This window comes from Benincasa hispida, chromosome 10, assembly GCF_009727055.1.
Source record: "Benincasa hispida cultivar B227 chromosome 10, ASM972705v1, whole genome shotgun sequence".
NCBI lineage: Eukaryota > Viridiplantae > Streptophyta > Magnoliopsida > Cucurbitales > Cucurbitaceae > Benincasa > Benincasa hispida.
In genome coordinates this window covers 26,869,026-26,931,212 of record NC_052358.1, presented here as the reverse complement: position 1 = coordinate 26,931,212, position 62,187 = coordinate 26,869,026, and the positions used below count along the sequence as shown (strand labels likewise).

Here is a 62,187-nt window from a genome sequence, read left to right as displayed (position 1 = left end):
AAAAAACCCATTTTCCATTTTTGTACAACATGCAAACGAAATTCTATTTTCTTTGTAAAACAAAAAATGATTTTAAATCATTTTAATTCAAAATTTTATTTTCTTAAATTAATTTCATAAATTAATTTTAAAAAATAGTTCATTTAATATCAAATATAAATTAATTTTTGCACAATAATCATCTTTATATATTTAAATCATATTTAAATATTTATTCTCTTGTTCCGTTTAATTTGAACGTTTCAAATTAATTTCTCAAGCTATCTTAAATCTTATCCATTTACGAGCTAGTAGGGGGACCTCGCGGACCTACAGATCATGGACTCCAACGATTCAAGATTAATCGGCTAAACTCATTAATCCGATCTAACCCCCATTCGTTAACTAATGGGATACTCCACTATAGCCCATAGTTGAACTCCCCTCACTGTAGATATATTATGTCCACTTAATAACCATAATCAGTAAGTCGATCCTTCACAGGTTGTTCGTAATCACAAATAGGTCATAAATACCGTTTTACCCCTGTGACTACATCTTGTTCCTTAAGTTCCTACTAATCCTCTAATGAACAATTCTGATTCATAATCTCTATGAATAAAATCCTTTCTCTATCATGAGAAGGCGAGGCCCCGATTGTTTAAGATCTGGAGTCAGTACTTAAGAGAACAACCTATCTGCTAACCCTAAATAGGGTAAAAGTGAATTCCATATTGCAAGGCTATGTTCCCAACTATTCATCCGGTCTTATCCCCAAAATGGTAAGCTTATTGAGCATTGTTGTTGGACTACTCTCACCATTTACATATCAAAGGATAATCTCGAACAAACAAGAGTTTATAGCTAGCTCAGGATTAAGATCGAGTTAACCGAGGTTATATAATAAATGAAATATTTAGTTTTAATAATAAACGGACGTTATAAAGAAAAGTGACTATTTTCGTGGTCCAGTCTATATGAAAACTCATTACATAGGATGTCCCCACTCTTATGTCTCAACTTGAATGATTTGTGGATCACATAATTTGTAGCACCTTACAACTTCTTGTAACAACTATAGAGTGGGCCGCATCCAATAGTGTTATCAGGATGAGATACCCAATTTCATCCATATATTTATTAGACCATTTAGGCTATATACTATCAACTTGATCCTGTTTATGTCACTAGATAAAGTTACAGCATTCAGACTATAGCCAAGGATGCGTTAATAAGATGCAAAATCAACAAGTCATTATTATTGATAAAATAGAATGTTTAACACGAACTGCGAGTTCTAGGACATTCTCAACAATCTCTCACTTGGACTAAAACTCCAACAAATATATACAATATAATGTTGAGATACATAATGGAAAAAATACAATAAACTAGGGCATCTACAATACCATAGACATTCTCCCATTTGCCATAGATTACACTACTCGGAGTCCTAGTCCCACTAGGTGGCCCTCGAAAACTTTAGTCGAGAGGGCCTTGGTGAATGGATCAGCAAGGTTGTCTTCAGAGGCTATCTTTGTGACGAGCACATCTTCTCTGTGTACAATCTCTCGGATGAGATGGTACTTTCGTTCAATGTGTTTTCCACGCTTGTGACTCCTGGGTTCCTTTGAGTTAGCAATAGCACCACTGTTGTCACAATACCATGTGATAGGCAGGTGCATATTTGGAACGACTTCCAAATCAGCTAAGAATTTGCATAGCCATACTGCTTCCTTAGCAGCTTGACATGCAGCCACGTATTCCGCTTCCATGGTGGAGTCAGCGATACAACTTTGCTTGATGCTTCTCCAAACTATAGCTCCTCCGTTAAAAGTGAAAACTGATCCTGAACTAGATTTCCTGGAATCTACGTTAGTCTGAAAATCAGAATTAGTGTATCCTGTAAGGATCAAATCCTTAGGTCTATACACAAGCATATAGTCCCTCGTTCTCCTAAGATACTTAAGAATATTTTTTATAGCGGTTCAATGACCGTGTCCAAGATTAGATTGGAACCTGCTGACGATTCCAACTGCAACATATGTCAGGACGTTTACATAACATAGCGTACATCAAACTCCCAACTGCAGAAGCTTATGGAATTATGTTCATCTCCTTAACCTCTTGAGGTGTCTTTGGACATTGTTCCTTTGACAAATGAACTCCATGCCTGAAAGGTAATAAACCTTTCTTGGAAGTTTGCATATTATACCTTGACAACATCTTGTCAATATAAAATGCTTGAGATAGTGCTAATGTTCTATTCTTTCGATCTCGAAAGATCTATATTCCCAAGAATATACTGAGCATCACCCAAATCTTTCATTTGGAACTGTGATGCTAACCATCTCTTTACGTCAGCAAGAAAGCTTGTCTCATTCCCAATGAGCAAGATATCATCAACATACAGAACTAAGAATGCTACAGTTTTGTTGACTATCTTCTTGTATATACAAGGTTCATCAACGTTCTGTTCAAAGCCATAAGATTTGATCGCAGTGTCAAATCTTATATTCCAAGATCTGGATGCTTATTTCAATCCATAAATGGATCGATTAAGCTTACAGACATTCTATTCCTGTCCTGTTTCGACAAACCCCTCTGGTTGAGATGAACTAGATCATTATCAAATCTAAGGGATTCCTAGGTTCAGGGCGAAGAAGCAATGTCACTCGATCATTATCAAATCGATAGCAATCTTTTTCTATCCATGAGAATCCCAACAGAGCGCTTTCTACTTCTAATAGGCCATGAACTAGATCAGAATCATTCTCAACGAGTCTATAAGAAGTGATCCCATTTTTTTCATCGGGTCCAGGTAGAGACCAAAGGTCTTGAATGACCAATCCGGCAGAACAACTCAAAAGATAAAGAAGTATCATTAATTTCTTCATGCTCGTTCCAAGTTTGAAGTACCATTTATACAAATAAGAATCCCCTTCATTACATGATTTCTTCTTCATATAGATAGATATAGGATTTATGGAGCAATTACTTAGAAGTACATTTTGTGTAACAACCCTTCCTATCTGATAGAAAAGGATCCCATGATCCTGAACCGATCTTACCTGGGATTGCAAATCCCAAGTTTGTCTATGAAGAGCAGATCTAATTATATTGGTGTCTGTAATTGATTTCTTTTGCGTAATACTAATCGATAGGACCTGATTGGTAAGTACTACAAGATCTCGTACATTGGAACCCATGGTTATGGAATCGAATCCATTAGTATGGAACATTTTCTTTTCCAAGTGAAATCCCCTAGTATATGAAAGAGTGAAAAAGTGCTTTCATTGTTGTGGAATAAGAAGCCTTCGTATTTTAATGCATGTATTTAATTTATTCGGAGTTATTAGAGCGGGATCCAGTTTTTGGGAAATATGGGTCGAAGCAATAACAAGAATATTTCTAGTGGAACATCTTTCACAATCCCTGGAGAGATAGTTCACTAATAGACCAAGGGATAAGTAATTCGACTCATTCACATCCAGATCATGAATGTTTGGAATCCATATTATGCAAGGAGACATTGCTTTTACTAATTCGAATTGAAGAGTGATATAAAATCGGTCTATTTCTGGCATCATATCTATAGTTAGCGCATTCATCATAGTTATAAGCTCCAGCTTTGTATCAAGGTCACGATCGATATCGTCACTATCATCAATATCGCCACTATCATCAATAAGAAAACCCGTAGGCTTGCTATCCAAGAACTTGTTTAGAAATACTGTAATGAAAGGAAGATAGGTTGTTCAATCATTTGATAACCAAAATCATTCTTTGATAAATGATCACTATGAGTCAGACTCAATAGAATTTGATCAATCCTTTTTTCTGTCGTTAAAGTGGAGAACTGAACCAAGAATTCTCTTTCTTTATCATCAATCAAATCACTAAAATTGAACAACCGTTGAATTTTTTTTATATAGATTTTCCTTTTTCTTATTTTTCTCTTGTTGTTTCATATTTCTCCACTATTGGTCATTAATTAGTAAAACAATAAATACTAAATTTATGAGAAGATAAAATAAAAATTGTTTAAATAAAATTGAACGGGACCAAATACGGTGTCTACATATGGAACCCATGAAGATAATCTTCTCTAAAAGAGAGCTCTAGCTTAAAGGTGAGCCTAAGAGAGAGTTGAGCCTATGAGAGTTTGAGCATAGAGAAACCTAGGCATGAGGAGCCTAGAAGGGTTTGAGTATAGAAAACCTGTGCATGAGGAGTCGAAGAGGGCTTGAGGCTAGAGAAACCAAGGCAAGCCTAGGAGGATTTGGGTCTAGAGAAGCCTAGGAAGGATTAAGCTTAGAGAGCCCAAGCATGACGAGCCTAAGCACGAGGAGCTTGGAAGAGCTTGAGCTTAGATGAGCTTAGAGAACTCATGGGAAAGGTATAGTGATGGCAACTTAGGGGATTTATGAGGAGCTTAGACGAAGTTTAAAGGACCCATGAGGAGCTTAGAGAGAGCTTAGAGGGCCCATGGGAGACCTTAGTTAACTCAACCTAATTAAGCTAAGAAAGTAGATCGACTTGAGAAAGGTCGACCTGAAAAAAGAGGTCAGGTCGACCTAAGAAAGGAGGTCGACCTGAGAAAGAGGTCGAGCTTAGAAAGGAGGTTGGAGAAAGAAGGTTGACCTGAGAGGGAAGGTCGAGCTAAGAAAGGAGGCTGACCTGAGAGGAGGTCGACCTGAGAAAAGAGGTCGATCTAAGAAAAGAGATCGACATAAGAAATAAGGTCGACCTAACTTGAGAAAGAAAGTCGAGCTAAGAAAGAAGGTCAACCTGAGAAGACCTAAGAAAGAAGGTCGACCTAACACGAGAAAGAAGGTTGACCTGACCTGAGAGAGAAGGTCGAGCTAAGAAAGAAGGTCGACCTTGTTGGATCGACACCACCATGCAGCGGAAGGGAACAGGATCCATAAGCATTATGATTCATTAAATTTGGTTGAAAAGAAACATGCTAAAAACAGAGTTTAATGGGTTTCAAGAACATACCTTGGCCGAACCAACGAAATCTTCATTTCCAGCTGCAAAATCCTTCGAATTCTTGTGTATACTACCACAAAATCTTCCCTACTATTCTCTTGATACTCTAGATTGAGTTGTGGGACTCAAAATAAGCTGGAATCAAAGGGAATATGGAGAAATCTCACTAAACCAACCCATTTGAAGAATACCTTCTTCATTCGAATTTTTCAGCAAAAATTCAGTCGGTTTCTCCTCATTTCTTCACTCCAATCTCTTCAATATATTGCATACTATCATGCAAAGAGATGTGTTGCATTGGATGCTGCTCATGCTTGGAGTAAACCAAAGGAGAAGGTGGGTTCCTTGTAAGCTGCTTTGAAGATGACTTGAAAAACCCCATTTTTTCAAGTTTGTGTGATTTTTCGATTTCCAAAAATCCAAAATTGATTTTTAAATCATATTTTATTTTTAAAATCAAATTTATTAATTTTACAAATTAATTTCATAAATTAATTTTCTAATAAAATTAATAAATAATTATTTAAACAATTTAAATAATTTTAATTAATTTAATATCCAATATTAAATTAATTTTTACACAAATTCATCTTCTTATATTTAAATCATATTTAAAAATATTTTTTCAAATTCCGTTTGATTCTAATTTGAACATTTCAAATTAACTTATCACACTACTCTAGAGCTAATCCATTTCCAAGCTAGTCGTGGGACCTTATGGACCTATAGATCATGGGTTCCAACGATCCGAGATTAATCGACTAAACTCACTAGACTAATCTAACCCCCATTCGTTAACTAATGGGTCACTCCACTAAAGCCCATAGTTGAACTTCCCTTACTGTAGATATATTATGTCACTCGATATAATCATGATTAGTAAGTTAACTCTTCACAGGTTGTTCGTAATAACGGTTGGGTCAAATCTCTGTTTTACCCCCTAAATTACCTTTTGTTCCTTAAGTCCCCCATTGATCTCCTAATGAATAATTGTTTTGTGATCCAACCACAAACCGAGTCCCTCTCATGCCAAATGAAAGGGCGGGATCCCTTGTTCAAGCCCCAGAATCATCACTTAAAGGAACAACCTCTCTACTTTCCCTAAAGCGGGTAGGAGTGAATTTCCTTTTTCACCCTATGTCCCCAGCTATCTATCCAGTCTTACCCCTGAAATGGCAATCATATTGAGCCAACCCTCACCTATGCAAATCTAAGGGCAATCTCAGATAAACAGAAGTTCATAGTTAGCTTAGGATTAAGGTCAAGTTACCTAGGTCATCGCTTTGAAATAGTCAGTCTTAAACAGTAAATAGCGTTTTAAAGTAAGAGTGACTCATTTCGTGATTCGATCTTGTACAAACTCTTTTGCACAAGAACACCCCCACTTCTCATGTCCAACATGAACGAATTAGGATCACTTCGTTTGTAGCACTTTACAACTCCTTGTAACAACTACAGAGCAGACTGCATCCAATAGTGTTACTAGAATAAGGTACTCAACCGTATCCATGTACTATAGATCATTTTGACTATTTACTCAAACCTAGTCCACCTTTATGTCTCCACATAAAGTTCAAGTACTCATCCACTAGTTAATGGACTTTTAGGTTTATTGGATTTCTATTCAAGTAATAGATCTATTCAATAACACCTTTATTGAATTATTAGAATAAGTTCCATTGTTTACATACCACGAGTTTTAGGACATAAAACCCAACAGACCTGACATGAGAAAGGAGGTCGACCTGAGAAAACAAGCTACGCATGGTTTAACTATGCAATGGCTATGTATTGGTATTGTTAAGTCTGTTTTTAATGATATTAATGAAATATTAATTTACGTTTCTGTAATCGAGCTATTAAATAAGCAATGATTATATTAAAGAGATATAATTATATTGTAAATATTGGTTAGTTAATCGGACATCAGAGGCCTACCCAAGAGCTGAGCACAATAATGGTCGAGATGTAGTAACAACTTTAACAATTATGGCTAAGATGGGTGAGGACTGAGGAGAAGTCCAATAGTGGCTAAAATTAGAACGACCGTGCAAGCTTCAATTACGAATGGGTCAACCTATATGATTTGAGTCGCGATCAAAGAAAGGTGCGCCAAAAAAACTCAAACCTAATTTCAATTTATTGAGCCATTTCTCAAACCTGGTTCTAATTTGAGAGTCATTGTGGATTTGGCTCAACACCACCCCAGTGTTAATTTGCTTATTTTGCAGGCTTTTGGTCTACTCTTCCTCGAAATACAAATTTAACGGTGCAATTTTCGGCATGAACAAATCAAACCAAACAAACTTATATATTGAGAGTGTGTATCTGTAACCATGGTTTATTTCCATCGGAATCTTGAAAATTCAAGATTTTGATTGGGAAAATTTTCATTTTCCCCCTAATTTTAAGAAATTTCGAAATTTCGAAAATATTCCAGTTCCCCCATTTTAACAAAATTTCAAGATTTCGAGAAATTTCGACATTTTGAGAAAATTTTGATTTTTTTAATTAACTACGTTAGCTCAGTTCAAGTTTTTCGATTTTATGGTCCTAATTACACAATTCTATAGTTTCACACACCAATGTCATTTTTGACAAAGGATTAAACCCTTTTATGTGTTACTTTTTCTAATTTACAACTTTTCTCAATTTTTAGCTTTACTTTTTTACCCCAAAACTTTCATTTATAAAGAAATTGAATTTGAAAAAATCATAAAAAATAAAATATATTTATTTTTAACCTCATTAAACTTTTTTCGTTAAATTTTTATATCATTTTACCTTAAAATTGAATTGATGTGAGTTTTTTCTTTAACCATCCAAAACTTTCATAATTTTCACATGATTTCACCCAAAAAATATTCCTAAATTTTATATTTATTTTGTAATTATTTTCTATTTATTTTAAATTATGCTCTCGCATCAACTTTTACACAAGCATCTATAGTAGACATCTAAATGTTGTCTTACTTTAAAGAAATTATGATTAAAAATGGTCAATTATGTTGGAGATTGTGCTCTAAATCTCGTGGTTTTATAATGTATAAACAAAGTCCATTTATTTAATAAAATATAGAGTTGTTTTATTTGACATTTAGACTTGTGTAACTCAATCCAATAAACTAAAATCTCAAGTTATTTTATGTAACCTAAATATGTATGTGGTTGACATACAAGTGGATCTTATTTAAATAATAACCTAAATGGTCTGTAGTATATGGATAAGGTTGAGTGTTTTATCCTTGTGACATTACAGATACGACTCACTTTGTAATTGTTACAAGAATTGTAAAATGTTACATACGATTTGATCCTAATCGTTTATGTGAAGATGTGCGAGTAGGGTATCCTATACAAAGAGTTTGTATAAAATCGGGCCACAAAATGATTAGTTTTTCTTTATAATGCCGTTAATTAAAGAGATTAACATTTCATAGGATGACCATAGGTGAGATGCCCTTAATTCTAAGTGAATTATTAACTTTTGTCTATGAGGGCATTCCTTTGATCTATATGGGTGAGAATGACCAGATTCATCGATTCGTCCTTTGATCTATATGGGTGAGAGTGACTAGATTCATTGATTCAATAAGCTTATCATTTTGGGATTTTGTCCGAGTCGGGAGCTGGGAACATAGCTACACAAGATGAAGTTCACTCATTTCCGTCTTTAGGGAAAGTAGATACATTGCTCCCTTAGGGACTGATTCTAGGTCTTAAACATCGAAGTCTCACCTTCTCATTGGCCTAAGAGGGATTAATTTATAGTTGGACTATAAATTGTTTGTTCATTAAAGGGATCAATGATACTTAATAAGTTAGATGTAACTACAGGGATAAACGGTAATTTGGCCCGCCTGTAGTTACGAGCGATTCATGAAGGGTCGACTTATTGTTGATTGGTTATATCCACAAACACATAACTATAACTACAATGCGGATAGTGCAGTTGTGGGTTTTTGGTGGAGTGACTTGTAGTTAACGAATGTTGATTAATTTAATTAAAGAGTTTAATGAATTAATCTTGTATAATTGAAGCTTCTAATCTGTACAAGGTTCCCTTACTAACTCACTAAGGGTAAAACAAGGACACATTTGCAAATATAAACATTAGACTAAAAGTATTAACAGATATAACATAATGTAAAAAAAAAACTACAAATATGGCCAAATTTAAATAGTCTATCAATGATAAACCATATTATTGGTAGAAGACTATTAGTAATAGATCATATCATTGGTAAGAGTCTATCAATGATAGAAGTCTATCGTTGATAGACTTGACTATATTTGTAATTTTTTTAAATGATGTTATACATTTGGTTATTATTCCTAAAAATGCTATCAATTGCAATTACCCTAAAACAAGAATCAATTAGTTTTGGATTAATTTGAATTATTCAAATTAAATAAGAAAATTAATTGTATAAGATACAATTAATAAAAGGGAAATTGCATTATATGACAAATAGATTTTAAGAAACCTTCTGTGACTTCAACTTTTTTGTAATTGTAGGTGTGACAATCACATTACAATCATATAACAATCACATTGAAATCAGATAGCAATCACATAACAATTACATAGAAATCATATGGTAATCAAATTTTCACGCGAAAATCATTTGCCATGTTTGCAAAAAAGTAAAACTTAGGGGCACACGCCGAATTTTCAATTTATTTATTTATTTTTATTAAAGTTGCAATTGTCTCTTAATAAAATGTGTATAGATACAATTAATATAGTGCTTATAGATACATTATAGCATAAAATTAATTTTGAATCAGTTTCAAAATTATACTTTATAGTATGTGAGAGATAAATATTTGAATAAGATTCAAATATTAATTATACGAATAAGATTTATATTAAAATTATAAGTTATAATTAATATGAATGAGATTCGTATTAAAACTATAGGTTATGTGAGAATACGTTATTCAAATATGATTCAAATTGAATTAAATACATGACAATTAATTAATTAATTGTTAATTAATTAATGTTTATTTATTTAATTTTATATTAAATTTCGATTTAATTTATAAATTATTTAAATTTAAAACAATAACTCCGATTGGGAGTTATTGTGAGTTGGTAGAGGGAAGTTTTAACTCCCTCTCCAACTAACTCACTCTCACATAAACGAAAAGGGGAAGATTTTTTTTTTTTTTTTCTAACACATAGAACACAGACAAGCAAAAGATAAGAGTTATCTCTATGTGTTTGATCTTTTTCCCCAAATTTCTCACACAAAAATCTCTCCCTACTAAATTAAGGAGCCACACATCCTTGATTTTTGTCCTAAGAATAATAAGGATACTAAGTGGTGATATCCCATGTTCGTGACTTGTTTGTTCATGAGAGGCGTTTTTCAGTTCGAGGGAGATCTTGCGTTAGTGCTGTTTCGTTTCATGGAAAGGAATTACAAGAAGCAAAGTCTTCAAGAGTTAGTTCTTCTCATCCCTTTCTCCTTATAAGTATGTTGTAATTTATAAATATTTATCATGTTCTTCTATAATTTATCCATTTTTTTTTAGTTTTTCAAATTGAATTACATTTCCACGTGCTTCACATGCTTCCGTTTGGAATTCCATTTGTTCAAATTATAGTTTAATTAAGCCACAATCAAAGTTTAATTAACTAATCATTACGAGAAGTAAAGTCTTCAAAGGTTAGTTCTTTTCATCCCTTTCTATCTATAAGTATGTTGTAATTTATAAATATTTATCATGTTCTTCTATAATTTCTCCATTTTTTCGAGTTTTTCAAATTGAATTACATTGGCACGTGCTTCACGTGCTTCCACTTGGAATTCCATTTGTTCAAATTATAGTTTAATTAAACCACAATCAAAGTCATTAACTAATCATAACAACTTCCATCATTTCAATAATTTTAACCAAAATTTCCATGGATATCGGTACTTTCATTGATAATTTCAATAAATCAGGACCTCAACATTTTCATCGACGTCGATATTTCAAACCTTGTGTGTAATCAAACACATATTCTTTTAATTTTAAATAATTATCAAGAATGTTTAAATGAAAAAATATTTTTTTTCCTAGTCAATGACCTTAAATTAATAGTTTATAATTTAATGAATAAATAGTTTTGGGAGAAGTATATTTTTGATCTTAGGTTTTGAGACTAGTTTTCATTTGGTCCATAAGTTTCAAAATGTTACACCTTTAGGTCCCATTTGATAACCATTTTGTTTTTTGTTTTTGTTTTTAAAAATTAAGTCTATGGACACTACTTCGACCATCAAATTTCTTCATTTGTTATCTACTTCTCACCAATGGTTTAAAAACTCAAGCCAAATTTTGAGAACTAAAAAAATAACTTTCAAAAAGTTGTTTTTGTTTTTGGAATTTAGCTAAGAATTCAATGATACTTAATGAAAATCAATGTAAGAATTGTGGATGAAATATGCTTAATTTTTTTAAAAAAAAACAAAAAAATGGAATGGTTACCAAACGGGACTTTAGTTTTTTAAGTTTTGGTTTTGGTTCCAATTTAGTCTATAAATCTCAAAATGTTACAATTTTACTTTGAGATTTAAGTTTGTTTCAATTTGGTTCTTAGGCTTTAAGATCTTATATTTTTAACAACACTTTTTCCATTAAATAATCACTTTCAATAATTGACGTCAGTGTTTATTGATTAATTAATTTAAAATAATTATGAAATGAAATTTTAAATTTAATTTTAAAAGTGATGATAAACCATGAAACTTAATTAATTATTTTAAATTTATTAATATACATTAACGCGGAAGATAAAATCAGTATTTAGTGAAAAATAATCTTGGGACGAAATTGAAAAAAAATGAATGATAACATTTTTGAAACTTAAATTGGAACCACCAAAAACCTAGGGACAAAAAGCAGTGTTCCCATTAGTTTTTGAATAGAAGAAAAACGAGTTGAATGGTGTTCGGTCTTCAGTTTCCAATTTCCAAACCTATTCTTTCCCATGGAGAAGAAGACACAGAGCAGTAGAAGAAGCCAACCCAAAAGCTCGGCTCGCGCAAAGGTATTTGGGACCAACACTCTTCAGCTAAGTGAGGACGATGCCTCGCGATTAGTCGGTGGAATAGTTGAAAAAGGTATCTCAGACGCCGACCAAAGCACGCCCTTTGTCTCACTTCCCCCTCCCACACCTTCCGTTTTGCCGTTTCCGGTCGCTCGGCATCGGTCTCATGGTCCGGTAAGATTTCATCTTGTATTCAACCGCATTTCTATCCTTAGTTATGGAACCTAGCACTCAGATAGAGTAATATATATATTTCCTTTTTCAATAAGTTTAAGTTGATTTTGAGCTAGCAGGAAGGAGAGTCTACACTAGTAGAAGGTTTTTTTTTTGGAAACGTCAATATAGTGTAACATGATTATAAGAAAGGAAATGAGAGTGCAGAGTAGACACGAGCACGAACAGAATATTTGAATTTTGTTTTTGAGCACATAAAGTTTCTCCAGGAGTAAATAGATTAATTTGGAAACATAAATTACTGGCGGGAACTTTATTTTCCTCATAATAATGGAATTTGAATTCAAATGTCATTAACAATCCAATCTGTTTTCTCAGCATTGGGAATCAGTAACTGGTAAAAAGGGTGGGGATAACATCAAAGCTGATCGGCAGGAGGATGGGGAAGAAGATGAAAGATTGATGGAGATTGACTCTATAGCAAATTTTGCTAACCCAATACAGAGGAAAAAGAAAAGTGGCTTAGACTTTGGCAGGTGGAGAGAGGCTGTCCCAGGCCACAATCATGGTGCAGCAAACAGAGAGGAAAAGAAATTTCAAGGCTTAGTAAAAACTGGAAACCTAATGCATGTTGGGGAAGCAAATAGCGGTAGAGATAATATGTCATGCAAGCCCTTATCAGCCCATGTGCGCCCTTCACATATGAATATTGAACATAGTTCGTCAGACTTTGTAAATGATCCCACTGGAAACAAGACGAATGAAGCTGGTTTTGAGTTTGTGAGGTCAATGAATGACGTAGAATTTAAAGGGTTGGATAAACAGCATCTTCCAGAGAATCTTCAAGATGTTCGTGATAAATGGGGACATATTTCAGGGAGTGAAGTTAATGAGGATATGCTGCTTGATGGTTCTTCATTGTGGGATATGGGTACGGGGTTCCATCATTTGAATTCAGAAATGACTCCTTGTTTTGGGTCCAATATTAAGGGAGAAGATTCATTCTCGACAATGGAGAGCCAGATTGATGCAGAGAACTGTGCAAGGATACAAAAAATGTCACCAGAAGAGATTGCTGAAGCACAGGCTGAGATAATGGAGAAGATGAGCCCAGCACTAGTGGAAGCCCTGAAAACGAGGGGTGAGGGGAAATTAAAGAAGGGGTCATCAAAGGCAGGCGTGAGCAGCAATTATGAGTTGGGTAATCTACAAAAAGAGAGTATACTTGACAGAAATGGCTCTCCCAAAATAGGGACTGGTGTAACTTCTGTGAAGACAACCTTAAAAGATACAAAGAGTGGGCTTCAGGATGTTTCAGTGCAGAAATTTGTTTCAGGTAGCAGTGTATGGAATGCATGGAATGAAAGGGTTGAAGCTGTAAGGTCGTTAAGGTTTTCCCTGGAAGGGAATATAGTTGAAAGCTATTCTTTCCAACAGTCAGAGGATGGTGAGACTTATATTATTTTATGGTCATGTTTTTCTGGGGGAAGGGTGATGGTGCCTCTGATTAATAGAATTCAATGCTGCTTTTGTTTATATTTTCTATGATGTCTGTCATCTCAAATTGTGAAGAGCTTCTTATGGATGAGAAAGATTTGGGCATTTTAAATTTTCATTAGTTCCATAGAGGACTTGATAGTTATTTAATGGCAACAACTGGTCTAATAGTTCAACTAGCTCAAGTTTTAATTAACATTCAAAGGAAAAACTAATGGGTTTTTTAATATAAGGCTTTTGATAGATGGGCAGGGGTATTAAATGTCTTGGAATGAAATGCTTATGCTTCTTTGTTAGCATTTGTTCATATGATTATGTCTAAGAAGTGAGCCAATGTCGTGATGTTGAGAGGATTTGAATAACCATGATGGTATGTTTGCAATTTCCAATCTTCAAATTTGCATGAGAATGAAACAAGCATGAACATGCAAAAAGTCATACTCTTCCCCTCACAATGAATTTCATCAACAGGATGACACCTTAGCTATAAACATTTTTAATAGAGAATATTATAGTTTTTTAAAATTATTTAATTTGTAATGCTAGAGATTCTATGAGGGTGTCGCTGATGCACGGACTTGAGCTGAGAAATGCTGCAGATAAATTTTTGGATAGATAATGAATTGTTTTATCAATATGGGTTTTTTTTTTTGGTTGAAAAGGAAACAAGCTTTCATTAACAATGTGAGAAGTTACAGGGTATAAACTCCCTTTAGGAGTATACGAGGTTTCCCTACCCCTGAAAACTGCAAGAAAACCAGAATACTTGTAGACAAAACACATTCTTGGGGAATTAGAAGAACACAACCCAACTTAAGAGAGAGTACTTCCTAAAGAATAGTGTGGACCTTTTTGTCAATGGTCATTTCTTTCGAATATTTCTGTTTCTTCCAGAAGAGCCAGAAATTATTACCATAATTTTTTTTTATTTAGGTCAATGGGGAGTCTTGTTTTGTTTTGTTTTTTTCCCCATTTCCAAAGCTTTCAGTCATCATTTGAATGAATAAAAATGTATTTTGTCTCTAATGTTGACTAGAGATGTGCAGGTGATTATCCAGTTCATGGGTACAGCGCTGAGAATGTTGCTTCACGAGATTTTCTTCGAACTGAGGGGGATCCAAGTGCTGCAGGTTACACAATTAAAGAAGCTGTGGCCCTGACGAGGAGTGTGGTCAGTCTAGTTGCTTCATTGTTGTGACAATTTTTTTCCACCATAAAATACTGTTAGTTTTTTTTCGACTTTTGGCCCCTTATTTTTCTTGTTGCTTTCAGAGTAACTCATTTTTCTTTTATTTCAAATCTTTGACATGTTTTTTATTTTATACTCTTTAAACCTTCTGTCATTTTAACTCTAGCTTCTCCGTTGGTATCAGATACCAGGTCAACGTGTCCTTGGGTTGCATGTCATTTCAAATGTGCTTGACAAGGCATTGCTCAATACACACCTAACACAAGTTGGGTCCACAATGGTTAAAGATAGTAGCTCTGTTGATTACAATGCAATATGGGCTTATATTCTTGGCCCTGAACCAGAGCTTGCTTTGTCACTGAGGTAAGGCTCCCCGAATACTTCTATTATTGACATTCACATTAACATGCTTTGATCTACTCCTTACTTGGTTCATGCTACACCTGACTGTTGCTGCTAAATTTGCAAAATTGACCCATGGTTTGCCATTTAAAATTATGTTACTCTAAGATGTGGTTAATTCACCATATCCTCAATGCTTTACATTCTTTTCCTTAACCACCTCTAGGCAGTTTCATGATTTTCTGTATGCCAATTCACTTGAAATTTTTGTCAATATCTAGGATGTGCCTGGACGATAATCATAACTCTGTCGTTCTAGCTTGTGCTGAAGTTATTCAGAGTGTATTGAGCTGTACTTTGAACGAGACCTTCTTTGATACCCTAGAGGTAGGATCATTATAAAGTAGAGCTTTTCCTTTTCCTGTCTGTCTGTCTGTCTGTCTGTCTCTCTCTCTCTCTCTCTTTGTAATTCTTAGGCCGAGTCTATTTTCTTCAGAAAACATCAATTTATGAAAAGGATATATACACAGCTGCTGTATTCCGAAGTAAACCCGAGATCAATGTTGGGTTCCTCCAAGGTGGATTTTGGAAGTATAGTGCCAAACCTTCTAATATTCTTCCTTTTAGTGAAGATTTTGAGAATGTTCAAGATGGAGAGAAACATACAATCCAGGATGATATTGTGGTTGCACAACAAGATATTGCAGCAGGTCTGGTTAGAATGGGAATTCTTCCTAGGCTTCGCTATCTTCTAGAGGTATGCATTTTCATTGTTTGGACTTTGTATTCTTGAATTTGACTATTGAGTGTGACTATGCCGTTTCTTTCCCAGGTAATGTGAAAGTACCTGAATGGATCTCAATAGTTTTAGAGTTGCATGTCTGATTGATTAAGAAAGTAAAGACAACCTCAATGAATAGTGAACTAGTAATTAGATTTCCCACTGAAGTCGATATATTGAGTAAAGAATAGCTATCTATGCCAATACTATGCATGTAAGATAGATAATAACTATTAAAATTAATGAAAGATCTGCCTCAGGACTTCCAAGTAAACGAATTACTGGTTTTGTAACTCTTAGGGGGTGTTTGACTCACCAACATGAGTAGAGTTGGGTTGGTATACATACCAACTCAATGTTTGGTCCACCAACTTTAAATGTTGGTAGTTGAGTTGGTATATTTTATCAACTCAATCCAACTCTCCCTTCTTCCAATGTTTTCAATGACTCCATCCATTGGCCACTGTCGTGACTATCGCTGTCACACCTCGGGAACTAACTCTGACCTCCAACAACCACCTCCGATGACAACTTTGGTGACCAACTCCGACGACCAATTCTGGGCTTTGCAACCACCTTTGATGACAACTTTGGTGACCCAACTCCGACGACCACCTTTGACTGCCAACTTCGATGACCAATTTCAGGCTCCGGCAACCACCTCCAACAACAAACTCCGATATCTAACTCTGACAACCACCTTCGAAATCATCTTCGATGATCAACTTCAATAACTACTTTCGAGCGAGCAACTCTGACTACCAACTTCGAGCTTCGACAACCACCTTCGATGGCAAACTCCGATAATCAACTCCAATACCACCTTCATGCGTTCAACTTCAAGCTCTGACAATCACCTTTAACTACAAACTCTAGCGAAAATCACTTTCGAAAATCAACTTCGACAACCACTTTTGAATATTATAAGACTGATGACTCCTAGTATATTATAAGGTGGTTGATTATATAAATAATATTATTTTGTCTACGTTAAATGCAATATTTATACGTACAAATTTGTGAAATATATTTTTATTTAATTGAATTTACATAATGATTGTTAAGAATATTTGGAAAAATGTGTATGTAGTTGAAAAGTATATAACATATAACAAAAAAAAAAAAAACCATAAAATGAAGATTCTTTTTCCCATAACATTTTCTAGTAAGAATTAGTGAAAAATGGAGATTTGTTTTTTGATGATCCTCCAAATTTGGATGAATTAAAAATGAAATTGTTGAAGAAATGTGGTGGTATTCCATTGGCTGCTAAGATGATGGAGGAGATTCAATTAAAAAAAATTCATGACAGAGTAAAAATACAAAGCAACAACAGAAAGAAGAAAAAAAAGAAGATGATGATGAAATTCATGGAGAAAAATTAGAAAACAAAAGTTGATATTTCTTTGGTTTCTCATTTTATTTAACCATATTTCAGCAAGAAATGTAGTGGGTTAATTGTTATTCGTTACCCAAAAAAAAAAAGAGAGAGAGAGAGAGAGAAAGAAAGAAAGAAAGAAAAGTTTTAAAAATTAAAAGAAAAAAATTGCGATCTATATTTTATTTAAACAAAGATGGGTAAAATTATTGAATACAAAAGTTTCAAAACAAAAATAGTAATCATAAATACAAATTATTTAGGCTTCGTTTGATAACCATTTTGTTTTTTGTTTCTATGGACACTCCTTGCACCTTCAAATTTCTTCCTATGTAATCTACTTTTTACCAATGGTTTAAAAAACCAAGCCAAATTTTGAGAACTAAAAAAAATAGCTTTCAAAAAGTTATTTTTGTTTTTGGAATTTGGCTGAAAATTCAACTATTATACTTAAGAAAGATACAAATCGTTGTATGAAATATGGGTGCAATAGGCTTAATTTTCAAAAACAAAAACTAAAAACTGAATGGTTACTAAACGGGCCCTTAGAATTAAAAAAACTGCACCATATGCCCTAGACATATGAACTCAACTGCACCCCAAATACAGACATATGAACTCAGATCAAATAACTCTGTATCCCAAATACGGACATATAAATTCCACAGATATATGAATTCCACATACATCATATTTTAACTCAGTATCTCAAATAACTCCTTGAAAGACATGACATCCGAAATATGTTTATTTATTTATTTAATTTTTTGGCCTCTTATCTTTTTAATCCCAGGCTAGTTTAGTATCTACAGTGGTTATAATTTTACATATGTTATTTCACATTTTTACTTCACCTGTATGTTTGTACTGCAAATGATTACCAATATGTGCCAATTTTATGGTTTTAGGCAGGTCCTTCAGTAGCTTTAGAAGATTGCATACTTTCAATACTTGTTGCAATAGCAAGGCATTCCCCAACATGTGCACGAGCAATCATGAAATGTGAAAGGCTTGTAGAGTTGATTACCCAGAGATTTACAATGAGTGACAAAATAGACATTCTTTCCTTAAAGATAAAATCCGTTGTCCTTTTGAAGGTACTTTCTAGTGCTTTGATGTGTTCCAATATTTGTTTATTTGTCTGTTAATCAACTGGTTGGCCTTTTCCACTCGCAGCAGTTGCACGGACTGAGTTTACTTTTTTGCCTCTGTTTTTCTCACAACAGGTTTTAGCTCGTTCAGACAGGAGTAACTGTCTTGCATTTGTGAAAAGCGGAGCTTTTCAGACCATTATATGGCATTTGTATCACTATACTTCCTCCATCGACCATTGGATCAAGTCAGGGAAGGAAAAATGTAAACTTTCATCAACTTTGATGGTTGAACAATTAAGGCTGTGGAAGGTTTGCATTCAGTATGGATATTGTGTATCTTACTTTTCTGATGTTTTCCCTGCCTTGTGTATATGGTTGAACCCACCAAATTTTGAAAAACTTATAGAGAATAATGTCCTGCGTGAATTTACAACCATTTCTACGGAGGCATACCATGTTTTGGAGGCTTTGGCAAGAAGACTTCCTAATTTCTTTTCAGAGAAACATTTAGACAGTCAAGAACCCGGACTTGCTGTTAATGAATCTGAAGTTTGGTCCTGGAGTTGTGCTGTTCCAATGGTTGATTTAGCTATAAAATGGTTAGAGACAAAGAGTGATCCATTCATATTTAAATTCTTTGAGTCACAAAAAGGGATTAGGAATGACATTTTGTTTGAAGGTATGTCACTGGCGCCATTGTTGTGGGTTTATTCAGCTGTCATGAAGATGCTGTCTCAAGTAGTTCAAAGGATCATCCCGCAGGATATTATGTCCCGGGAAGGAAGTGATCAGATTGTGCCTTGGATACCAGAGTTTATACCACAAGTTGGACTTGAGATAATTAAGAATGGCTTCCTGAGCTTTGCAGATGGATCTGATATGAAATCCTATCCCTCTGGAGGTAACTCTTTTGTAGAGGATCTTTGTTTTTTAAGAGAACGTGGTGAATTTGAAACGTCTCTGGCTTCTGTATGTTGCCTTCATGGGTTGATGCTGAGTATTGTGAATATCGATTGTCTGATCCAGTTAGCCAAGTCTGAGAACCAGGATTATCCTCCCAAAGATTATAATTCCTCAAGGGAAGGGGAAATTTTAGGGGTTGGGATGTTTAAGACGTCCCTCATCGAACAGAGAAGCATGCTTGACCATTTTACTAAGAAAATTGTTTTGGAATGTGACTCTCTGCAGTTAATAGAGACCTTTGGCAGAGGGGGCCCTGCACCTGGGGTAGGAATTGGTTGGGGCGTGTCTGGTGGTGGATATTGGTCCCCTGCTGTTTTATTAGCACAAAACGATGCAGCATTTCTCATGTCACTAATCGATGCATTTCAGACCATTCCAACTTTGAATATTCTGACTGTTCAGGAATCCTTGACTGTGCAAAGCATAAATTCTGCCTTGGCTGTATGCTTGGTTCTTGGGCCAAGAGATATAGGTTTGGTCGAGAAAACTGTGGAATTTTTGATCCAGGCTCCTATTTTGCAAAATTTCAATCTTTATATTCAGAGTTTTCTCCAACTCAATGAAAAAGTGAAGCAATTTGGCTGGCAGTACAGTGAAGATGACTGCTTGATCTTTTGTAGAACATTAAGTTCTCACTACAAGGATAGGTGGTTAACTCCAAAGGGATCCAAATCCATGAAGAATAAGAGCAACTGTAGTGACAAAACATTTAAGAATGGCAGAGTTTCTTTGGGTACAATATACGAGGAGGCAGATGAGACAAATAGAATGGCCGAAGGCTATACTTGTTTGATAGTACAATGGGCTTACCAAAGACTTCCACTTCCCGGCCATTGGTTTTTCAGTCCAGTCTCAACTATCTGTGATAGTAAGCATGCTGGTCTTCAAAAATCTAATGCGCAAAGTATCATGCAGGAATCTAGTGATTTGCTTGAAACAGCTAAGAGTGGGCTCTTCTTTATTTTAGGTGTGGAAGCATTTTCCACCTTTCTACCTGATGGTCTCCCTTCACCTGTCCTGAGTGTGCCATTGATTTGGAAATTGCATTCATTATCTGTTGTTTTACTCACTGGTATGGGAGTCTTGGATGATGAGAAGAGTAGGGATGTTTATGAGGTTTTGCAAGACCTCTATGGTCAGCGTCTTAATGAAGCTAGGTCTTGTAGACTTCCTGTACACGTCATGGAGAAGGATGCAAAACATTTACCATCACAACCGGAAAATAAGAGCAATATAGAGTTCCTAATGTTTCAATCCCAGATCCATGATAGTTACTCAACATTTATTGACACGTTAGTGGAGCAGTTCTCCGCTATATCCTATGGTGATGTACTATATGGACGGCAGATTGTACTATATCTTCACCAATGCGTTGAATCTCCAACACGTCTTGCTGCCTGGAATGCACTAAATAGTGCTCGCGTTTTTGAACTTCTTCCACCACTTGAAAAGTGCTTTGCTGACGCGGAAGGGTATCTGCAACCGATTGAGGTGCATTCCATTTCTTCACATCTTTACCGTTTTTTAATCAAATTTTCAATCAAACACTTTTTTGATACAGAAGTACATAAATTAACAATCATCTTTTTTGTGGGTATCCCTCTTGTCGGCTGAATTAGATGGGCTCTTATGCTATCAAAATGGATTGCAAGTTCCCAAAGGGCCTCTTAGTTACTGTTATAGAGTTACTAGAACTAGATAATGTACACCGAAGTAGACAAGGCAGGAAAAACAAGAAAAAAAATAGGAGAGAAACTCAATGCTTGTGATGAACTACAGCTTAAGAAGTTGGCGGAATTTTCGTATGCTTGTTTTTGTTTTCCTTTATTGGGGAGGGGTTGTATAAGTAGTGATTGTGATTCTTTTATCCATCCATCTTCCGAGGTATTTTCTCTGAATAGTTAATTAAAAGTAAATGAACGATCAGAAAAGTCTAGGCATTATTAAATTTTACGAGATTCCGACAAAATTTTCTACCATTTAAGTAAGAACATACTTGCTTTTTGTTGAATTCATATACTGGTCAATCTAACATGACAAGATGGTTCCCTCACAGAACAATGAAGCCATTTTGGAAGCTTATGTGAAGTCATGGGTTTCAGGTGCCCTTGACAGATCAGCAAGTCGGGGTTCAGTGGCTTATTTACTAGCTCTGCACCACCTCTCATCCTACATATTCCATTCTTACCCTGTTGACAACTTGTTGCTTCGGAACAAGCTCTCGAGGTCTCTTTTGCGAGACTACTCCCAAAAGCATCACCACAAGGTACGGAATTTAGTCTAAAATTAGTTTCAGGTAATATCCATTGCCGTAACACCTAATATGATGGCATTTGATAAAAGTTGTGGCCATTACCCATTCCATTGCACATAGTGATGTAGTTCTTAAAGAATTGGCACGCTCTGATATCACATTTGTGTTTTGTTAGGTTACTTAGGGCTCCTTTGGTAACCATTTCATTTTTGGTTTTTGATTTTTGAAAGTTTAGCCTATTTCCTCCATATTTCTCACATTGATTTGCATCTTTAATGGTTGAATTCTTAGCTAAATTCCAGAAGCAAAAACAACTTTTGAAAAGCTACTTTTTTTAGTTTTCAAAATTTAGCTTGGTTTTTTAAACCATTAATAAAAAGTAGATAAAAAAGTAAGAAATTTGGAGGTAGAAGTGTCCATAGACTTATTTTTCATAAACAAAAAAAAAAAAAAAATGGTTACGAAACGGAACCTTAGATTTTTCCTTTGATTCTATATCATGTTAACGGATGGATTCTGACTATACCATGTTAACTTAATCTCAGGAAATGATGTTGGATCTTATCATATACACTGGACCATCAACGTACCGTATTACTGGACAAAATGGTGTTAGTACGTCAATTGGAGCGAGCGCCGTAGAAAAGAGGCTCGAGATGTTGAAGGAAGCTTGTGAAAGGAATTCCTCTCTTTTGACAGTAGTTGAGGAGGTCGGTTCTGCTGCAAAAGACAAACTGTCTGCAATGTGAAGTTTTGCAAATAATATGTAGAGAAGTGAAGACTGTGATGGAAATTCTAGGTAATGGAGGATTGCAGGGGATAGTATATTTTCACCCTCTACCCTTTCTCAAACTTCAACTACGGGCAGCATGCAATTTAGATCCTTTAATAGAAAAGTTAAGAGGTTTGTACATGAATTTTGTGCAGTTTAAACTGAAATACAAGAAAAGAAATCATATCTTTAACAATGGTCAGCAAGAGCCTTAACTCTTAACTAGAACAGTAGTCATTACTTAATTTTGGTATTGACATGCAAGTTTATTTGATCAAGAATTTGTAACACGATGAAAGGCATATAAATGATCTGGATTAAATTATAACTTTTAGCATTGTAGCTTTAAGTTCTTTTTAGTTCAACAGGTGCTTCAGAACTTAGAACTTGAATTTTTGACTTCAAGAGTAGGTAGCATCATATTTTCACTATTGCGTTATTTCAAGTCGACTTAAATATTTTTATTATGATACTGAACTTAAAAGTAGGTTTCCATTTAGTTTATGTTAATACTATTAACTAAATGTTGGTATGACAGTGTTTAGCAAATAAATATGACTAAATTTGAATAACGTGTCAAATCAAGCATGGTTCAATCAATTTGGATATATTTTTAATTAAGAGATCTGAAGTTTGAATTCTTATCTTTCCATCTTGAATTCAAAAGAGAGATTTGTATGATGTGGTAAGTAGTTACGAATATATTATATTAATTTGAGGTAAACATTAGTTGTAAGTATAAAAGAAATTCGAAAGTGTAGCATTAATTTAGAGATAAAATAGGCATGGAAAAAAAAATCCTTTTTGGTCTATAAGTTTCGAGTAAGGTTTCTTTGTGGCAATAAATTTCAAAATGTTATACTTAATTTTTATAGGTTCTCTAAATTTCAAAATATTAGTTTTTACGTTCTATCATTAAATTTTTTCTAATGCTCTCTTTTGATCTTAAGTATTAGTTTTATACAAAATTTAAAACAATTAAATTAATTTCCATTCATTTTCAGTCACCATTGAAATTAATTGAGAATTCCACATCATAATTATTATCAATAAATTAAAAAATAAACACAAATACCAAAATTGACTATTAATTACTCATAAATAAACGTGTAATATTGAAAAATCTAGAAACTAAATAAAAAAAAAATTTGAAGAAATAAATGTAAAATAAATAAAAATAGAACTTAAGATATTAGAGATTAAAATGTAACAAACTTGAAACATAAAAACCAATACCTTCAATATTATTTTAATAGATAGGAAGATTGAAACTTTGGACTTCAAACATAAGTACATATCTACTTAACTTACAATAAGCTAAACTCACTCAGAAGGCCAATATTGTGATTAATAATAATCTTTAAAGAAATTGGGTTGAAGTAATTATGACATGAAATTTCCCAGAAGTTGCTTATTCAGAGATGATAAACCCAAAAAGAAGAAAGAGTAAAAGAGAGGAGCTCGGGAGGAGGAATCCCACATCGGAAGGTTTGAAATGGAAAAGGCAGGTGAGGCCTAGAAAACGAAGCAGTGGGGAGTGGAAGAAAGCATCTTTGCGCTTGGGGCAATGACTCAGCTAGTGAGGTATTATCCGAGGCGCGTCTATTGCTGGTTGAAAACTATTTCCAAACCCCCTCTTAGGCCTGTGTTCTTCTCAGGCCTTCCGAGAATTTCTGGAAGGGGCTCCCTTCGGGGTAAATCCCTACAATTACTCACTTTCAAATTTCTTTTTTTTTTCTTTTTTATTTTATGATATTTGATTATCAAATATCATATCCGATGCTCACTCTGTCAATTAAGGATCATGTCGAATTTAAAATTAGTTAATTCGAATTTATATTTCTTTTAATTTTTAGATTAATTAATAGACTTATAGTTGCGACGTAGGGGTAGATGTTTTTCTTGGGAATTTTATCAATTTGTATCATGCAATACGTTTTATACTTTATTTGCAAACATGAGAAAACTTTTTTTTTTTTTTTTTTTTTAAGATTTATTAAACAAAAATGTATAAGTAAATAATCATGTATTTTAAGATAAGACTTGCTTGAAAAAATTTCGCAAATAGAAAAGATGTGAAATTATTTATAAAAGTAATTATAGTAGATTTTTTATATTATTTTATGTAAATAAATTTTCTTATTTTTTTATTTTCAAAGTTCTTCGAAGAGATATATAATACGTATATTTGAGAAGCACAAATATCCAAATAATTATAATGGTAAAAAAGCTTGATCAGCCTCCACTAAAAGATATACCCAATTGAAAAATCAATTGAGGCCCATCTATAACCCAATCAAATAAACCATTAGCAACACATTTTGAGATGGTGGAATATGTTGGAATTGCACCACTTGTTGGGTCCCCAATGTCATAGTATTTTTCACCATTGATTTTACTTGGGTAATACTTATCCTCTTCATTTAGTAAGCACACCGATAATATTATCATAACCACCACCAAAAGTTGACTCAAAGTAACATCAACCCTAACACTCACCTAATTACACGTACTTTTACAAACATCACATCAAAAGCCCTCGGCAGCAACCTCCCACGGGCCACCATGATTGTGCCCTTGTGATCCCGAAGCACCCAGCCAACACCATCCTTATGCGCAGAGGCATCCCATAATGATCATCAACACTCTGCGCCACTGCCGACACAGTAGCACACCACCCACCCGGTGACCTTGTCGTAGTTAAATTTGACCATCCATAACCCGAGAGGAACCCATGGATAGAATAAAGCAAAGCCCCTACTGATCCACAACCCCACGAAACACCACACGATTGCTAAACTCCCAAATATGCCACAACATCATGAAAAGACCATCAAATCATCCGACTTGTCCAACGTCACCCATCTATTCCTGCCATACAAAAGAGGTACAACATTAAATGGTAAAAAATGAGGCCAAGACAATGACGCCAATTTGATGGTCGAGAATTGTCGACAGTCTCAACAACTGAATAAAATTTATAGAATATCGGTTTACAACCTCTACTTAGTAGTATTAATAGCAAGATTGGGTTGATTTGCAGGAAAGTATGAACGTAGTTTCACAAAGCTAATTTTCGAATTAAAGCGGTAAATAGGGAGAGGAGGGTTGAGATTGACATGAAAGACTATAATGCAAAAAAAATAAAGTGCGAAAATGTAAGATGGTGAGAGAGAGATGACAAAGATTACCTTCGCCACGTTAAGAGACCTTCGAGCTATTTATGGATTAGTTCAGGAATTGGAGTTATTTAATTTGAAGCTCATCAACTAATTCGACAATGTTGATCAGGCTCCCATAGTAGATAACGTAATTCAATTTCTAAATTAACTAAATAGTTATCACACACTCCCTATTACTAGTTAATCACATTAAGCTATACTCCCTATTACTAGTTAATCACATTAAGCTCTTGGATTGATTAGGATGATAGATTAAACTGATAACAATTTTCTTCTCCTTAGGTTTTGTTATCTTTTATTACGATAATCTTGTTAATGCCATAGATTGAACCACAACTGTAACTCAACTTATTTGCTACTCAAAGTAAACATGTTTTCATTACCATAACGGATAATCCCAACAAACATAGCATACACATATTAACTTTGCTTTTAGATGACTAATTTGTCACACTAATTGAACATACATTGCATATGGATTCAAAACAAAGAAAAGAAACCAGTAAACCGATCTATCTAATTCTGATTCGTTATGCTCAACACAAATAAAGAAACCATAAAAATCTCATTCAAAATCTCACAAAACCATAAATAAAATGTCTAACAAATCTCAAAGTCAATGTTTCGGGACTAACCAATTATCAAAACTCTACCCTCGATACCAAAATCATCCAATACAAAGTAAATAAAAAAAAACTCATGGAAGTACATGAGCGCGACACGATGCTATGGAAAAATGGTCTTGCACCTTGTAGCGTTGAGGCGCTTGGTTGATGGTGAAACACGATGGCACCACGATGCTATGCTTTTTTATGCCTAGTGTCTCGCAGCACCACGACACTAGGCCTCAAGGGTATTTTTGTCTTTTTGCCTTCTTAAAGCTCTGAATACTTGATTAAGCTCCCAAAAGCTCCAAATTAACCATGTATCATCTATAATGCTCTGATTGATTTTCTCAAAGTTCTGGTGTTTTCGATGTAGTCATAGAGTATTTTTAAATTCGTTTGTGGATCTTGACTTTTAATTATCATTGGTACTTTTTAGTACAATTGTTCTCAATGCTATTGAATGCTCGTATAACATTTAACTGATATCATGAATTATAATCTTGCTTTAATGAGAAGATTTTAAATTAGATCATGCATGTTAAACTATTGTGAATATCCTAGCGTAATAGGAGAATGTAGAGATTGATGACGAAAAATCTTAATACTTACCTTATTTGACTAGAATCAAGAGATTTAGGAAATAGTAATTAGGTAGAAGAAAAAGTTGACCTCGAGAGCAGCAAGCCATCAAAGACATTGAGATCTAGGCGTCATGTTAATTAGTTCAAAAATTAAATAATTGAGTTTAGTAGGTCCATTGATAAAATCAATACCTTAGGACGTCTCCTGGTTTAAATTTGTTATGCTCGATCACTTTATTTTCTTTCTTAGGATTAGTTCAATTTATTGCTATTAGATTTTATGTCCTAAAACTCGTGATTTGTAAACATTAAATTTATTCTATTTTCCAATAAAGATGTTATTAAAGTTTATTCAGTAAAATTGTTATTGAATATGTGAATTATACCTTTAAGAACTCTAAATCCAATATACTAAGAACCCCTAGTTATATCATGAATTCTTGAACTATATGTGGAGACATAAAAGTGGGTCAAGTTCAAGCTTATAACCAAAACGGTCTATAGTATAAGGATAAGGCTAGGTACCTTATCCTTTGGACATTATAGATGTAGCCCACTTTGTATTTGATACAAACAATGTGATCTTGAATTGTTTATGTGGAGACATGCGAGTGGGGGCATCCTATGCAATGAGTTTGTATAAGACCGAACCACGAAATAGTCACTTTTATTTTATAACGTAGTTTACAATTAAGACTAACTATTTCAATTCGATGACCAAGATAACTCAATCTTAATCCTAAGCTAACTATGACCTTCTGTTTATTCGATCTTTAATCTGCATGTGTGAGAGTGACTTATTATCGCTGGCTTAATAAGCCTTTCATTTTAGGGATAAGACAAGGTAGATAATTGGGGACATAGTTCTGCAAGATGGGATTCTAGGGATAGTAGATAGGTTGTTCTCTTAAGTGCTATCTTCGGGCCTTGAACAAAAAGTTCCACCCTCTCATTGGCTTGAGAGGGACTCGGTTTGATGGTTGGACCATAAATTAATTGTTCATTAGAGGATCAGTGAGACTTAAGGAGCAAGATGTAGTTACAAGAATAAACGATAACTTTGATCAAGTTGTAATTACGAAAAACCTGTGAAGGATCGACTTACTAATCATGGTTAAAACCAGTGGGCAGAAATATATCTATAGTGAGGAGAGTGCAACTACTAGGTTTTAGTGGAGTGTCCCGATAGTTAATGAATGTTGGTTAATTAGGTAAAAAAGTTTAACCGGTTAATCTCAGATCGTTGGAGATCATGATTTGTAGGTCCATTAAGTCCCCCTGTTAGCTCAAATCGAACTAAACCTTACGACAGTGTGTGATGAAAGTATTTGAAACGTTCAAATTCGATTTAGGGATAAAAGTTAATTATATGCGATATAATTAATGGTTTTATTATTGAGAATTGGAAATATGTAAATATGATTTAAATATTATTCACATGAATAGAGATTCATGTTCGGGATTAGTATTTTAATAATTTAATATTTGGTATCAAATTATTTATTTAATAAACTAAACTGTTTAATTAATTATTTAAAATTAATTTTATTAAAAATTAGTTTTAAAGAAGTGAATTTTATTTAGTATTAATTATTTAAATTAATATTAATTAAAATTGAAATTCATTTAAATTGGATTTTTTAAATTCAAATTAAATTGAATTATTTGGAAATTCATTTAAAATGGATTTCAAGTTAGTGGGATTATCTAATTTTTCCTAAAATGGATTTCAAGTTAGAGGAATTATCCCATTTTTCCCACTAACTATTACACCTAAAATCCCACTTTTGCATGCTTAATTATGCGTTACTTTGAGGTTATTCACCTTGCATGAATTCTTGTTTAAATAGAAGAAAAATTGACTTGGAAAAAGTTCCATGCATTTTGGTTTTTGAAGTATTATTTTTTTCTCAAAGTTCTTGACACAAAATCTCTCAAATTCTATTTTTCTCTTCAAAGTTCATCACAAATTGGATCCCACAATCTATTCTAAGGCCGGAGAATAACGAGAAAGACTCTAGCGATAGTCCACGAAGTGTTCATGGTCTTTTCAACCAAAGGATAGTTTTTTTTTAAAGTTTCATCAAAGGTTGTATCTTAAACTCCATTTCCAAGTTATATTCATGCATCCTTCAATCTTTAAAATTAATGAACTTAGAGTGCTTAAGGTCCTAATTGCTTTCGCATGTACGTTATGAACACTTACAATTAGTATTAGAGTATATTTTAAGCACTTAATTTGCATAAATTTTAGCTTGGTAGATGTTATTTCATGTGATGAATGTTGTGGTTGCTGAAATGGATATATTACGGTTTTGGTATCAAAATTAAGTTTCCTTGTGTTGTAATAATTGTAATTGCCCACTTATTTATGGGCTTTAATGTGGAAACAAGTGTCTGTAAATTTGCTAGAGGTACTAGAGTTGAAATGAAGTTGTAATTTGAAGATTTTGGAGCAAAGTGCAAGTTGAAAATGAAACTGGATCGGTTCGGTCCGGTTCATCCATTTCCAACTGATAGACAAGCTATTGTTTAGATATAAGATGCAGAATTTCAATAGGGGTTTGTTACCTTTCCGAGAATTCATCTATCAAAGGAACAATGTTCTAAGAAACCTCAAGAAGTTGAGGATATGAAATGTATTACTTATGTATCAGTTGTTGGTAGTCTGATGTATGTCATGTTGTGTACACGACTTGACATATGCTATGCAGTGGGAATTGTCAGTAGGTTTTAGTCCAATCCAGGATATGATCGTTGAACTGCCGTTAAAAATATCCTCAATTATCTTTGGAGACGAGGGACTATATGCTTGTGTATGGTACTAAGGATCTGATCCTTATATGATACACTAACTCTGATTTTCAGATTGATATAGATTCAAGGAAATTAACATCGAGATCAATGTTCACTCTAAATGGATGAGCTATAGTTTGGAGGAGTACTAAGCAAAATTGTATTGTTGACTCCACCATGGACGCTGAGTACGTGGCTGCATGTGAAGCAATGGAGAAGATTGTATGGCTTAGGAAGTTCTTAACCGATTTGAAAGTGATTCCAAACATGCATCTGCCTATCACCCTCTATTGTGATAATGAAGCAGTTGTAAATTCTAAAGAACCCAGAAGCCATAAACATGGGAAGCATATTGAGCTCAAATATCATCTCATCAGGGTGATAGTGCATCAAGGAGATGTAGTTGTCCATCAAATAGCCTCAGAAGACAAGATCTTGAGATTGAGAAACTCCCATTATCCATTATCTCCATTATCTCCCATTCATCCATGTGTTCTCTTCTCTTTATCATGAGCAACTAAATTCCTAATAGTTTGAAAAGATTAAAACTAACATTTTCAGAGGTTTTGCATAAGTTAAAGTTCATCTTGTCTAATGTGTACATAATCCATTGCTTGAATTCATCTAAGAAATCGATTTAAGTAGAAATAATCAACTGCCTGAGAGAGTAAGTGATTGTGACTTAATTAAACAAGGAAAGAAGTGACTTTAGAGATAAAGTTAACCTTTTGTACAAAATTAACTTGAGCATGCATCTTAGAGATAAGATAAATTGGCATGAAACTTTGAGAGGTGAATTCTTCATTTTATGAGTTAAGGACATGAATGCACAACTTATGTATTTCTTAAGAGAATGTTAGTGAACCTTCTCAACCTTACTTTATCAACTGTTTTATCCTTCATTTCAACGCATGCTACTTTAATTGTGACTTCATCTATCATCATCCCCATCTATTCCATCATCAACGCATCATCACCTTCAAACAAATTTGACACATCATACTCCACTATCACTTTCACCATTTACCATCTTCCATTTTCGCCATCACTTGTAATTAATTCATCATTTTAGTTGTACTAAAATCCACATATTCTTTAATATTCATTGCATTGAGACCATTCATTGAGTTCAAGCATATTTTTATTCTAAGTTCCTGCATTCAACCTTGGACTCACCAGGAAACTCTGCTTAAACTTCCACTTAGGTTTAAGTAGGGAAAACTTGCATTCATCTTTGATTATTCTACTCAATTTTACATGAGCACGGCATAAAGCAATCAACATTTTCATATACACAACACTCAACTACATGAGAGTGTGGGGTATTGAGCTAAGATAACATATCCTGCATTCAACAAATCTATGACTGGATCTAAAACCTTGGATTGTGTTTTTATTGGTTATGCTAATAATGGTGTTGCGATAGATTTATGTGTTTGAAATGATAAATCAATTTATGAACATAAAGATGTTGAATTTTTTAGCATGTATTTTCCATGATCAATGTAGCTGGAAAATAAAATGCATGTATCTATCGCACATTAAAGGATGTTACGAACTATGACACGGAAATTCACAGAACATTCAACAAACAAAAATACCAAACATAAATAACACTAGAGATTATTACTCCAGTTCAGTAATTAACACCTACATCTGGGGGTAGTGTGCCTATTGAAAGATTACTTCACCAAGATAAATGATAAGCGATTACAACATACATTTATCTTTATTGAAAACTCAAATAAAGTGACCTTTGTAGAGCTTAGAAACTCAACTATTCAACTAGGCTGCTTCTAGATGTGAGATTTCATCTCTAGGATACTTAGGCTCTCCTTATGTCACGATATCAGTAAAGAATGTCTTAGGTGATGCAATGTACAAGCATAAAGCAGAAGCAATCAAAATCAATAACCACTCTAATTAGACTTAATTTGAGTTTAAAACATGCTTGAAAACGGTTTACAAAGAAGAGGGTTTCAAGAACACAATACCTTTTATGAAACTCTTCAATTCTAGGACCTCCCCATGAATTGGACCTCTAAATCAACAGTAGACCACAAAGAGATCTTTTCTACTATTCTCCAACTTCGATTTGAGTGGTGGAGCTCATAATTGAAGAGGATTTTATTTGAAAAATGATAGGGTTTTTAGAGAGCTCTTATTTTTTTGCAAAAATTCAGAAAACTCAGCAGCCAACCTCTCCAATTTTAGAAATTGGAGGTTTTTAATCAACAACTACATGCAACCACTAACTCAATCAGCATCTTAACACTTCAAAAATGCAACATGGAAGTGGGCTAGGTGTTGGTCTTGTGTTGAATACACTAAGCATCTAAAAAATGTGGATTTTTTCACGATCTCAAAATTTAATTTTCAATTTCTATTAATTTAATTCAAAATTAATCAAATACAAAAATCAATTTCTAAAATTGAATTTAAAAATTGAAATTAACTTGATTTTATTTAATTAAATGAATTTAATTGATTAAATAACAATTTAATATCAAATATTAAATTAACCAAACACCTAATTCATACATGAATCCCATTCATGTAATTAATATTTAAATCAACATTTAAATATTTTAATCACTCTAATTACTTTTAAGTTTGATAAATTAAACGTTAATTATATTGAATATAATTATCCAAACCCTAATTTGATATTGATCAATTAAAATTCAATTCCTAATTTAAAATTTGAACACTTCAAATCGAATTCCCAAATTGAATTTGAATGCTTCAAATTTACTCAATATACTAGCCCAAGATTTATTAGCTAGTGGAGGGGCCTTATGGACCTACAGAACATGAGCACCAACGATTTGAGATTAATTAGCTAAACTCTTTAAACTGAATTAATCAATATTCATTAACTACCGAGACACACCACTATAGCTTAGTAGTTGCACTCTCCTCATTTTAGATATATTTCTGTCTATTTGATTTAACCATAACCAGTAAGTTGACCCGTCACAGGTTTTTCGTAATAACGTCTGGGTCAAATGTTGGTTTACCCTTGAAATTACATCTTGCTCCTTAGGTCCCACTGATCCTCTAATGAATAATTGGTTTGCGATCCAATCACTAAATCGAGTCTCTCTTAGGTCGTTGAGAGGGTGGGGCCCCCCTTTCAAGACTTAGATTCGGTACTTAAGAGAACAACCTTTCTACTATCCCTAAATCGGGTAGATGTGAATTTCGTCTTGCACCCTGTGTCCCTAGCTATTTACCCGGTCTTACCCCTAAAATTGGAGGCTTATTGAGCCAGCACTGTTGAGCCAACCCTCACCTATGCAAATCTAAGGATAATCTCTAATAAACAGGAGTTCATAGTTAGCTTAGGATTAAGGTCGAGTTACCTAGGTCAACGATTTGAAACAGTCCATCTTAAATAGTAAACAACGTTATAAAGTAAGAGTGACTTATTTCTTACTTTGATCTAATGCAAACTTATTGCATATAACGCCTCCACTCCTCATGTCACTACATAAATGAATCAAGATCACTTTGTTTGTAGCACATTACAACAAATTGGAACAACTACAGAGTGGGCCGTATCTGATAGTATTACCAAAATAAGGCACCTAACCTTATTCATATACTATAGACCGTTTTGGCTATTTACTCGAACTTGACCCATCTTTATGTCGCTGCATAAAGTTCAAGTATTCGTACAATAGCCATGGATCTTTAATTTATTAGATTTAGTCTTTACAAGTGCAGTTTACATATTCAACAACAATTTTATTCAATAAACGTCAATAACATCTTTATTGGTAATATAAAATGTTTAACATTACAAACTGCGAGTTTTAGGACATAAAACCCAACATTATGCTCCCCCTAATACAGAGACTCCTGCTTAACTACACTCAAGCTCCCCTTAAGTTGTAAGACTCCTTCTCACTTGTACTCTATCTTTCCCTTTGGAGGAAAGACCACTTAACTCATTTGGCTTAGACTCCCTCTAAGCTTGTGAATCCCTTCTCAAGTAGTATACTGATGAAGCACACAACTAGCTTGAAGTATGTCTCTAATCTCACAGCAACACAATGTTCAACCCTTTAAAGATTGACAACAAACACATTTGTGATTAGGGAACTTCACATGACAAATGACACTATAAATCTTTCTTCAGAACGACCAACCAAAAATCAAAGACTAACTTTCATTATATACAGACAGCGGATACCTTGTGCACGAAGAAGGAAAAGTTCTTCAAGAATACTATAGACATAATATTCCATATAAGGAAAGTATTTTGTAGAGTTAGCATTTCCATATAACAACCATAACCAAGCAAGATCAAATGCAGAGACATTCTTAATGACAGTAGTCGAACTTAAACAAATATTACCAACACATAAAGTGTAACAAGCTCCCCCTTTGACAATATTTTTTAAGCAATGAAAAATCTAGCAATAGTCACATAATAGAATAGAAAAAACAAGCAACACTTTAACCAAACTATCTAGTATAGAGCAGAAACAAGTTTATCAGCAGACAACCATTACACACCATACTCTCTCTTTTGTCATGCTTTAAAAAAATATAAGAAACCATCAAACAACAGAAAAACATCACTAATCATCATCAACAACATCAGTATCCTGTGCACCAGAGCTAGTCCCCTAATCAGGATCAATAAAAGACCCACAAAGAAAGATGAACAAATCATCAACTTTACACTTTCTTGTAGTAATTCTTTGAAGCAAAACCTCAAGCTTCCTGGATTCGTTTGCAAACACATTTAAAGCCTTTTTGCCACAAGACGTTTGAAAAAACTCCCTAACAGAACCACTCTTGATAACATGAATCTTGGCATGAATAAAGCCAGGCATATGCTTCCTTGATATAATCAGTAGCTAAAGTGTTGGAATATAAAGACAACATGCACAGTGGAAGCAAAGATCGATAAAGTTCTAATTACATTAAAACTAAGAATAAGCATACAAAAAGGGTTAGAAAATACAACCTTTGTAGAATCCACCGTAATCTTCCTCTCCATACATGAATAACACCACCAACAGAAAATCCTCACTACTCTCCGGTTGAAGAACATTTTATTAGTGATAGTTAGGGAAATTCACTAATTAAAATGGAGAGTCAAAGAGAATTTGTGGAAAAATATATAGAATATTAACAGAAGCATTAAGTTTTAAATTTTCAAAATTAAAACCTATTTAAAGACAAAATACATGCAAAATCCCATCTTCCATGTCTTCCACCTCAAACTCCATTATCATGAAATCTCTAGGTATCAAACTTTGGAAGAGCCACTTCAAAAACTACTTAGTTAGTGGGAAAATCCAACAGTTAGATTTTTCTACTAACAAATTTTTTATTAAAATAATTTTTGGACAAAAATATGAAATATTTTTTTCATATTTTAGAAGTTATTTAATTAAATAAAATAAACAAATTTAATATCACATATTAAATTGCCTTTGACACCTAGTTTTGATTAATCACATTAATCAATTTTTAAAACACTTTCATGCTAATATTTTATTTAAAACATACTCTCCAAAAATAATTGTAAATTATATCTTATATAAAATACAATTTTTCCTAAAGACCAAATTTGAACATTTCAAATTCTCACTTCACCTAGTTCTTCAATTTTTTCCGTAGTGAATTAGCAAGGAGACCCGATAAACCTACAGATCATGGGCGCCAACGATCCAAGAATAACTGGTCAAACTCTTTAACCCAGTTAATCAACGTTCGTTTACTAACAGGGCTGTCTACTATAGCCTGTAGTTGCACTCCCCTCACCGTAGATATATTATGAGTCCATTTGATATAACCGTCATCGAAAAGTTGATCCTTCATAGGTTGTTCGTAATCTTATCTAGGTAAAATACCGGAATACCCCTGAGTTACATTTTTTTCTCCTTAAGTACTACTGTCCCTCTAATGAACAATAGATTTAGGATCTTAATCACTAAATCCATTCCCTTTCAGGCCAACGAAAGTATCCGGCCGCATGTTCAAGACTCAGGATTAGCCCTTAAGGGAACAACCTTTCTATTATCTTTGAAATGGGTAGGAGTGAATTCCATCTTGAAAATTCTATGTCCTCAACTCTCTAGCCGGTCTTATCCTTGAAATGGGAGGCCTATTGAGCAGTTTTGTTGATCTTACCCTCACCTAAGTAGATAAACGGACAATCCCAAATAAACAGGAGTTTATAGATAGCTCAGGGTTCAGATCACGTTATCTAGATCATCAAGAAGTGAAATTAATCAATGTTAACAGAAACGGTGTTAATATGTAATAATGATTATTTTGTGGTTAGTCTTATAGAATCTCATCGTGTAGAACACCCCCGCTCACATGTCTTTACATGAACGAACTGATCACATTGTTTATGACACTTTACAACATTTGAAACAATCATAAAACGGGTCGTTTCAATAGTATCTCCAAAAATAGGTACCCAACCTAATCTAAGTACTATAGACTATTTAGGCTATTTTACTCGAACTTGATTCAGTTTATGTCTCCACATAAAGTCCAAGTATTCATGATAATAGCCAAGGGCTCGTAATTTATTGGATTTAGAGTTATCAATTTATTTTTATTCAACAACATTTGTCTAAATAAACTTCATATATGTTTACTGTTTACAAACTACGAGTTTTAGGACATACAACCCAACAAACTCCTACTTGGACTAAAACTCCTAGTGGTTACAACAAAGTTGAGTACTATGAGAGAAATATAAATACAATAAACTAGGGCATCTCATGGCCACAATTTCTCCCACATGCCCTATTTATTCTACCCGTATTCCTAAACTCTTCAACTAACCCTCGAAAAACTTAGCCGGGAGAGCCTTTGTAAACAGATTAGCAATATTGTGCTCAGACGCTATTTGTCTCACAATAACATCTCCTCTCAGCACGATTTCTCTAATGAGATGATATTTGTGCTCAATATCTTTTCCGCGCTTATGGCTTCTAGGTTCTTTGGAGTTCGCTACTGTCCTGCTGTTATCGAAATACAAAGTGATTGGCAGATGCATGTCTTGAACAACTTCCAGATCAGCTAAGAACTTCCTAAGCCATACTGCTTCATTGGCTGCTTCACATGCAACAACATATTTGGCTTCCATTGTGGAGTCTGCAATGTAGCTATACTTAATAATTCTCCACATTATTGTTCCTCCATTGAGCACATAGTTCCTCATTCTCCCAAGATATTTGAGGATATTCTTAACAACAGTCCAATGTGCATAACCAGGATTGGACTGATACCTACTGACAATCCCTACTGTAAAGCATATGTCTAGATGAGTAAATAGCGTTGCATACATCAGACTTCCGACTGCTGATGCATAGGGAAACCGTTTCATATCATCAACTTCTTGAGGTGTCTTAGAACATTGTTCCTTTAAAAAATGTATTCCATTCCTAAAAGGTAAAACACTTCTTTTGGAATCCTGCATCTTAAACCTAGACAACATCTTGTCTATATAAGATGTTTGAGACATAGCTAGCGTTATGTTCTTTCAGTTTCGAACTATTTGAATCTGAATAACATACTACGCCTTTTCTAGATTTTTCATCTGAAATTGGGTTGCTAGCCAATTTTTTATGTCAGTTAGGTAACCTACATTATTCCCAATAAGTAGGATATCATCTATCATACAAAACTAGAAATGCTACAGTGGAGTTGATGATCTTTTTGTATACATACGGTTCATCAACATTTTGATCAAAACCATAAGGTTTGACTGCAGTGTCAAATCTTATATTCCAGGATATAGACACTTGTTTCAATCCATAAATAAATCTATTCAGTTTGCAAACCTTTTACTTCTGACCCTGTTCAATGAACCTTTCTGTTTGGACCATATAAATACTCTCTTCAAGATTGCCATTTAGGAAGGCAGTCTTGACATCAATTTGCCAAATTTCATAATTATAAAAAGTGGCAATGGACAAGAGTGTCCTTATTGGTTTAATCATAGCAACAGGTGAGAAGGTTTTTTCATAGTCCACCCCCTCAACCTGGGTATAACCCTTTGCTACTAATTGAGCTTTATAGGCCTGTACCTTCCTTTTACGCTTGTAGATCCACTAATAACCGATAGGTCTTACCTCATCAGGTTTATCTACAAGTTCCAAGACTGGATTAAAGTACATAGACTCTATTTCAAGGTCCATGGCTTTGATCCATTGATCTCGATCAACATCATCCATTGCTTGTTATAAGTTAATGGATCCTCTAAGCCATCATAAGGCATGGTGACTTCGGTTTCAATTAAACTCATATAGCGGTCAAGCTATCTCACAACCCTCCCATTATGTCGAGGCTCTCTCAACTCTTGAGTAGGATGTGATGGACTAGATGATCTTGATCTATCAACAACTCTTGTTGATAAGTGAGCCTGATCAACAACTTTTGTTGATCCGTCTATAGCATCTTTTGAAATATCTTCCAATACTAGTTTACTTCGAGGTTTATGATCTCGTATGGGGTCTTCCTCTAGGAATGTGGCATTTTTCAATACAATTACCTTTTCATCCCGAGGATAATAAAACCGACCACCTCTCATTCTTTAGGGTTACCCACAAACAGGCATAATTATGAACAATGTTCTAATTTCTTAGGATTTTGCACCAACACATGTGTCGGGCAACCCTAGATCCAGAAATGACGTAAACTAGCTTTATGCCCTATCCATAACTCATAAGGTGTTTCTAAAACACTCTTAGAGGGAACGTTATTCAAAATGTAAGCTGCAGTCTCTACTACATACCCCCAGAATGAGTTAGGCAATCGAGCATAACTCATCATGGATCGAACCATGTCTAACAAAGTTCTATTTCTCTGTTCAAATACGCCATTCTGCTGAGACATTTCTAGTGTAAAGAGTTGTGACCAAATCCCGTGTTCTATCATATTGTTTGGAATTTCAAGTCCAAATAATCCTCACCTCAATCTGATCGAAGTGTCTTAATTGATTTACCTAATTGGTTTACAACCTTGGTCTTAAAACCCTTGAACTTTTCAAGACCTTCAGACTTATAATGAATTTGGTAAATGTAATTATACCTTGAATAATCATCAGTAAAGCTAACGAAATATTCATAACGTCCCTGTGCTTTAACACTCATCAGTCCATAGAGGTCCAAATGCACGAGCTCTAAGGTTTCTTTGGCTGGAAGAGCTTTTCCAAGAAAAGATCTTTTTGTTATTTTTCCTTGAGACATGACTATCACAACGACAAATAGTTATCTTCTAACTTGTTTAGAAGTCCACTTTTAACCAATCTCTCAATCCTATTGAGATTAATGTGACCAAGTCTCAAGTGCCAAAGATAGGTACTTTGAGAAATGCATTGCCTTTTTCTTTGAGTTTCAACTGTTTTAAACATTTATGTGTTATATACAGCTTCAACTTTAGATTGTTTTAACTTGTATAAGTTGCTTTCTATGTTTGGAACAGATTTGTACTCCTCTTTTTGTAATGAACGCTTCATTATGACCAAAATTTACATTGTACAAACGTTCAAACAAACAGGAAATAGATATCAAATTTCTTTTACAAGAAGGTACATAAAGAACTTTTTCTAAATACAGATATCTATTTCCAAAAGTTAACTTAACTGCTCCCACTGCTTTTGTTGAGATACGCTCCCCTAATCCAACCCGAAGAGTAATCTCATCTTCTTTAAGTTGCCTCCAAGAACTACTTTCCCGAGAATAAAAACAAACATGATTAATGACCCCTTAATCCAATATCCAGATAGAATCTTCATTCTCCACTATACATGTTTCAATAACTAGTAAATCTAATTTACCTTGTTTTTCTTTTTCAGCTTTCTTCTCGGTAAGATATTTAGGGAAATTTCATTTCCAATGGCCATTTTCGTTGCAATGGAAACATTTTCCTTTAGCAACTACCTTCTTCCTTTTCTGTGCAGTTGGAGCTTTTCCCTTCCTAATTTCCTTCTTTTTCTTTTGAATACATCTACTCTTGGAGAAAGAATGGCCAGTTTACTCCTAGAAGATGATTCTTTCTGGGGTTTTCTCTTTGGGGTGGAAGTAACATTTGCTTCTGCCTCAGAACCATTACTTTTCAATAAAGAATCGTAAATCTAGAGTTCGTTGAGAAGAGTCGTCAGGTTGTACTCTATCTTATTCATAACATTCGTTGTGAATTGAAAAAAACTCTTCGGAAGAGACTGCATAATGAATCCAACTTGATTCTTCTAATTCATGATGGCTCCATTCACTTTTGCAGTATTGAAGTGAACCATCATGTTCAAAACATGGCAGATATGGACAGTTGTAAATGAATTTAATTGCGTCATGCATGGCAGATATGGACAGTTGTCCAAACAGGCCCTGCAAATAGTCCATGATCTCTCTTGCAGTAGTTAACCTCTCGTGTTTCTTAGACAGTTACATCAGATATATTGGCTAAAATATAAACCTGAGCCTTTTCATTAGCTTTAACCCATCTGTCATATGCACCCCGAACTGTTTAGTTTTCATTGGGACTGGGGGATGGAGGACACTTCTCCCTTAAAACGAATCGAAGATCATTTATTACTAGTATCGTATTGATATTCGATTTCCAAGTTCCGTAATTATCGCCGTTAAGTTTTTCTGAAGCTAGTAGTTGTATAATTGATGTTGTCATTGCTGAAAAAGTAAACAAAGTATTAGTGAATTGATTGTATTAGTGAATTGATTAACTCTAATTTTTAATCCAATTTATTGAGCAAATAATAATATACCCATACTCATTATTCTTTTGCTACGATACTTCAGTGAGTCAGAATAGGCCCCACTCAAGGGCAGTCGACTACTCCTTCATTATATCGAGACATTTTTTATTAAATACTAATACCAGAATAACATCCTTATAGTACTTAGTTATCATTTATTTGGTCAAGAACTTTACTAACACTTAGAAAGTCTTGTAAGTGTATACCTACAATTTTTGAATTAAAGAGATCAAAATCAAACAAGCCCTCGAAGGAAAACGGACCTAAGTAACTCTATCCATTTCTAGAGATCATGGTGTTCTGAATCCTATGTTACAACCCTTCGAAGGGATCGTTGCAGTTAATGACTAGCTAGTGCCACCTCTGAACAATGGCAAGTGCAACATAGAAATCTCACGGTGTGGCCTAACGGAAGAGAACATAGGACGTTTTGACACACACCCTTCACCCACTTACTATGAATAACTTTCCCTATTCACCTTGTTATTGACCCATGCAAACACTTTCCGAAGGGAGGTTGTCACAAATAGCAACTTGAAGACGAGCATGAATCTCATGGTGTGAACTCGTAGAGACGTGAGAGCCAAAAATAATATATCTCATATATTATTAATCTCCCACTGTAGTGTTCTATTTTATAAAAATATGGGTACTGACTTGGTTATTAACCGGCTAAATTTATACAACCTAAGTCTAGGTAATTTTTCCTAGTATAACTCTTATACCGGGAATTAACCTATGATGTCTAGGTGAAAAACCAATTTTATTACCTTACACCACTCAAACATGCTCATAAAACTAGGGTTATTGACTTAGACGCTAGTTTGATCTCTAGGTAGGAGGTGTTCTATAAACCGTTAACTTAAGTACCCCCAGCCTTAGACAAGATCTCCCCAGATAAGTAAACAACTCTTGTTTTACAAGTAATCGACCTATTTTAACTCTTAAAAAGAAATTGATTGAATTGCACCAGTTAACCCTAGGTGAGCATGCAATTTATCTTTGTTATAGATTTTAAAAGTCTAGGTTATTTTCTAATAGTTATAAAATAATTATAACAATTATAACCCTAGAACATTCATCTATAACATACTTCCTTAAAGAAAAACATGCTTTGATATAACACTTATTTTAAACATGAAAATCTAAGCATGCATACTATATACATTATAATACTTATAACATATAACAAATGCATGTCACATGTTTATCCTATGGCGGGGGTTTTTTAAGTTATATGGCATACTTTATGCACACATATTAAAAAACAATATCATACGGCACATGCATAATACTTAAACAACACTAAAGTGAACCAGTTTTGGCAGTAAAACAAACAAACAACTATTATTTTATAAAATTCAACAACCAACTCCCTCCAACAAGTCTCAAACTCTTTGAACCAACCCGAACTGGCCAAAAACCACTAACCGGCTCAAAAACTCCAAAAACCAGGTTGAATCGATCAAACTGGCTCAATTAAGTCAATTGGACCGGTCCAGACAATCTAGACTGACTGAGTCAATGCACACAGGCATGGTCAATGGGTGGAGCAGTCGGATGCGTGGGTAGGAAACAGGTTGTGGACGGGCCGGATTGGACGTGGAAGTAGGCGCACGTAGGGCTGGAGCGAATCAGGTCGCAAATGGCTCGGGGCGCCTAATGGGTCGGACGTTGAGACTGGAGCTGTTCACCCATCAGGCTGTACTATGCGGGTTGGATCGTGATGTGGATCAGGTCGCCAATGGGTCTGGAAGCTTGAACTGGGTCTGTGAGCCATTTTTTCTCCAATCCTCTCGGCTAGCTTCAGTTCAACCACTTCTTTTGAACAATTGAAGGCCTAAAAGGACTCTAATGGCTCCATAAAAATTATAAACCCTTTGCAACACATTAAAGCTCATATACATGTGAGTAATTAAAAAATATGCCAAAACCATAATGTATCCATTTTAGTCAACCAAACATTCATCATATGAATAACACTCACCAAATGCAATAGAACGTTATAAGCATGCTCTGATACCAATTCTTGGAACATAAAGATATCATGCACTGCGAAAGAAAAGATTGATAACGTTCTAATTACATTAAAACTAAGAGTAAGCATACAAAAAGGGTTAGAAAATACAACCTTTGTAAAATTCACCGTAATCCTCCTCTTCGTTCTCGAACGACACCACCAATAGAAAATCCTCGCTATTCTCCGGTTGAAGAACACGATTGTGGGACCATTTCATTAGTGAAAGTTAGAGAAATTTACTAATTAAATTGGAGAGTCAAAGAGAATTTGTGGAAAATTTTATTGAATATTCAAGCAAACATTAAGTTTTAATTTTTGAAAATCAAAACCTATATAAAGAAAAAATATATGCAAAATTCGATCTTGCATGTCTTCCACCTCAAATTCCACTAGCATGAAATCTCTGGATGCCAAACTTTGGAAGAGCCATTCAAAAACCACTTAGTTAGTGGGAAAATCCAACAATTAGATTTTTCCAATAACTAATTTTTTATAAAATAAATTTTATAATAAAACAATTTTTTGACAAAAATATGAAATACTATTTTCATATTTTAGAAGTTATTTAATTAAATAAAATAAACAAATTTAATATCAGATATTAAATTGCCTTTGAGTTTTAGGACATACAACCAAACATAAAGGAAATGGCACAAGGCACAGGATTAAGAACATCCAAATCAGTTGAGATATTAGGTTTTTAGACTAAAAGAGTCCCACAAATAAGATGTGGAAAGCATAAGGGTACCTTGGTGGTATGAGAACCAATATGTCTCTTGATCTGATTAACCAATAAGATGTGGAAAGCATAAGTACTATAGTTGAATTTAGCACCCATTCCAATCTAATAAAGAAAATTGGCAAGTCTGGTAGAAAGACCAAATTTGTGAGTGGAGGGACACAAGTTTTCAATGCCATTTCTTTTAAGAAAAACATACTTTACACTTAAATCAGCAAAAGGTAATTGACCTTTTGAAGGCCAAGATCTTTTCACTCCTCTTGTTAGCTCAAACACCAGATTAGACATAGAAGGTCTTAGTTCAGTAACATTCTCAGGGACACAGCGATCAAGACACTTGTTTATCAAAGCAGCAGTAAAGATGAAACAATGACCTCTCACGTGAACTTTGTAGAACTCTGGACTGTCAGCCTTCCTAAGCTAATTGGGTAAACATATATAAAATCACGAACCAAGCATGAATAGTAACCATCAAGATTTCGAGCCATTCTCACCAAACAAGTGTTTATAGTCAGGTTTTATAGATTCGTTGTCGCCTATGATCTTTTGACTAAACAAAGATAAAAGGTTTTTGGGAATAGTTCGTTATGTTCAGTTTCAATCATTAGATGTTAAGAAACGATGTCAACCCCATAAAGTCCAAAACCTATTAGTAAAAACTAATAGCCCATTTAGTCAAAAGTGAGGTTAATCAAATTGATCCTAAATTAATTTTAAACTTTCCCTTCTCACCAAAATCAAAGAAAAAACTAATTTGCATTAAGACTAGGGTTAATACGTTGTGACACCCTACAAGTTGGAAAGCCTGGACTCATAGCATGATTCATTGAGTGAGATTAAATTAGGCTAACAAGTGTGAGTTCAAAAAAAATCTTAGCTGACACAAGAATTCCAAATTCATGCAACCTAGTCTATAATTATGCAAAGTTTCCATTTAGAAATTGCATACAATAGCCCAATAAAAAATGATTTGTCAGATCAATTCCATCAAATTCTATTAAAAATATACTCAAATCAAACTCAAGAGTTCAAAGGATTCAGCATCATTGATTAAACATCCTCAATAAATTAAACAAAACTACTAAAACAAGGAAGAAAGGGTTATCTTGCCTTGCATATTCTTCAAATAAGAAAAAATAATTGAGTAATTGAAAGTAAAAATGAAAGGAATTGAAAAATGGAGGAACTAATGGTGAAATTTTGGTGAAACTCCTCAAAAAATAATCCCCAATTGGCTCTAACTCGTTCTCATTTCTGTTGGAACGAAAAAGATGTTTTTATAACGAAGTCGCAATGTCGCATCACTAACAAGAGCATGGCAATGCTTAGTTGCATACATGTCGAATAAGAATTCCTGTCGAAGTTCATAGTTTTGCAATGTTGTTGGGTAGCATTGCAACACTACCCTTTTCAGTAGCTACTATCTTAAAGTGTCGAGGTAGCGTCAAGCATCTTTATGCCACGAGCATTGCGACACTCCAACTATTGGCATTACACGAATTCCAGCGTTGAGGCTGAAGGAACTCAGGTGAGAGAACTTTGAGCAGAAGCATATCGACCAAATTCCATTAATTATCAAATACTAAGTTTACAGTAAACATATAGAAGAAATGCATTTATATTGAACTACATCATGCTTATCAAGAAAAGGGTTAAAAAAATATCACCTTTGAAGAACTTTTCTTCTATTTTCCCTTGAACAGTCACGAACGGTTTGAAGACCTTCTTCAAGAAATAACCTCGAACAGAAATCCGAACACAACCACAATGGAGTCCTCAGTATTCTCAGGGTGAGAACTCAGGAGTGGTGAGCTCTAACTATTTTGGTTTGGAGGTAAAAGTTTATGTGGAGGAGGAAGAAGATTGAGAGCTTTTCACACTAAACTCAAAGATACAGAACTCTTCTGTAGAATCATTCTCAATCGTTCAACAACATTAGCCTTGAAGAAAAGGAAAAACTGTTTTTCTTTTATTCTCCTTTTGCCATAAAAAAACATAACCATCCACTAAAGTGGGTGGAGAGAAAAGATGGGGAAGTGAGTTGTAACTCTCTTCCTTATTATTCAAATAATAATAATATAATATAAATAAATATGACTGATCATATTATATTTATATTAAATTATATGTTATATCAAATATAACATATAACCTATAGTATTTTATCACATACAATATAAATTAGAGATTATTTTCTCTATTATATGACATTTAATATAGATCATATTTATATTAAATTTAACAACTATGAATCACATTCAAAGAAAATATATTTGAATCTCATTCAAATTTTATTTCCTCCCATTGAGCTATAATGTATCAAATACATTATGACAATTGATCCCTCTAATGAACAATGAATCATAGTTCCACTATGACTAAAACCCTCTCGGGCCAGGAGAGGGCGTGGCGCCACATTGTTCAAGACTCGAAATCAGCTCTTAAGGGAGAAATTTATCTACTTACTCTGCTTCGGGGAAGAAGTGAATTTCATCTTGTGTAGTTGTGTTCCCAGTTGCATAAATGAGACAAATCCCCAAAATGGTAGGCTTGTTAAGTCTGATCTGGGCACTCTCACCCTTACAAATCAAAGGACCGCCCTTATAGGCAGGAGTTCACAACTCACTCAGAATTCAAGTCATGTTACCTATGGTCATCCTGGTGAAATGTAAGTCTCTATTCTGAACGGCATTATATAATAAGACTAAACATTTCGTGATCTGGTCTTATACAAACTCCTTTATATAAAATATCCCCGCTCGCATGTCTAATACATGAATGATCAGGATCAGATCATTTGTAGCACTTTACAACAATTATAACACATACAAAGCGGGCCATACTCGTAGTGTCGCTAGGATAAGGTACCCAGCCTTATCCATCTACTACAGACCAATTAGGTTATCACTTAAACATGATCCATTCGTACGTCTTTATATACATGTTTAAGTTACAAAGATAACCTTGTATGTTAGTTTATTGGTTTGTGGTTAAAGCAACTAAAATATCACATATTTTATAGACAAAGTGAATAAAATATCATATATTTTATTAAACACATAAAGAGTTTGTTCATACAATGTTTACAAATTATAGAATCCTGTGAGATTTAAGGATCAACCCCAACAATCTCCCACTTCACCTAAAGTTAGTGGGGTGTACAATATAAACAAAATATAAAGTACACAAACAATAAAGTAGGGTATAACACGCCCAATACAATATCTTCTACTTACCCTAGTCCAGACTCGGCCTATCCCATAGTCCAACTCCCATTTTTGCTTCTTTTTTGCTCGATTTTCATCCAAATGACACATTTCCTCCCAGGGATCGATTTACCTACAAATTAGAAAATTTTAAGCATAAGAATTATTCAATATGGCAGAATTAAGGACATAATATTAGCTCTTTTTTAGAGCAACAGTCAGCCTTTACCAACAGACCCATAATATCAAGGCAATCTTGAGCTTGTTTAGAAAAATCTCTTTCCATGACAATTCTCTTGTTCACAATGAATTTCCACATCTTAGCATTATCCTCAGTGTAAAACGAGATTCCATTAATGGGAACAACAAAAATATAACTTGAATTTGACTTTTTCTTGGTCTGCTTAACTGGTTGCTTCTCTTGAGTTTTAGGAGGACTATCTGTAGGAGTGTATCAGCATGCAACGGAAGCAACAAGGATCAGTAAGCATTCTTATTGATAATTTTGGCTGTAACTAAAGCATGCTCATAAAATAATAAAAGGGTTTCAAGCAATACCTTTATAGACTTTAGAATCTCGATTCTTAGCTGCAAACTTCTCCAAATTTCACTGTGGACTACCTCAAGATCTTCCCCACTATTCTCTTGGAGCTTTAGATTGAGTTGTGGGACTCAAAATAAGCTTGAATGAAGGGAATTTGGAGAAAAACTCACTGCAACGACCCACTTGAAGAACACTTCTTTAACACGAATTTTTCAGCAAAAACTCTATTGTTGCATGCTTCAATTCCACTCCAATCTTCTCTATTTATTAAAGGATTCTCATGCAAAGAAGATGGTTGCATGAGATGCAGCTCATGTTTGGAGATCTTAAGCTTGAAAGAAGTGGATGTTGAGAGAGCTACTTCATGATAGTGGAGAAATCCCATTTCTCAACATTTTGTGTTTTCCAAAATTTTCAATATCAATATGATTTCAAAAATCCATTTTAATTTGAGAATTGAAAAACTTTATTAATTTTATAAAATTAATTTCACACATTAATTTTCTAAAGAAATTAATTAATTAATTAATTAATTAATTAATTCTAATTAATTTAATATCAAATATTAGTTTTACACAAACTCCACCTTCATGAATTTAATATTTAAATCATATTTAAATATTAATTAATTTTCTAATTCTGTTTAATTCTTAAAATTAAACGTGTAATTATATCTCATATAATTACTAATTTCCTTAATTCTAATTTGAACGTTTCAAATTAATTTATCATGCTACTCTAAAGCTAATCCATTTACTAGCTAGTAGGGGGACCTCACGGACCTACAGATCATGGGCTCCAATGATCCAAGATTAATTGGCTGAACTCATTACACCGAATTAACCCCTATTCGTTAACTAATGGGTCACTCCACTAAAGTCCATAGTTGCACTCCCCTCATTATAGATATATTATGTCCACTCGATATAATCATGATTAGTAAGTTAATCCTTCACAGGTTGTTCGTAATAATGGTTGGGTCAAATGTCTATTTTACCCCCAGATTACCTCTTGTTCCTTAAGTCCCACTGATCCTCTAATGAACGATTGATTTGTGATCCAATCAACAAACCAAGTCTCTCTCAGGCCAATGAGAGGCTGGGGTCCCTTGTTCAAGACTCGGAGTTAGCACTTAAGGGAACAACGTCCTCTACTATCCCTAAAGTGGGTAGGAATGATATTCTATCTTGCACCCTATGTCCCAGCTATCTACCTGGTCTTACCCTGAAATGGAGGTTTATTGAGCCAGCGTTGTTGAGCCAACCCTCACCCATTCAAATCTAAGGATAATCCCGAATAAACAGGAGTTCATAGTTAGCTCAGGATTAAGGTCAAGTTACCTAGGTCATCGCTTTGAAATAGTCAATCTTAAATATTATAACACATTATAAAATAAGAGTGACTGATTTCGTGGTTCGATCTTGTACAAACACATTTGCACAAGATGCCCCCACTTCTCATGTCATAACATGTATGAATTAGGATAACATCATTTGTAGCACTTTACAACTCTTTGTAACAACTACAGAGTAGGCCTCATCCAATAGTGTTATCAGAAGAAGGCACCCAACCTCATTCATATACTATAGATCATTTTGACTATTTACTCGAACCTGATCCACTTTTATGTCTCCACATAAAGTTCAAGTACTCATGTAATAGTCATGGGTCTTTTTAGTTTATTGGATTTCTAATAAGCAATACATATATTCAATAACAACTTATTGAATTTTCAGAATAAGTTTTATTGTTTACAAACCATGAGTTTTATGACATAAAACCCAGCACGATCAAGAAAACTTTCAAACTTAACATGTTCATTTTTCTCATTAACCCACTCAGAGTCAGAACTCTTATCATCATCCATTGGCTTAGAGGAGCTTAGACCAGCATCACACATTGTCTTCTTTCCTTTCTGACGTAACTAGTTAATTGGGATGTTGTCATCTAATATGTCCTTAGTAGAATCTAACACATCTTCATTTTCATGTTCTTTATCTAAATTATTAAAGGTTTTCTCCTCAATCTCATCCATAGTCACATCAACAGACTCAAGAAGATGGGTATTCTTTGTCTGTTCTCAGTCTAAACACGCTCAAAGGGAAACACAGTATCCTTAAGGCTAGTCTTATTTTGAGCTATATCATCCTCATTTAAAACTCTGGATGTAATAACATTTGATAAAAAATCAAGTGGATGATTATTCCCTTTAGAATTTGCAACATTAAGGTTCTCCTAATCATTGTTACTAGGGTTAGAAAGAACCTCTTCAGGGTTGAGAATACTATTAACAAAATCAGTTTTTTTCACCAATAGAACTTATAGACAGGCAAATAAGAAACCTTAATTTCTCTCTACATAAATATCCTAGGATTAACATAGACATTAACATATTCATCATGCAAAGATTTAACATTTTCTCTAACACTTTCTAAAACAAAAGGTTGAGAAGAAGATGGGTTCAAGGACTCACCTTTTTGCGAAGGAGATGCAATGAAAACTCTTGGACCAACAATGTCTTCCATTGTAAGAGTAAAAGTGGTTTCACCACGTGTCTTCTTTCCTTTCTTCTTTGAAACCCGAGTAGTCATCTTTTTGTTTGGCAATAAGGGAAGGAACAACATTTTCATACTAGGTTTCAGCAGCAACATTTTCATGAGAAGTCTTGACCCTTTCGTGATCTTTACTATAGATCATTTCATCAACCATGATAGGAACTTTGTAACACCTGAACCTTCGTAGGATTCTTTAGGAAGAAAGAGAAACTCAAAATTCAAGCCATATTTGAAGGGACCACCGATCCTAGAAAAGAAGTTTGGAATATAACGCTAAGATCTTTGGGAGCTGCCATGTTTGAATGGACCACCGATCCCGTTGATGTTGAGGTGTGGTGATTCAATTAGAAAAATTCTTCAAGGTAATGTGATCCCTCGATGATCGAAAAGTAAATCTTGCAACTTTCCTATTAAAGAAAAGGCAGATGACTAGTAGATAATAGTTGAAAATAGAAGAAGAGAAAGAAGTGAACCCACTTATGAGGAATTTCGAGAAGCTTTTTATGAGAAATTTTCTCCCCGATTGTTCTGTGATGCAAAATGGAATGACTTCTTACAACTCGTCCAGGGTAGTATGGCGGTGTCAGAGTATGAATTGAAATACACTAAACTTTTGAGGTATGCCTTAAACATCATCGAAGACGAAAGTGAATAGTGTAGGAGATTTGAAGTAGGACTAAGAAAATAAATTAGGACACTGCTTGTCGGATTCGTGATGCGAGCTTAGGAGTGTATTGTATGAGGTAATTGGAAAAATAGAGTGCAAATGTGATTGATGCGTTGATGCGTTAGTGATATGGGAAGGGACGCGTGACATTCCTCTTTATGCGTTCAAGTTTTCCTGAATCAGATCCATGTATATATCCAACTCAGGTTCCTGGTAAGTCTAGGGTCGAACTCATGGATTTAGATTAAAGCTAACGCGGAGCTTGCATTTAGCTGATGTAGAAGTATCCTAAGTGAATGCGGAATGAGTTATCTACACTAATTTTGTTGTGTGAGTGCAAGAAGATACAAAAAGGTCAAGTAGAAAATAGGAGGTTGTGTGAAAATGGTGTTTAGTGTAGGGAATATGCGCCGATCTAAGTGAAATGTACATGTACAATAATGTGATGCGGATGGAAATGGCTTGTTTATCTCTGTTTATGCGTTAGATTTCTGCTTACTTTCTATTCAGCACTTCTCAATGTGAATGTCATACAATTCCCTATCTCTAGAATGTATGCATTAGTCACCTAATGCAATAAAACACTAGTGCGTCTATCTCTAGATGTACCAACCGTTTCTAACTTAATGCTTGCTTGCTTATTCTCTCGAATAATTCAAGCTAAAGTAGCTTTTACCAAGTGATTCAATTGGCTTAGGAATTTAGAAATGGATTTTGCATGAAGTTATAGATGCATCTAACGTAAAGCGAAAAATAAACAGTGGCGAAGTGTAGTAGATCAAATATGTGATTTCATAAAGAAACCGATTGTCTTTACAAGATCAATACTCAATCAAATGAGATGAAGAGAATTAGAATTCAGATGAAAAGAAAGAAGTCAAGCCGCAGAGTACAATCTCTTGTCCTCTTTGGCTCAATTTAAATTCATGTACAACTAACTTTTAGAAGAAATGGAAGAAAATTCTCTCTCGAGCTAAGCTTTCTCCACTCCTTGATCGATGGTAGGGGTGGTTTTCTTCCTTCTTGTGTTCTTCTTGTCACAGCAGCACGACACCAAGTCTTTAAATTTCATAATTACATAAATTAAGCTAAAATCATCTCATTTTGTGGAATTTCTTCTATTTATAGGCGTTGTTCTTCATCAGCTTGATGATGGAGCAGCATTAAATTCCATACTCTGGTCAGCCGCCTGACACTCAGACACTTTTCAGACGCTGCCAGCTGCAGTTGCCCATGCTTGTAAGTGGTGATTTGGCACAAACAGCTTGAATCAATGAATCTTTCTTGCATTGAAACCTCTCCGATGCATGCCTATGCGTTGACGTTGCTTGCGACACTTGGAATCTTTGTTGAAATCCTGCAATATTATGCGTTACTGCCGCAGTTTTTCAGTAATAAACACTCTTGTATGAGTTTGGTAGTGTTTGAGTAATTCCATGCATTTTCTCTAAGAATGATGAGATTTTATCATTTAAGACTCTAATTATTCCAACTTTTGATTGACAATAACTTGTCTTTCTATAAGTTATTAGACACATGTGACAGCTAGCGCTACATGGGTTGAATTCTCAAAGTTAGTGGAGGCAGGCACGATAGTAGAAAGAACTATGATGGTATAGGAACAAAGAATAGAGGATAACCCACCAGTAGAAAATGGGAAACAAGTTGAAAGTAAGAAGTTAGCTCCTGGGGTGGAAAATAAAGGGTTTTTTAAACAAAAGGAAACGTCCAAGACTGGATCAGGTTTAGGAGGGACAAGTGATTCGAGAAAGCCTTTTGGAAAAACCTACTCGGAAGGACTAAATAAATTGGTAACTAGTGCTAACCAAAGACCTTGGTGTTCAGATTGTGGCAAATACCATTGTGGAAGATGACCGGAAAAAGCTCACACCTATTATAAGTGTGGACAAATGGGACATTTTAAAAGGGGATTTCCCCAATTAGTGACCAAGGAAGGAAGAAGCGCTTCACAAACCGTCAACCAAGGGTTGAGACCTTCAGTTGCTGGGAGGGGATAATCAAGTGAAGCAAGACATAAGGAAGTAGGGGGACAAAAATCAATCCCAGAGTAGTTTGTATGCCTTTATCCAATCAAAAGAAAGAAAGATACAGGAAGCTATAAGAGACGGGGGTAAAACCCCAGAAGAGTGTAATGTAAATTTAATCTTGTAAATGACCCTTATCTATGAATAAAGCTAAGTAGATGTTGTAACTCTATTTACACGTGCTAGAAGTGGCAGTTAAATTTTGAGGACAGTGTTTTTTAAGGGGGTTGGATTTGTAACACTAAAACCTTCACAGGATTCTTTAGGTAGAAAAAGAAACTCAAAATTCAAGCCTTGGAAGGAAAGATACCTAGGTATCTAAAACTATGCCTTGGAAGGAATAGAAGTACTTAATAAACATTGACTAAGTACCAAGGATATGAGGGGGAAAGGCTTAACCTAGGGTAAGACATTCAAGTGCAAAATATTCTAGGAAAGGAAGAGGACTTAGACGCATGCTATGGTAGAAATGAACATGATGGGTACATACCAAGAGTACTTTGGACGCATAGAAGGTGTTACAGTGAGATGTTTAGGATCAAGTGAAAACTTGAGGAAAGAAGTGGTTACATTAGACGATCATGCATTGAACTATGCACCACCAAGGGTGGAAATTGGGATTGAACTCATGAGGGAGCATTGGTGGGCGCATAGGGGGATCAAGGGGGAAAAGTTGGGTAAATGTTGGACAACATAAGACAACACAAGTGGAGGAAACCCTAAAAAAGGAAGGGTTGGGCATATAAGTGAAGCATTGAGAGCATCAAGGGCCATGTGACCACATGTCTTGAAGGAAAAGTAGGACAAGAGGACATATGGCTAAGTCCTGGAGTTGGGAGAAGTAGGATATATGTTGAGGAGGAAAATACAATCTAAGGGAGAAGGAAAAATAGGAGAGATGAGCGCATAGGTCTAGGGTTGCCGCATGGAAGATCTTGTGAATTTCATTTGGACTCTAAGAGGAGAAAGATGGAAACATAAGACAAATACTTGGGAGAGAGTTACACTAAGGAAGCCAAAAAACCCTGGTTGGATGCATGCTTGAGGGAGTTGGGTGCATGCTTGAGGGAAGATGGGTGCATACTTTTTCCTACAACCTAAGAGGAAGATATGAGGTGACTAAGAGCCAAGTTGAAGAACCACACATCCAAACCTAAGTGAGCATGCATTGAAGGCACCATCATGGACGCATAAAGGGGATGTTGGACGTTTGGAGAAGGGTTGATGGAGCTACCATGTGTCCAACCTAGGTTAGTATGCGTTACCTTGAGAATTTGGCGAGCAAAGTCAGATTGACAATAATGTGGGGTACGTGGCTCAACCAAGTGAAGTCTTGGTCGAGCCAAGGATGAGGTGGATGTAGTGGGACATGCAAAAGGTCATAATGACATTTCAAAAGTAGCTATGCATTGGCTTAGGCATGGTGAAGACATTTAAGCTTTGCATGTAAGGATGTGGTGTCATGGGGGATGCATTAGACCTTGCATGAGGTTGACACATAAACTTACTATACAATCAAGGTGGCATGTATTGGATCATAGGAATGATGACAAGGATCCCCTTTAGGATGCCTATAAGTACCTAAGAAGACTTCATTTAACTTCACAACTCAAAATATCTTTAAGGAGACTTAAAAGAGAGAAAGTTGGAAAGAATTGGGGAGCTCGGGGAGAGGGGATGAGTTAATGGGGTCTACCATGCTTTAATGGAAGGTTTTCATGTGTTGATCAAACTTACTTTGTGTTGAAGGAGAGTCCATGCACCAATCAGCATGTGGGAAAATGGCCCCTTGCACCCACAGCTGTCTTGGTTTGTCCTAGGGTGTAGATTAGCGTCTGTTGGAGTTGATAAGATAGGGTTAAGGCCAAAAAGGTATTTTTAAAGTTTTTTAAAGTTTAGAATATAGGATTCTAAGTTTACTATGGATTAACATAGGTTCAAAATCGGGGAGAAACTAAGGAAGCGGGAAAAGCTCAAGATTCTAAGTTGATTATGGGATTAACATAACTCCAAGAAACTCCTACGAGTAAACTGTGAGTGGTTTTATTTTCAATTGTTTTGATTGATCCTATATACATATATGTTATGGTATATATATATTATATATATATATATATATATGCATGGTTTGATAAGGTTAGCATGATCAGAAAATGTGTCCTTTTGGAGTTACGTTACTAATTTTCCGTTGTTTTACATAAATGACTGTGTAACTTTGTATTTGTTTGATAACATGCATATAAGGATTGGTTGGGAAACTACAATGGTACCTTAGGAAAATTTTAGCGTGTCTCGAGCATGTCTAATGGGATTTTGTCTACATGTGCACATTCGACAAGCCATATTGGGTATTAGAATTGTTTTCTCGCATAGGTGTCTTGGGTTGGACAAGACTACCTGGGAAACACATGATCATGCTCGTAGTATCTCAGCAATCAGGCTGGGGTGGTTATGTCTTATTTTTTGATGTTGTTCGTGTGTGTTGCCTGTGAAATTATTGCAAAATGAATTACTAAAAAAAAAAACCTAGTTTCTTAAATGCCTTACCACTCACTGAGCTTCTAGCTCATGTTTTCCAATGTTCTATTTCCCCCCAAGGTAGCAGAAGAGGACATTCTGGAATTGTCACTCGAGGTTAGAATCTGCTACTCTAGTAGAGTGAAACCCTTGATTCTACTACATTAGAAGACTTATTAGGAATCACAAATATGTTTGTAAACCTACTTAATACAAAAAGATGTAATTAATCAGTTGAACATCGAAATTAGACACATCTGTGATATAAAAATTATCTAATATACAAGGGTAAGGGAACAATAGATATCATAAAAGGGTGGTGCCTGCCATCTTTATGCCTCCTTTCGGACTTAAGGAGTAAAAACAGGAGGGGGTGTGTCTAACTTCTTCCTCATGAATCTCCACTAGCTTTTGCTAATTTGTTTTTTGTTTGTATCTCACCATCTTTGGTTCATCAGTATTAGTTCCTTGGTGTGTAATAACCATTTTGTGAAGTCAGTATACAGTCGAGACACGATAATAGGGGAAGTTGAAAAGATCGTGGGGGAAGGAAATTGAAAATTCAAAAATGATTTTCCTACGAAAACATAATTGACACGAGATAAAAAGGATCAAATCGCATTAGTAAATGTTCACCTTACACTAATGTTCAGCCAAGAGAATCATCATCATCTAAGACCTCTAATTGAACAAAAAATATTTATAAATCAATGCACTCCTACTTTTACTACTAGATAGTGAAGGAAATCACAAACGAGGATCTCCATGAGCAGCTTAAGTGGATCGTTCCAAATTTCATTCGAATGAACACAAACAATTATAGTCTAAAAGGAATCTAACAGGTCATGCATAATCAGAAATTACAGCATGCTACAAGAGATTCAAGAGATAGAGTATGCGTACCTTTGAAGAACCATTCTTCAAGAATCCCTCGATCAGTCTCCAATGCATCCAACTACAACACTCGAACGCAACAAACAAACCACCAACAACACGAACAACTTGATGCTTCTCGAACCCAATCGAGTCTAACTCGATTCACGAACAGAGTAAGGACACCACTACAAGTGTTACCTTGGTAATCTTGGTGTGAGAATCCAAGAGTTGTGGGTTCTGTATGATCTTGGCTTAGGAAGACTAGAGGTATGTGATCGAGTAGACGATCGAGTAAGTGGGAGATATGACACTGTCTATGCATAGATGATGTACTCGATTGTTTAGTAAATACAAGCCTATCACATAGGCTTTGCTATTCGATCGTGTAGCAACAATCAGCTGAGTAACCATCATATAGTCAACTCTTTACACGATCATTTAGTTTCTCAATGACTATCGCTTAGTAAAACAATTTTACTTGATAACCCTTTTCCGTGAGTACTTTTCGAATGAAGCAACTACTAATTTTGGAAAACAAATTTCTTATTATCCCACGGTTACCATAAAACTTCCAATAACCTCCTACTCAATCGGTTATTAGAGAAAAAGAATTAATTATCATATAATTAATATATTATAAATAAATATGATAACCAACTTATCATATTATATTTGTAACCTATAGTTTTAATATTTCAGCATAAAACATACAAACCATAGTTCTTTTTCTATTTTATGTACTTAATATAAATCATATTTATATTAATTCTTCCATTTAATGTATCTCATACATCACACCAATTATATCATATGTAATTGAATTTTCTCTTGTTAATTTGAACACTTTAAACTAACCCCAAAATTTGATTCTCAACTTGAACTCATTAAGCTACCAAGGGGACCTTATGGACCTATAGCTTGAAGCTCCAACAGTACGTGAATAACTGACTAAACTCTTTAGTCACGAGATCCACCATCTGTTAACTGTCATGCACTCAACTAAAAACCGACAGCTGCACTCTTCTCACTACAAATATATTTATGTGTCCATATAACCAATCAACAGTGCGATAACTCTTCATAAATCGCTCGTAAGTACAACTGGACTAATTTACCATTTTTCCCCTATAGTTACATCTAACTCCTTAAGTACCACTAATTTCTCTAATGAACAATAAGTCATAGTCCTACTATGACTGAGTCCTCTCTTCCAAAGAGAGGGTGTGGCCGCTATGTTCAATACCTGAAATCAGTCCTTAAGGGAGCAATTTATCTACTTACCTCTACTTCGGGGAAGGAGTGAATTTTGTCTTGTGTAACTAAGTTCCCAGCTCCCCAATCAGACAAATCCCTAAAAAGGTAGGCTTGTTGAGTTGGCAATCTGGCCACTCTCACCCATACTAATCAAAGGACAATCCTCATAGGTAGGAGTTCCCAAAACACTTAGGATTAAGGTCATGTTACCTATGGTAATTTTAGTGAAATAGTCTCAATTATCAATGGTGTTATATAAAGAGACTAATCATCTCGTGGTCCAGTCTTATACAAACTCTTTGTATAGGAGACCCCCACTCGCATGTCTTCACATGAATGGTCAGGATTAGACCATTTGTAGCACTTTACAACACTTGCAACTATCTACAAAGTTGGTCGTATTCATAGTGTTACCAGGATAAGGTATCCCTCCTTTATCATTATACTACAGACTATTTAGGTTATTACTTAATGCATGATTCACTTGTATGTCTCACTTACATGCTTAAGTTTACATTAAATAACCACGAATCTTAGTTTATTGGATATGAGTAAATGCAAATAAAATAACATTTATTTTATTAATAACAATGTGTTTACAAACTACGAGACTCCAGAAGAATTAGGACACCAATCCCAATAGATAGTATAAGTGGTAAGAACAGGGTCGAACCATAGAGAAGCTAAGAATTAAATCTCTCTTAAGCTAAATTTGACTGTGGAAAGTAGTAAAAACAGGGGGTTTTGGTTTTGGATAAAATGAAAACTTGCAAGAAATTAAATTGCAAAGGAAAAAATGTAATCTAGAATATTTCTAGACTAAGAAAGAGATGCAATTTCTATCATGGAGTTCATTAATTAAACAAACATTCCATTCTATACATACACAATATCTAAATCAATTTGATTTAACTAGTCTCTACAAAGGCCGACAACTAATTAAAACCAAATCAACCAAACATCCTAAGCATCAATTATGGTTGGAGAGTCATTCCCTAATTAAACTATCTGCTCTTAATTCTATTTGATTCGATAGCGTCCATATAGATGTCAACTTCATATGCATGAAAATTTGAGGATTCAATTGCATTGACTAATTGATTGAATAGCCTAAGTCAATTAATCAAAGAACCTAGGTTGAACATGCATTATTAAGATTCTAGTCCAGCATATAAATCTAAGCATTCACATTCAATCCTATGCTACTGGGAAAAATTCAAGAACTAACGAACGCAAGGAACTGTGCGAGCTCGATATTAACTAGCAAAGATATGCAATTACAATAGGATTGTCAATCCAAAACATAAACGCAAATCTAAATTAGATAAAGATTCAAAGAAAGCATAGAATTAAAGAATATGAAAGTTAGTTAAAGAATTCTCAAAAAATTAAACATGGAACCTCTTACTCAAAGAAATTAGATAGAAATACCCCATAAATTCATAGAAAATTTGAAGAAGAAAATTTGATTCGTCAATTACAACACTAAATAAAAATAAAATCTAACCTAAAGATGCTTAAAAGATAAAGGAAAAGAAAGAAAACTAGGCCTCTCCTCGGTCTCCATCAAAACCGGCATCCTCCTTTGACCTAAATTGAAGAAAAATATATAGAGAAAACAAGTGTGGGGTTGCAATGCTCTTGAGAGCATTGTAACTCTCTTGTCGACACACCAACCCTCTAGCGTTGGAGTAGGGTTGAGGTAGCATTGCAACCCTGGACAAATTTGGAATGCGCGCAGATTTCAGCACTTTTGCATCAAAATTCATAGTATTGCAATGCTGATCCTACATCCACACCTCCTGCCTCACACTGTTGCGTTATAGGATCAAGTGAGGGTTGTAGTGCTCTGGTAAAGGGTATTTTGGTAATTTCTCCTCCTTTGAAGTCTAGATGCTCAAATTACCTCCAAATTGCTTCAAATTAACTCCATTTGACATCTTAAGCTCGATTGTACCTCTTTGATACTCAATACCTGCAAAATAGCATAATTAACATATAAATCCATTAATGAGCCTAGAATAAGCCTAGGGAAATAGTACTTTTATAACACTAACAAACACCCCCAACTTAATTCTTGCTCGTCTTGAGCAAGGTAGAAACACATTATAGCCAATACATTCAATCTTACAAAAACATGCTTGCTCAAGTTGGAGAGGTTGTTACTCTAATGTCAACAGTCAATTAAGTTTAAATTTGCAATCAATAATGAAATTCAATTACAACCAATCAATGAAGCACATTTCTTTTAAGAATGATTCTAAATCTATTCATGCATGAGTGAGCTAAGGGCTTTACTAGTTAAGCTTGCACGACTCGAAAAGGTTTTATAAGGTCCTCAATTTATTTTTTCCCTACTCTGGCTCGGTTATCGACCTTGAACATACTAAACTTGCAACAAAAAAGGGCAACACTAATATAAGGGTCCCTAAACTCACACACACAAAACATAGAAGGCATTTGTTTTACTTAGAGGGCTATCTTTCATACTCAACCGTCGGGAACCTATCCACTATTTTCTCACGGGGCCCTAACTAGACACGGTTGATGTAGCTCTTTTCACCTCTATCCATGAACATACACACTTTTTTTTTTTTTTTTTTTTTGCAGGCAAGCTAGCATTTGCCTTATCATTTTTTCTCTATTTTATCTTTTTTCATTTTTTTCAGCAACTAATTTTTTTATTACACATTAGGCCCTTTTTATCCACTTTGTCTAGTTTTGCTCTAAAACAAGTAGGGTTACTCCTAAGTCAAAAGTTTGCCTTTTGGGGTGACAACAGAAATACAAACTAGGTAACATAATTCTAAGCAAGTAAGACTTTAATTTCTCAAGAGCAATTGTTAAAGATGCATGAGAGACAAGAAATTTTTTTAAAATTGGGCTAAAAATCGTGATTATGCTTTCTTGAAGGTTTGTAAAAATCGATGCAGAAGCAAAATCGTGTCCTAAATTCAATTTTCACTGAACACAAATAATCCTGAGAAGAAAAATATGCATCTAACAAATATTTCCAGCATGCTTTAACATGATAAAAGAGGAATTAGGGTTTGGTGACTACATACTCTTGAAGACAATAAATTCTCCATGAATCCTCTCCTAAGCTCTACACGAATTCAACAAATCGAATCCTCCAAAAATAGAAACTCTACCATATGGACACACCCAACAAAGATTCATCTGTATTATCTACAGGGTGAGAAAGAGAGCAAGGGGAGTGGGCTTTGCTTTTAATTTTTGCAGGGGAGTGTTTTAGATGAGGGGAAGATTTTTGTGTAGAGAGATTTCTTGCGAAAAGAGCAGAGAGAATGATAAAAAATTCCACAACCGCTTTGTGATATTTGGGGAAGAAGATTATCTCTGTTAACCAGCCACTTACACGATATATTATTGAGAGAAAACAAGGGGGAGGGAGTTAACTCTCTCCTTAATTAGTTTAAAAATCAAATCTAAAAACTAATTAAATTAATTAATTAATATATTTATATGTGTATACAATAATTAATTTATTATTCTCTTATTTAACCTATAGTATTTAATATGAATAAAATTCATATTAAATTTAACCTATGATTTTTATATGAATAACATTCATATAATTAATTTATTAATCAAATTCAAATATTTATTTTCTCTCAAATAAAACTTTATATTATAGTGTATCAAATATATTATATTAGTTATATCATTTATAATTAATTTTCTCTATTAATTTGAACAATTCAAATTAATCCAAAATTAATTTGATTCTTAATAATCCCAGTTAAGCTACAGATGGGATCTTATGGATCTATAGATTGAAGCTCGAATGGTACTTGGATAATTAATTAAACTCTTTAATTAAATTAGCCAACATCCATTAACTGTCGGTCACTCCATTAAAGACCAATAGTTGCACTCTTCGTACTAAAGATATATTCTGTGTCCATTAGATATAACCAATCAACGGTGTGATGACCCTTCACAAATTGCTCGTAAGCACAGCTGGGCCAAACTTATTGTTTTGTCCCTGTAGTTACATCTAACTCCTTAAGTACCATTGATCCCTCTAATGAACAATAAGTCATAGTCTAACTATGATCAAGCCCCTCTCAGGCCAGGAGAGGATGTAGCACCACATTGTTCAAGCCCAGAAATTGATAGAGTAAACATACATGTAGCGGAAGAAATCATAATTAATAAGCACTCTTATTACATTTAATTTGAGTTTAAAAGCCTGCATGAAAACATTTTCATAGAGGAGGGTTTCAGAATGTTACACCTTTAATGAAACTCTTCAATACCAGCTCCTCTCCACGAATTGGATCTTCAAAATACCAGTAAACCACCATAATGATCTTCTCTACTATTCTAGAACTTGGATTGTGTGGTGGAAACACTAGATTGAACTCAATTAGGTGAAAGGGAGAAGAGGGTTTGAGAGAAAGTGCAAAATTTATGAAATTCTAATTCGATCAAGATCTCCCAATCTGAAAAATGGGAGTATTTAATCAGTTGATTGACACTTTAGTCAGCTTAATTTCCAATTTTTGCAAAATCCAACAATATTTGGATTTTTCCATTAACTCCACTTAATTTCCAATTTTTTGCAAAATCCAATTTTATTTAATTTAATCTTCTATCAAAATTAAATTTAAACAAAATTCAAATCTTAATTTTGAATTTACAAAACTGAAAAATGATTTATTTATATAATTAATTAAATAATAATTTAATATCAAATATTAAGTCAATTAAACACCTAATTCATATATGAATCCTATTCATGTTAATAAATATTTAAACTAATATTTAAATATTGTAAACTCTCCAATTTACATTCAATTTTGATAAATTAAATGTTTAATTATTTCAAATATAATTAACCAAACTCTAAATTGAATTTGAATACTTCAAATTCAAAACCTTAATTTCAATTTTGAACATTTCAAATCTGCTCTATTCTCTAATCCAATGTATAATTTTAGGAGCTAGTAGAGGAGCCTTAGGGACATACAGATCATGAGCTCCAATGATTTGAGATTTAATTGTCTAAATTCTTTAGACTGAATTAATCAATATTCGTTAACTATCGGGACACACCACTATAGCTCGGTAGTTGCACTCTTCTCACCGTAGATATATTTTTGTCCACTTTAACCATAATCAGTAAGTCGAACCTTCACGAGTCGTTCGTATTTATAGCTAGGTCAAAATTACCATTTTACTCCTGTAAATACATCTTCCTTCTTAAGCTCCGACTGACCCTCTATTGAACAATTAGTTTATAGTCCAACTAATAAACCATATCCTTCTCGGCGATGAAAGGGCGGGGTCCCTTTGTTCAAAACTAGGAGTCAGTTCTTAAGGGAACAACCTGTCTGCTAACCTTATATTGGGTA

At 34.5% G+C, this 62,187-nt stretch overlaps 1 protein-coding gene and 1 non-coding gene across 2 annotated transcripts; both read left to right on the top strand.

The window, feature by feature from the left end:
- The first annotated feature begins 11,860 nt into the window (after positions 1-11,860).
- LOC120087756 (transcriptional elongation regulator MINIYO) lies at positions 11,861-22,791 on the top strand. The gene is made up of 10 exons (XM_039044643.1): positions 11,861-12,193; positions 12,572-13,640; positions 14,737-14,861; positions 15,064-15,242; positions 15,503-15,608; positions 15,718-15,978; positions 18,289-18,477; positions 18,607-20,928; positions 21,494-21,703; positions 22,237-22,791. The coding sequence occupies exons 1-10, from the start codon at positions 11,960-11,962 to the stop codon at positions 22,438-22,440; spliced, it is 4,899 nt and encodes a 1,632-aa protein (XP_038900571.1). The 5' UTR covers positions 11,861-11,959; the 3' UTR covers positions 22,441-22,791.
- A 1,221-nt stretch (positions 22,792-24,012) lies between these two features.
- Positions 24,013-24,166, top strand: LOC120089590. Its single transcript, XR_005485264.1, has one exon. It is a non-coding gene; the product is annotated as a U4 spliceosomal RNA (small nuclear RNA).
- The last annotated feature ends 38,021 nt before the right edge of the window (positions 24,167-62,187 follow it).

Bases quoted from the DNA above. Each gene is read 5' to 3' on its own strand.
- LOC120087756 (XM_039044643.1), top strand. From the start codon at position 11,960: ATGGAGAAGAAGACACAGAGCAGTAGAAGAAGCCAACCCAAAAGCTCG. The intron at 12,194-12,571 runs GTAAGATTTCAT...CTGTTTTCTCAG, and splicing joins GGCATCGGTCTCATGGTCCG to CATTGGGAATCAGTAACTGG. The intron at 18,478-18,606 runs GTACTTTCTAGT...TTCTCACAACAG, and splicing joins AATCCGTTGTCCTTTTGAAG to GTTTTAGCTCGTTCAGACAG.